Below are 50,994 nucleotides of genomic sequence, written 5' to 3'. Positions count from 1 at the left end.
TCAGGTAAAGAAATATAAATGCTTAATAGTAACACTGAGCATAACTCAGGAATGAGGTTGGAATATCTACGCAGGTGTACACAGGCCCATTTTCATCAACAGTGCCTCCTGTCTTCCAGTGGTACATTGTGTTATCTACTGTAAGTTTATCACATTAAATCCCAACTTATCAGTCAAGAACACTTTTACCAAAGATATCAGCACAGACCAAAACTACTTTGCTGATTAAGAAAATAATACATGTTCCCATATTACTGTGTGGATCATCCCATTTTCTCTTTTCACACTGATTAATCCAAGTTGGCACTTTTCTGTAAACACAGTGAACATTTGGATGTGCCACTGCCTTCAGCTTTTTATCAGCTTCACTCATGAAAGAACTTTTTATTTCTAAAAAAAATTGCTTTTTTAAATAAATCATTTACAAATCCTTTACTTCCACCTATTTCAAGACTTTATTAGAAAAAGCCAACAAAAGCCCCAGATCCCAAACAAAACCATATTTGTTTTTGTGATCTCTGCAACAATGGTCACAGTGGCTGATTTAATTTAAGCACATTTTGCCCCATTGAAATCATCTGGGTAACAAATTAAGCCTTCATACTTATCAGGGTGCAGGAGTGGGCTCATTCTCGTGTTGGCTATTAATTCCATTTTATCCGAAGCTTACATAACACGGGTATTTTCTTCTTCTTTTTTTCTTTTTTTTAAACTGGCTTTCTTTACATACACAAATTTAAAATTTTCTCAGGTCAAATCACTTCTACAATGTTTTTCTTTCATTTTTGATGAACACCTGTCTGTGCTAATTTTTACTGTGTACTTTTCATGTTGACATCCCCCAGGACAACATCACAAAAACCTGTTTTATTGTGAATAAATATGTGTGATGGCTCTTAGAACTCTATATCCTCTTCCAGGTTTTGGTGGCTACTTGTATTTAGAGCAATATTTGTCACCGTGGTTAGTTACTCAGCTGAGACTATATATGGACCTCAGCAACCTCAGTTTCTATCACTTATTCTTCCAGGTCATTTGGGATAATTTAATTTTTATTTGTTTACACACGCATTTACACACTACACAAATTACAGACAAACTGGTGATATTCTTGACTTTTAAATACATTTATTTTTTTCAGTGAGGTGTATATATTTTGTCTTTCCCTTTCAGCCAGGGGTGTGACATGAATGGTGGCTGATGTATGTGATGACAGTCACACATAATTAAGGGTAAACACTGAACTTAATCACCTGAAATCATCATGACATTTAGATTTTCTGGAAACGAACACATTTATTGTATAATGATAATGTGAGTAAAGGATGAAATACACAATGCGCTTGTTAAGATATTTACCAGTGAAATTCAGAGACTCATTAGTTAATTCATAATATTACAGATTTAGGGTCTTTCACACAGGAATTGGTCAACAATTGAATTATTATAAAATATATTGAGTCTTTGGATGAGCCTAATGAAGACTAATGAGACTAATGAAGCTCTGAGGTGTGCTGGATTTCATCACTGTTAGTAGAAACAAGTCATCTGACTGACATACAGAAGGTCAAGACCTCAGCAGGACAGTTCATCCTCAACATTTACTCTTATTCAGCTTGTTTTAGAACTGCAGAAGCTTCTTGGATGAGAGGTGAATTGTCTTCATGAAAATAAATGAAGTCCATTCGCTTTCTTTCCAAGCTCTTTAAAATAGACAGCTTATTGTAGGTAGGTTCTAAACAGCTTTACATTGATAAATGTTTCTGTGGATTAATGTAGAAATGCATTAAAGCATCATAGTCAAGGGAACAGGGGAAAGAGGCACATAAACTCTGACTATCTTGCACTGCCCTCTGCTGAGAGTGAGTGAAAACACTTTTACTTCATTTTGATTCATTTGAATTTGAAGTTTGAAGTTCATTTTGAACTTGAATATAACTTTTATATAACTCAATTTATATAGCACCAATTCACAAAACAGCTATATAATATAAAGTGTTAGTACTTTAAATGGTTAAGGAGATTTGTGTGATAGTATTATTTACTTGTCTAAGATGGTACAAAAATGATACCTCCTAGATTTTGGTGCTTTTTAATAAATCCTTGCAGCATAATGTGCTACAGTCATATTTGTTATATTTCAACATGTGCTATACAAAACTCAGATGTTTTTGACATAATTACATAATGACTGATATAGTTACATATTATGGTTCTTCTTTACATCTACATCCTGAAAGAGTGTTTCTCTGTGAGGAAATCCCAGTCTGCTATGGCAGCTCCAACATGCAGTACATTTTTTGATAACTTTAATACATACAAATATGTTTTATAAAGATACAAAAATAACAGATGAGATTTTAAAAAAGTGTTTATTTTTTGTTATTTAGACCAATATGGGGACATATTTCAGTTCACATTTTTGCGTCGTTATGACATATTATTGTTAGTTTGGTGAGGGCACCAGGAATGCCACTGTGCTGGACCCCAATGCAGTATCAACAAGTCTCTGCTGGTCATCAAAGAAGATGTGAGGCCTGATCTTCACAGACCAGATTCACATATTAGGTCTTATTTAGAAAGCGTTGGGCAGTGAATGTATCAGGATCACTTAAAAGAGCAAAGATTTTCTCAATGTAATCGCTTCCATTTAGGGTTATTTCAATAGAAACAGCTGAGACCTTTAACAGCTCTGTTCTAACGCATCCTCCTGAGTTCATACCTACATGGACGTCTCAGTGGTAGATTTCAAATGACATTGAACATATCAAAAATCTAAGAGACATGCCTAATTGAATTGGTAGTGAATGGATGTATCTTTAACTCACCACGTTTTGTGATCACTTTCTTCAGTGAGTCTGATGAGCTGGCGTTGATGAAGATGACCTTGAAGAGTTCCTCAGTCTGCTTTTTAAATTTATCATTCACAGCTTCAGAGACTTGAATTTGAGTGAGAAATAAAACTTAACTTAAATGTAAATTTAGCCAGTTTTCTGTGGTTTTATGTTATATTATACCATTTAATTTTTGTATTATAATCTGTGAATGGTCCTAGGCTGCACTTACATGGCATTGTATATGAAGTATATATGTCTCTGCTTTCTTTTGGTTTTTTTAATTACGAACCATGTCACTGTTAGATATACAGGAGATGAGCCAAATGCATCCCTGTAGTGCACAGTTACCTTGGATGGTCTTGCAAGGTCATGATTCCTGGCAGAAAATTTGTGCGAAATGAAGAGTTTCCCACATTTTTCTGCAATGCAGCATATTTGAGGAGAGGGTGGCCTCCTTTAAGTTCCTCAGCACCCACGTATCTGAGGACCTATCTTGGTCCACAAACACATCAGCCCTAGTGAAGAAAGCCCAGCAGCGCCTCCATTTCCTGAGGGTTTGGAGATAGAACAGGCTGCAGACTGACCTACTAGTGTCCTTCTACCGAGCCACTATCTGTGTGGTACGCTGGCTGACAAGAGGAGACTACAGAGGGTCATCAAAACTGCAGAGAAGGTGATCGGCTGTCCACTGTCCCCCCTGGACTCCATTGCCAGCTCGAGATGTCTCTCCAGAGCCAGGGGAATTATAAAGGACTACCTCCACCCTAACCACCACCTCTTCAACATCCTGCCCTCTGGAAAAAAGTTGAGATTACTAAACTAAAGAACAGCTTCTTCCCGTGGGCTGACAGAACTCTTAATGCAAACTAAGAGTGTGAACAGACTTCTCCAACACATCCACTCTGATGCTTCTAATCAACTATGTTGCTGCCATCCCATGTGCAATATCTCATTCTTTTCATGTTCTGTGCAATATTTTTGGCCCATGTGTAATATCTTTGGTATGTGCAATATTTTGGTCTCACTGGAACTACCACCTCCACCCTAACTGACCATAGCCACTCCACCCTTATTTATTTATTATATTGTATAACTGACCTTGTATACAGCCCACAATGTTTCTCTTTCAATATTTCTACGCATACACCATGTACATTGTTACTCACATATATGTATAAATATATATGCCTTTTTTCCCTCATTGTATATTGTTTTCTTTACTTTTGCACCTTTGTGGTCCATCTACCCAATTTCGCTGTGCAAGAAACCGCACAATGACAATAGAAGCTGTAAGTCTCTTTAAGTCTTTATTTTCTCTTTTATTTCCAAAGTTTTGCACATTTACAGTTTCAGTAGTGAAAATGGTTTCAATGTCCAGATTCTGTGTGCACAGACATAATCAAGTTTTGACCTTGGCAGATTAGTGTGTGTGTGGCTGCAGGAATGTGAAAGATAATAAATATGTCACCAGCCCATCATTATGCATAACTCTGAATGAAATGGTGTTATTTATGGTGTATTTGTTGAACACAGAATCATGATTTACAAGTGATTTTGCTGATAGTTAAGGATGCTTAATTGCTTATTATTGATCAGAATATAATCAGGTGTAAGTTTAATAAATAAAAGGGATATAAAAAATATAGTGATAATTCTAAGACAGGCCTCACACTGATGTCGGGATGCTGCTTGGCAAAATCTGATATTTCATTCCTACCCAGTATCATGGTCCTCCAGTTTCCTGCCTTGCCCGCTTCTCTCTCTCTCTTTGTCTCTAACCACACTTTGTTTTGCAGTGTCTTCCTCCAGCATCTGGCTGACTGCACTTGGGTTGACTTGGGTACTTGCCTCATCATCCGGTTCCTTTAAGCTGGAGGAGGACTGTCATTCAACGCCGGACTGCTAACTAAACAGTTAGTGAAGTTTGGTTTCTGCCACATTTAATCGTTTGTCTTCTTTGTTTGCCTTGAAGCTGCCACTTACCTTCTGTTCCTGTTTGTACAGGAATCGAGTGTGAGGGCTGAGTGAGTGTTTGGACTGTGAGTATTTTGGGGTCAGTTTGGTGGATTTGTCTCTGGCCATCCCTGTGGCATGGATGAGTGGCCTTCTGGATAACCTGCTGTTCTTGAGATATAGTTTGCAAATTCGTTACTTCCCTGTGTGAATTGCCGGGACTGTAAATAAATGCTGGTAATTCCTTAGTCCACATTTTGAATCCTTCCAAGCACTCACCATGATGCCCAGACTCTTGGTACCCGCAAAGATTACAGTAAACACACTCTTGCAATATTCAATTCAGGCGCTGAGCAGAACTTTATTGATCATTCTCTTGCAGCAAAAATAAACATAATAGTCCTTCTGCTTCTTTAAACTCTGCCTGTCTCTGCTCTAAATGGTTCCCGACTCAATGACTCATAGAACACTAAACCCAAAAGAGAAGTTATGGAAAAAGACATCATCGAGTAATTATTCAGTGGTAAATATGGATATAAATGTAATAGGTTAATAATGAATGTTTAAAAACGTTCCTGTGATTATTTTCATGTTGGCTTGAAATAAAATATATTCCTCTGGTGTTACTGCAGCTTACTGTGAAATCTCAAGCTGACCAATCTTGCCATCATTTATTGTAAACACTTAGGCTACGTCCACACGTCCACGGGTATTTTTGAAAACGAAGATTTTCTGTTTTCGTTTATAAAAAATCCCGTCCACACATAAAGCCAAAAACGAAGTGAAACGCTTCTATAAACATGCCAGTGTAGCAGGTGGCGCTATATTCCTATCTGTGTAGAAATGGTGAAGGCTGGGATCTTCACCAGGATTTTCAACAAATCCCTCGCACAGGCGACTGTCCCACTCTGCCTGAAGTCCTCCACCATAGTCCCCTTGCCTAAGAAGCCCCACATCACCGGCCTGAATGACTACAGACCGGTGGCACTCACCCCAGTGGTAATGAAATGCTTCGAGAAGCTGGTCCGCAGACACATCACAGCAGCCCTGCCCCGCAGCCTGGATCCACACCAGTTTGCCTACAGAGCAAACCGATCCACGGAAGACGCTGTAGCCACAGCACTCCATGCTGCATTAACTCACCTGGAAGAGCATGGTAGCTATGTGCGGATGCTCTTCGTGGATTACTGCTCAGCTTTTAACACCATCCTTCCACACAAACTGGTGGCCAAGCTACAAGACCTGGGGCTTCCATACAGCACCTGCATGTGGATCAATAGCTTCCTCTCAGGCCGTAGACAGAGAGTCAGAGTTGGCCATCACACATCCTCAGCCCTGAGTCTCAGCACTGGCTCACCCCAGGGCTATGTGCTCAGTCCACTGCTCTACTCTCTCTACACACACGACTGCACTCCTCGCCACCACAGCAACATCTTTGTGAAATTTGCAGATGACACCACAGTGGTGGGGCTCATTTCCAAGGGAGACGAGTCTACGTACAGAGACGAGGTGGAGCAGCTGACGTCATGGTGTAAGGCCAATAACCTCCTCCTCAACACTTCAAAAACCAAAGAACTCATAATAGACTTCAGAAGGAAAAAGGCAGAGATCCAACCACTATTCATAAATGGGGACTGTGTAGAAAGGGTGGCAAGCTTCCGCTTCCTGGGAGTCAATATAGAGGAGAACCTTTCCTGGAGTGTGAACACCTCCGAGCTGCTGAAAAAGGCCCAACAGAGACTGTACTTCCTGAGAATTCTCAGGAGGAATAACATCACACAGAGACTGCTGGTGTCCTTCTACAGAGCCACCATTGAGAGTGTTCTAACTTACTGCATATGCATCTGGTACACTAGCTGCACAGGGGCTCAGAGGAAAGCACTCCAAGGGATCATTAACACCGCCCAAAAGATCACTGGCTGCCCTCTCCCCACACTGGAAGTTCTACACAACGCCCACTGTTTTAAAAAGGCCCAAAACATCATAAAAGACACCTCACATCCTGGCCACTCCCTGTTCGAACTGTTGCCCTCAGGCAGACGGTACAGGGCAATCAGAGCAAGGACTAATAGACTCAAACACAGCTGTTATCCAACTGCAATAACACATCTGAATACTACAAAAAAATGTCCATCACGCCACTCTTGTGTTAATCTATGCACGGTCTGAAGCATGTGTGTGGGAATGTATGTGAATGTTTTACTGTTATATCTTATTAGTATTTTAAGTATTCTATCTATTTTATTTATTGAATTTTATTGTTTTATTTATATTTTGATATTGCTAGGGATGATGCAATGATCGGGGACCATTCTTAATTTCGTTGTTCTCATGACAATGACAATAAAGTTTCTGATTCTGATTCTGATTCTGAAATGTTGGCCAATCAGAAGTCAATAAGCCTGGGCGGGAAAGAGTAAACAAAGATGGCGCATAGAAGCAGAACTGAGTCGTATGTGTGGAGGGACAGTAACTGTGTGTGTATATGTAAGCATTTAAACACTGCAGAGAGTAAAATTAACAGTAACATTTTGTCTAAATCCGCCATTGTAGAAATTCATTTCACTGAAACAATAACGTGGCGCACAGTGTGACGTCAAAAAAGGTGCACACCTTTGACGCTGCGTTTTCTCTGTTTATCTCGTCCACACGTAATAGCAAAAACCGAGTTTTTGAAAATATCCACCCTGGCAGGAGTTTTTAAAAATCTCAGTTTTCAATGACCGAAAACGGCGTTTACGTGTGGACGAAAGGTGCAAACGCATAGAAAAATCTGCGTTTTCAAAAATACCCGGGTACGTGTGGACGTAGCCTTATGAACATTTTTTATGTGGTTGTATTTCGGATGTTTATGAAGTTCAGGTCATTATAAATGATAATGAACTGTTGATGGTAAGGATACATTCTCATAGTCGTTCTCTTCATCACTAGTTTCCTCTTCCTTATCATTATCCACACCTAATGATGGTGAGGATATGTTCTCATAGTTGTCTTCTTCATCACTAGTTTCCCCTTCATCTTCCCTGTGACCGTCTACGCTCACACAGGCCTCCTTGGGCTTGTTGTAATTGTCATTTGGGCTCACTTCCTCATAATCATGATCTTCATCACTCACTGGGTCATCATAATCATCACTCGCTTCTTCATCCAGTACTGCAACTTCTTTGCTTTTTTCATTAGTTTCCACTGCATCAACATTCACATAGTCCTCCTCATCATCCTCTTCATCTGCATTGATATAATTATTCCTGACTCTGACAGACACTGAAACACAAGTAAGGGAAAACAATGCAAATTTGTAATATGTATGAACATGTAAACAATGTGATGAATAATTATTTAATAATTGTGTGTCCTGGTGAGCACACACTTTGACTTTGGACGAGGATTCCAGGCTGCTTGGTTGCTCGTGGTCTTCTGCACAGCAGCCACATCACTAATGGCAGCAGCAGGAGCAGCAGCAGGACTCCAACAGATACCGAGGACACCAGCATCATCAAAGACACTAGGAAGAGAAAATTTGATCAGTTTATCCATAAAAACTACTTCTCATTTATGTTTCAGTCGAGAGCATGTAGTTTTCAGCCACATCGTATGTCATTCACACCAGTCTAGTTTCAAGAGTTTGGCTACAGAACACTATGCTCAGCAGGAGCAGATACACAGTCAACAGTCAACACTACACGCTCAACTTAAAAACCTACTTACTTACTAAAAGTAGTTGTAAAAATATGACAGCGTCCCCAGCACCAAAAGAAAGAAAGGCTAAATTAATTCAATTAGATGAAACCAGTAAAAAACATAAAATCATTTTCATCAATTTAATGTAAGCAGTTATTTACAAGTTTAAACAGTCTTAACAGACTGTCTCGAAACTTTACTGTGGTTCACTAGTGATTACTGAGAATTCTGCTGATGACAGACAGTATAATGTCCAGACTGAGAGAAAGCTAAAACAGGAAAGAGGGTTAAGAAAGTTTATTCTATTTTTATTCTATTGTATGCAGTATATTATTTGATTCTATTCTATTATGTACAGTATCTTATTCTTATCAATCATTTTATCCTATTCCAGTGTTTGTCTAATTTTTGCTATGAATAATAATCAAAGTGTTTTTATTGAGTTTTCAGAAAGCATACCATTCATACAGAAAAGCTCGAACTCAAGTCCTACCACACAGTGTAAGACAAAACTATACCCAGACAGAGGAAGGGAAAAAAAAAAAAAGGGGGGGGGGGGGGGGGGGGGGGAGTTGCCAGTCATGGAGTGGACGGAAACTCATCTTCAAAATAGGAAATGAAAGGCTGCCAGACCTTAAAGAATTTCTTGGTGTTGCCCTGTATAGTAAATCTGAGATGTTCTAATTTGAGGTGTGCCATCACCTCCTCCACCCAGCGTTTATGGGATGGCGGTGTTGCCTTTATCCAGTTAAATAGAATCAATCTCCCAGCCAGCAATGAGGCGAATGCTATTGCCTTGCTCTGAGAGGCTGTTAGTTGAGTTTCCCTCGGTGCCACACCGAAGATGGATGTCAGAGGCATTGGTTCCATATCCTTATTAGAAATGAATGAGAATGTTCTAAAGATGTTAGCCCAAAAGTCTTTCAGCCTGGAACAAGACCAGAACATGTGGCATAAGTTGGCTGGCACCTGTTTACATCTGGGGCAGGTCGGATCGGCCCCCTGGTACATTCTTGCCAGTTTCTCCCTTGACAAATGGAGTAATTTTTGCTATGAAGTACACCCTAGCACAGGATTACTCTGAAAAGACTGATTACTGCATTTGTTTTTGTTTTTTTTGGAAACTTCAGACTCATATCTTTCTGTTTCTATTCACGTTTGTTTCTATACTGGAACAGTCTCCTCCTTTACATCTGCTTCTTCTCTTTCTGGTTTTAAATGTAAACATTCAGAAATTAACAGAATGAACAGAGAAGCCTGAGAAATACAGATACACAGTGTGCACAGAAGATTTGTCACAGTGACATTTCTTATTATTTGTTTGTAATTAAAAAATAAAAAAGCATAAACTGTGTAATTTATGTATGTGTAAATACTGTACTTACTGTACTTAATGATGACACTAATTGGTGCAATTACAGCAGATCTGAATGTCCGTGTGGACACTGTGACCTCGTACACACAGCTGTAGTTGCCCTGCTGTTCATACTCAGCTACAGGGAAACTAAATGAGGCTGAGTTGTTGACTGCTGGCTCTGTGAGGTTGGAGCCAGAGAAGCTCAGAATAAAATGTCCACTGGAAAATGTGGAGTTAATGGAACAGGTGAGGACAAAGCTGTAACCCCTGGTGATCTGTGCACCTTCAGGACCCCAGACAAGTCCTGCATTCGGAGACGTCAAGGAGATGCTGGGCCTCTGTAGTCTCACTGTGTGAAAGTGACATTGGGATTAAGGACGGAAGTCCAGCATTCACTCTTTTAGGCCTCAACTTAACATTTAGCTCTTTAGCTGCTAAATGCTCCACAGTGTGTAATAGTTTGTTTCCAGTAGTCTGTGTTTCGTCCTGAGTACTGCGGGCTTTGAGAGCATTTTGTCAGCCACCCAGAAATTTTATGAAAAAAGAGCTGCTGTTCTAAATACAAGAAAGAACTACTGCAGTATCCTCTTATAAGCATTGCTATTGATTATTTATGATCATACTTGTATTTGTTTTCTTACCTGTAACAGAGAGCCTAACAGAGTCACTTGTTGGGGAGTAAAATTGTTGACTTGGGCCGCTTTCCTGATACTGACACTGGTACAATCCCTCATCATCAAAGTCTACTTCAGGAATATTGAAGGTAGCAGAGTTTGTGTTTGAGTTTTGGGTCCTGTTGAATGAATCTGATGTTTTCATCAGAATGAACGTCCCACCTAAAGTTTGAGTTGAGATTGAACAAATGATTCCAATGTTCTCACCCCAGGTCACCTCACCAGCAGGACTGATGGAGATATTGGGTTTTGGAAAGATTACTGAAAAGAGACACACAACACCAGCACAATAATACATTTGTTGTAGCTCACTGAGCGCCCTACTTATAGAAAACAAATGAAACATGATGTTCAGGAAAGTGTATTTCTTCTTACCAGTAACAGAGATTCTGACAGAGTCACTGAGGGGGGAGCTGAATGTGTTACTTGAAATGCGTTTCTCATACTGACACTGGTACAGTCCATCATCACTGAAGTCCACTCTGTGGATATTGAAGGTAGCAGATCTGGATCCTGTTTCAGTCTGACTGAAATTACTTGAGGTTTTCTTGAGGGTGAAAGTTCCATCTAAGAACTCAGATGAGACGGAACAAGTGATGCTGATATTCTGACCCCAGCTAACCTGACCTTCATTTACAGAGATGCTGGGTTTTGGGAGACTCACTAACAAAAAAAAAGAAAAGAAAAAAAAAGAATAGTGTTAGTTTTAATAGATCACAAAGTCAAGCTACACCGATGTCCTCAGCTAATCCCAATAACAATCCATATGGCTCAACTGATACCAGTTTACATATCCAACTGGTAATTCTCTTTAGTGACATTCTCACTGCAAGCCACTTTGCAACCCACTATCACCTCCACTTTCCCTTCTCAAGCTCTACATGAATCAATACCATGTCTGCTGGCAATAAAATCCAGTTTAGAAAAGATGAGAGCAAGATGGTATCTGGGACAGAAACTGCTAACACAACTTTGGCTCTTTCCAAGCATAGACAGTATAATAACACTAGAGGTGGGAAGTAACAAAGTACAAATACTTTGTTACTGTACTTAAGTACAATTTTCAGGTATCTGTACTTAAGTACTTTTTTTCTGACTACTTTTTACTTTTACTCCCTACATTTTTAAACAAATATCTGTACTTTCTACTCCTTACATTTTCTAAACTTGCTCTTTATCTCTGGTTTAACGCATTTGGGGGGAGTTATTGTTTGTTACCGCTAGCCTTTATGACACCAGTTTAAACCTAGACAGTGACACTTGAAAGGCAGTCCTGTTCATTTATTAATCACCAGGGATGGCAAGAGAGGTAAAGAGAGAGAAAGAGAGATGGCATTGGCCAACGTTTATGGGTTAAAAGTGGGACAGTGGTTTATTTTATGTTTATTTTTTTATGTTTTTTTGCACAACACTGAAACGGCTGTAGGTGTCTGTAAGTTGCAGTTGCAGTATCTAGCTAGCCCTACTGAAGAGGAATGAAAATGAGGGGAGTGACTTTTTAAGTGTCAGGTCATTTCAAATGCAACATTTTTATCAGCTCAACAAACATCAGCAAACACACAAACTGTTTGTGAGCAGTTTGTCTCACAGTGTATTGCTAGCTAAAGGTCCAGCTACTTTATTTCACAGGTAGAGAAATAAATCTCACCCAGAGTTGGAGAAAGATAAGAAAGATTGGACAAGACGAACAGAGGTTAGATTTGAAGGTCTCAGTGGGATTTGATAAACTGGAAATGTAAAGCTTACATGTAAGTCCTCATGTTTTTAAAACGGACATTGAGCCAGTACATACGAAATTGTGTTTTGCAGGATAAACAGGTTAATTTGCTATAATGTGGTGGATTTAAAGTAAAGAACAGTGTGTGACTGGTGCACAGTGGTTGTGGTTTCATGGTCAGAGTTAGGTTACATCTGCGGTGTAATTGCATTCCACAGCAGGATGTTAACGGAACCGGTGTGAATGCGGAAGTGAATGTGAGCGCGAATGGTTGTCTGTCTCTGTGTGTTAGCCCTGCGACAGACTGGCGACCTGTCCAGGGTGTACCCCGCCTCTTGCCCTATGACAGCTAGGATAGGCTCCAGTGCCCCACGAAATCCTGAAAAGGATAAGCGGAAGCGAATGGATGGATGGATGTTAACGGAACCAATCAGTGTAATTAGTTAGGATGGCAGCTAGGGGGCGAGACTGGTGGTGTCAGCGGGGCCGAGCACGACGTTCAGCATCCAGCAACTGGAGTCCTCTGACTTTTCAAAGCCGCAAGAGTAGTCCAAATGGATACCAAGGTTCAAAAGATTTTCTCTTGCAAGTAATTTGAATGTGAGTTTGGAAGAGAACCAAGTCAACATTTTGATTTATTTCTTCACTGACTAAGTTAACTGCTAAGCAGAGGACAACATATCGGGGGTACATGATGGATTCGAGGCTGTTTTCAGCGTGCTTAAATTCAACATGCGCAGACAGGGAGATAATCAGAAAGGGGATGCTTTTTTTTGTGACTGTGCTCTACGCACAAGCACAACACTGCAACTATGGAGTGCTACATGATGAGCTGATACGTGACAGGCTTGTTGTCGGTCTCACAGACAAACGGCTGTCAGAATGCATGCAGCTTGACTCAGATTTGACCCTGCAGAAGTCTATCAACATATCAACATAAAGTCAGACATAAGTACAGCTGGACTGGCCATCAGGCATATTGGGCATTCGCCTGGTGGGCCGATGATATTTTTTTGTTCTCATGAGCTTTTTTGTTGTTTTTTTTTTTAATTTTTTGTAATGGTATAAACAATAAAAGGTGGTGGATTGGCCAATGTGTCATGATTGACCCTGGGCTGGACCATTTACAGCTGAGGACGTCGGACACACCCTCCCGTTTGCTTGGGCAGCGGCTCTGAAACCAATCTTATCATGGACAAACAGAAGAAAATGGTTTTGTGGTATCCTTATTGAGGTTAAAAAGAACGTGATTTGTTCCGTTCTTCAGCTAGAATGAAAATAAGACACAAAGCTGGAGTTATTCTGTCTTTATGCTGCACAGCTGCCTCTTCTTCTGACATTCTCTCCCTCTCCTGTTGCTACTTCAATCATGAAACTGATCAATGATCAGCTGATTGGCTTTTCTGTTGCAAGTTCCGTCTCTCTTGTTTGTTTATCGCCCACTTTGTGACAGAAAGAGGAAACCTGTGGATGTCATGCTAAACAACAGCAGTATGGTTAAGCTTGATAAGCTGTTTTTAGAATTTATTTAATATTACTTTCAGGTATCAGCTGATGTTTGCTGGAGCCACAGCCGTAAAAGCTGCTGGTCATGATATCGGTTTGGATATCTGGTGAGAGGGAAACATGAAGATGAAACCAGGAGAGGTCCTTCCCACATCGCAAGCAGGTCTGGCCCGGATCTGGTATCAAGCCTGCACTGCTGGCTGACTTCTGGCATGATAAGACGTATGTCATCCAGATATGGGCCAGGCCTGGCATAGATTGCGCTGTCCATAGCGGTTGGAATGCCATATCTGGCTCGATTGTGATTTGGTTCATGTGGCCCAGACCCATAGAAAAATGGGTCTGGCCCGGATCTGGCATCAAGCTGGCATTTCTGACTGACCGGTGTCATGGCTGCATGTCAACCAGATGTGGGCCAGGTCTGGCAATGATGGCAATATTTATGTTCCTATTTTAGTTAGAAGACTCAAATGCCATGTTGCAATACTATACTGCTATGGTAGCCAACATTACAAATGCAGGTTTGTGAGTGTACACTTTAGCCAAAACCTAGTGACGGTTTGCTCATCTTTGCCAGTGCGTGGCTGTAGCTCAGGAGGTAGAGCAGGTCACCCACTGATCGGAAGGCTAGTGTCAAGTCTGAATGTGTATGAATGTAGTTAGGAAGCGCTCAGTTTAGAGAAAGTGTGTGATTGGGTAAATGTGGCATGTTGAGCAATCTGGGAGAATAGAAAAGTGCTGTATAAGAGTCAGTCCATTCACTGTCTGATCAGAGTTTTGTCATTTTACTTTTGCACTATTATGCACATGTTGTTATTACATGGCTTGATTAAGGTAGACATTAGGCTGACATCTGGGTCCAGAGCTGAACCTGTTCAGGGCCAGCACAGGGCCAGCAGTGTGCTTGCAACTGGCCCGTGGCTGCACACAACTTACACATGGCCCACATACCACAAAGAATGACGACCCTTTGGTGGCCCAGATCATGTGTCTGCAACTGTGGCAACTCTGGTGGCTACAGCTGTAGCTGCCTCCACCAGTGTATGAATGTGAGAGTGAATGAATAGTGGAATTGTAAAGCGCTTTGAGGGCCCCGAAAAGCGCTGTATAAATGCAATCCATTATTATGTCCTTCACTTATGTTGCCTCAATTTGATTTGCCATCATGATGGTACAATTGTGAGCAGTTTTTGCCGACAGGGGCATATCTTTTACTTGTTTGATTATCTTGTCTGTATCTGAAAAGTCGCCAAAAAGTTAACTAGCAACATCAAGCTGTCCCCTACAGGATATTTCAATGCAAATATAGTATGGCATGTGTCGAAGTGGCGCTTTATATCTGACCATTTCATCGATCCAATTTTATCATTGCATATTAGACACACTGCAGAACCTGCTCTCTCCACATAGGTGAATTCCTCTGTCCATTCCTGCTGAAAAGTATGATATTCGTCATCTTTTTTTCTTTTAGCCATCTTCGATAAAAGGGTTTCTGCAATTGGCTAGCTGACTACTCGATTAAAAGGAAGGAAGTTTACTTCCTGACCTCACAATGACCCATGTATGTTACGCATTATCCAATAAAAATTTGGTGTTGTCTCGGAGGACAGCTGTGGTTAGCTCCAGCCATCCGCAACCATCAACATGAGCGGTAGAAAATGAATTGATTGAAATACATGGGAATGTTTTATATTTTTAATATCATATTTCTTTTATTGTTAAAGATTTGCCTGCGAGCCAGATGCAGCCATCAAAACAGCCACATCTGGCTCACGAGCCATAGGTTTCCGAGCCCTGCTCTAAACAATCAAGAAGAAATTTACAGTAAAACACCAAACATACACGCTAAAAAACGGACTCACTGTTCTCTGTTTAATGTAATGGGGATTTTTTCTGTTTTGTTTTTGTTTCATAATTCCTCAAAGACAGTTTCTTTGCATCTGAATTGTTAAAGTTTTATGTTTATAAGTACACCAAGCCTTAAAGCTGGTTGTGTCAAAGCAGAGTCCTGGATTTGTTGGGTTTGCTTGCCTTCAGTTTATTTTTTTCCTTAATGTTTTTAAGAGCCACACTGGAAAGGAGTCAAGAAAAGAGAGCCTCACTGGTTGATGTTATCCTCATGTAAAAGCTGCACAATTTGCAGAAAGCCATGGACACCCATACTTAACAGTGCTCCGAATTGTTTAAAATCTCCTCTACACACCAGCTGCTGCTTTTCTTGTTTGCCTGAGTAACTTACTGTGTGTGGGTGTGTTAGTATGTGAAGGTGTTGTGATGTTTAGTTTTGAGCCATTTTTGTGTTTCTGCCCATGTATCTATGTGAATATGCTTGATCAATCATGCTGATACGCAAGTTATTTGCATAAAAATGTAGTTTCACCATTTTACATGAGGACATTTTAGGCTGGTACAAATCAGATGCAGTGCATTTAAATACATTTTCAATTACATGTTAGGAATGTGGTCTCTCTTCAGCTCTTGAGGGTGGCACGGATGCCCCTCCGGTGGTCCTTCTTGGGCTCTTGCACTCTGGGGCCTCTGGATGTCTGGGGCCTGGATCTCTTCCATGCCTGCTTCATGCCATGGGAGCGGGGCTATGGCTCTCTACATCCTCTAGCAGACCATTACATGGGGAAACCTTTTGAATACAAGCGCGCTGATCCACACAGGTGTGCACACGGGTGTTCACTGTTCATAGACATAAACTACACCTTTATTGGTGCTATTTCCAAGCACATTGTGCGCTGTTGGTCCTGCTTGCTACACAACAACATTCAATATTTAGTATTTACTGCTGTTTACACTTAGCTAGATTAACGTGATGGTGTTGTGTTTAGTATGTTGCTCTGTTTTTTTGCTTGTTTTCTCTTCTTTTTCTCTCAACAGGTGATCCAGGAGATTTTTTTCCTCTTCTTTCTCTTTTTAAGTGCCCTTTCTCTCTGTCCCTCTTCCCTTCTGTTTTTCTTTTACTTCATCTTTCTTTCTCCCTTTCCTATCCCTCAGTCATGTCTGTCCCGTCTGTAACAACTGAAAATAAAATAAAATAAATAATAACAACAAAGGTCGATCAAATGGACCAATATGGCAAGGCCGTGATGATCCATTTGGCAAAGTAAATCCATTGGGTATCCTTGTTGGTCTTCAGACAACAATTCTGACGGCTAAAGAACCAAATGGGACAGGAAAAAAAAAAATAAATAAATAAAGGAATGTGGTCTCTGTGGTGAGCCACACTGTCATTTCTGCTTGTACTCTTAGAACAGGATTCTGTCATTTGACAAGACGGAGTTAGATGGCAAAATATTAATAACACCATGCTAAATATCAAAATGCTCCATGTACAGTAGGTTAGAAAAAGTATGTAAAACCGCACTACAGCATCTCCAAATGCTAACCTTAGCTGGGCCTCAGCTAATTTACAAATCAAAACTGAAGGTGTGAAGATAAGCTACGCTTATTTTGAGTTTGTTATCTGCACGATGCATCTGCTGATGCGATTGTTGCCTCAAAAACAGATCTCTGGGAAAGCTGGAAATATAATCTGAAAGAGCTTTGACATGCATCTGAAACATTAACTGTCTGTAAATGAAGAGATATCAACAGTGTACTAGTTAGATGAAAGAATAAAAAATAAAAAGAATAATGATCACTTTTTGTGCTCTACTTGTATATGGCAAATGCATATCTATTTAAACAGTTCCCCTGGCAAGTAACCACTGAATCCTGAGTAAAAACCATTAAAGAAAAACTTGACAGAACACACTATACTGCAAACTGACAGAAAAATGTCAAACACTGCACAGTGGAGGAAACATGATGGGTCCAGGTTGATTTGTTGCTTTTGACCCCATGTACCTTACATGATTGATGGAGAAAATTAAGTTTATCAAGTTGTTTTGTGTATTTTTTCTCACCTGAACAAACAACACCAGCGTCCTCGCCATGTCCACAGTTGTGTTTCCCAAATCCACTGTGTCCACACTCAATTAGAGAACTTTCACTTCCTGAACAGGCCACGTCATCAAGCCAGATTTTCCCACTTCCTGGACCAAAGTGAGCAGATGCAGTGGCCTCCACTGCTGTCCCACAGCCCAGCTGTCCACAGGCCACCTTAGCATCCTCTAAGTCCCAGTCATCATCACAGACTGTTCCCCACGCACTGCTGTGGTAGATTTCTACTCTTCCAGAGCACCGAGTGGACCCAGACCCGGATAATCTGATATGAGCACCTAGTCACAGGCACATTTGCTTAAAGAGTGTTAGTGTTTCTTTTTTGTTATTTGGCCATGGCAAAAATCAAACACATTTACCAACAATAATGATTATGAAAGATAACATACTTTGTATCATTTAAATTCTGAAGAAACCAAAAGAAACCCAATCAGCATAACCCAGCCCAACTTTCCTTCTTGTCCTTCAGTTTGGCCCAGTTATAGTGACTGGGTCACAGAGTTGTTCATCCAAACAGAGAAAGATACATTTATTCAACACAATTTATTAGAACAATATCTCACCTGAACAGACAACACCAGCGTCCTCGCCATGTCCACAGTTGTGTGTCCCAAATCCACTGTGTCCACACTCAGTTATAGAGCTTTCAGTTCCTGAACAGGCCACATTATCAAGCCAGATTTTCCCACTTCCTGGACCAAAGTCAGCCGATGAAGTGACCTTCACCGCTTTCCGACAGCCCAGCTGTCTACAGACCACGTTGGCATCATTTAAGTCCCAGTCATCATCACAGACTGTTCCCCAGGAGCCACTGTGATAGACTTCAACCCTTCCAGAGCACCGAGTGGACCCAGACCCAGCTAGTCTGATCTGACCTATCAGCACATAATATAAACTGTATTTAATATTTTCTTCAAGTTTTATATTCATATGAGACACATAAGAAGAAACTTACCTGCTGCAGGTGTGGAGGACGCAAAGAGACAAGAAACTGATGAAGAGGAAAACATGGGATTGCTTATGATATAAAGTTAGTTAAAAATAATGTAACAAATGTTATCATTTATAAAAAAAAATAAATAAATAAATAAAAACTGAGTCTTAAAGATGTATTCATTACTGCTTCTGTATCAGAGTTATTATAGTTTTGTATCTTTTTACTTTTTGTTCTTAATTTTTCTTTTGTACCCCGCCTCTCGCCCTATGACAGCTAGTATAGGCTCCAGCGCCCCCCGCGACCCTGAAAAGGATAAACGGAAGCAAATGGATGGATGGATGTTCTTAATTTATTTTCACTTTAGCTTCCAGAGTTTAATTTCTTATTTAAGTTTCTTTTTTATTATTTGAACATGCAACTTAGTTTAGTTTTAATTGATTTAGGAAAATCACTACAGGTCTTACAATGAACAAACATAATCTTTTGAAAGCAGTTCACTCGGGCTTGTAGACTCAAGTTTCAAGTCTACCAATGCCTCATCGGGCAAGTTGTAATAAAATTCCTACTAAAACTAATTATATTCCATCTAAATTTTTATTTTAGTTTAGTTAACTAAAAGACTTTATTTTTTACATATAGTTTTAGTTAACTATAATATTCTTGATCTGCACAATATAAAGAAAAACATTATACGAAAAGGAAGATTTTCTTACCAAGGGTAAAGATGTGAAGCACCTTCAGCTGCTCCATAACTGACAAACAAAAGCTGCTTCATGTTATTTATTAGAACCCGGTGGCAGTAAAATGAACTTCCTCTTTCGATTTCCGGTGTTTTTCCTCTTTTTTCTTTTTTTAATCTCACATGCATCCGCAGGGTATTCAAACAAAGCAGCTGTAAGGCTTGAAGTTCACACACATGATTACGTGTTGTGTAATGTTGCATAACAATGGCAAAAATAATGCTAATGATTAATCGAGTGCCTCGCAGTCAGGGGCATTGCTACACAGCAAAAATGCCAGTGTTGATTTTTCAGTGTTAGTAGAATTCAACAGAGTTCCGAGTTAGTTCAACACTTAATCGAGTTAAAATAACACATCGGGAGTTGATTCCTGAAAAGTGTTAGTGTGGATTTTAGTCGTTACTGCATTTTAACACTGTGGGTGTTAAATTAGACCACACCTTCATTTCCTGTGGAGCTCCGCATTTCAGAATCCTCGGTCGCCATTTTTTCTTGCTGCTGCGGTAAGTTTTATTCGGTTAAATATTAAGTTTTAGATTGATGTTAGAACAAGTAACATGATAACTAGTAAAAAAAAAATAGTATTTATATCAAAATACATCATCTTTAAGTGTCATATTAGAATTTTAACTCTTTTTGTTAAGTTAGACTACTGCTAGCTAGAACTCAGCAAAGTACCAGTTACTTTCCTAATATTCATTTAGCATAATCTGGCTGTTGGCAGACTGTAATGAATATTACTTGTTAATATATATGTCACAGTTTTTATTAAATGCCTTTTATTTATTTTCGAATTAAACTGCCAAAGCCTTAGGGTCAGTGGTCTCAAACTCGCGGCCACTTACGGCCCACGTCAGGTGAGGTGAAGAAGTATAATGCAATTTGGCCCTTAATGTGACTTTTTTTTGTGATTAGCCAAAAATGATTTAATATGAAGGCAATAAGGGCAGAGTGTTACGGGCCCTCATAGGCAGCGTAGTCCGTGCTGCAGGGAGAACTTGTGGGATGGCCCCTCCCGTGTGTGTTTGAGCGCGAGAGAGGGAGAAAGTAGGAGCTGTTACCGAGGAGAAATGGAAGAAGAAAGCATGTAAATATAATAATAACCACTGCTGCCAAAATGAGTGCCTGGTTGTAAGAAAGCTGTTAAGACTCGACTGTACACTGTGTTCGCTGACAGTAAAGCTACAAGCCCGACAACCCGACGTATTAGCCAGAGGTGTCATTACCACGTTTCAGAGCCGCGGACCTGGCCGAGGTAACAAGAGAGTACAAACATGTGGAGGGATTGGCTTTGTTAGTTCAGTGAGAGTAAAAAACTAATGTGAACACTTATTTCTGCATTTTTATTTTGTTAAATATGAACAAAATTACAGCAGAAGTGCTGCAAAGTGTCTGACCAGAAAGAGAGGACCATTGTGTTCATTTGGTAGTTCAATTAAAGGCATCGGTTAGTTAAGAGGGAGAGGGGGGGAAATGCATTCATATTTGCAGTTTTGTCTTGTTATACAATTTTTGAAATTTAAAAACGAACAAACCAAACGCTACATTGTCAGGAATATTTGTGTGTGTTTTCTTTATGGTTTCTGTTTTTTTGAAGTAGCCCTCCAATGAGATGGCAGTTCATTTAGGTTTGAGACCCTGCCTTAGGTGAACTAGGATGCTTAAGGGTAACCTGAGAGTATTTTTACACTATAATGGCCCCTACATCTTGTAAATTATGGGAATTTCATTATAGTGTGCATTTCTGTAGCCAGTAGGTATTTTCTTTGTTTATATTTTTTAGATTTAAATTCTTTCGTGGTAAATTAAGCATTTTCTAGTCTAAAAATGAATAACAGGGTTATATTAGGGTTTGTTAGAGAGTGGGGAGGGGTTTTATGGCTTAAAATATATAAAAATAATAAAATAGAAATATGGTTCCTACTAACCCCTGCTATAATTGAGAGAATACTGTATTGCAGTCATATTACACAGCTTGTACTACTTAAAAATGGACCAAGGATGTTTTTTCTTAACAAAATTAATTTTAGCTCAGTCTAAAGGAACTAGACATGCTAGATATTTTGCAAAGAAATGGTGTTATATGCTGGACCTTATTTTACTCTTGGAAGGTGGTGATATGCTGGTTCCTGAGAAGAGATGAAGTAATCAAAGTCAGCTTTTCAAGACAGCCCCAAGACTCTTCGCAACTTGTGTTCAAATGTGAGGCCGTTGTCAGGTGATAAATGCAAGGAAGAGGCACTCAACTGACATGAAACATGTCAAAGACAACATGAAGGTGACATTTCAACATGGGCAAAAAGTGGTTCAAGAACCTGCCACAGCTTCTACTGTCCTGTACCTTTTCCCAAGATTTCTGGATACACCTGGCTTGGTAAGGCATAAAATGATTTAATGACCGCTTTGTGGTTCCTTTGTTTGTTTTCTTGTTAAAGTGTTGTTTCTGTTGTTACACTTTGTGTTTAAGATTGACCAAGACTTCACAATGTTGTTTGTTGTGGAGGAAGTGTCTGGTAAGCTCCTTGCAAAGTGGCCAACATTCTTCAAGCCAAGGATCATCAAAGATTGCAAAAATCTGTCTCAGAGTACAGAATTGGATGAGCTGCTCATTTCTGCACAGCGTTACTCTGACGAGGGTGGTAAGTGTAAGTTGGAAATGGTAGATTTTGCATGCCTTTACAGCATTTGCTTAATTCCCACAACACAATATATCACTGGTAAACCTTTACTACAAATTGGAATATAGCTGTCCATTTTCTAAATCACATTGGGTTTCTGTATGGTATGAAAACAAGCTTACAAACATGTTAAACTTGAAATGACATTTAATGTAGTTTGAACACAAAAAAAGTTACATAATCTTACTATTGTTATGACTCGATATGTACTTCACTTGGTGGCGAGAAGATTTTAAGTCTCTAGAAATGAATTTTTATACCAAGGCACTGGTAAACTGCCTTATTTGAAAAATTATCAGGTGTCTAAAATGTCATCATGGTATTACATACCGTGGAAAAAATGGCTGCTGGGGTCCTTTAAATGACAGTAATTGTGATGATCTTAATTCCTATTCTGTAGTTTGGGACTGCGAGGCAGCTGCCATCTTTTGCTGCTTCACTTGTTACCTCCAACATCTAAGGGAAGGACGTCTTCAAAGATTAGGATCTGGGTGCTGAGCCCAGTCTTGAAATCTTTTGGATTTACTAAATTTACTAAATATTATAGTGAAATAAATATAACATGTCAAAGATGTGCTGCCTCAAGGTTGAAGTCACAAAATAATACTAAAATAAACTTCATAGTCTTCATCTCCTCTGCTCTCTCCTCTGTCCTCGTTATAAGAAGAATGTAATCAACATGTGCCAATGAAACTCCACCCAAATAGATCATCTATGGTATAACTCTTATGTATCAACTTACTTTATAAACTGGCCCAATCAGTTATTCAACAAATGTCAGGTTGCAGAAAATCGAATTATTAATGCACAATTTCATGCCACAAGAACTAAACTGTCGATAATGACTGGACCTACAGGCCAATACTTAATGCAGATGTGGATGTTCATGAGTCAGGATTGTGTTGCTGTTATTTCTACTGAATGTCGTGCACAAATGACATCTGTCTTCACTATCACGTGACTCCCTTGTTTGTTAATTTGTGTTTTCTATTTCATTTTGCAGTATATTTTATTCTTAGTGTCCTTTAATTTTCACTCTGCTTTTACACTGGTTTTTAAACTATTCTGTGTAGTATCTTCAAATGTCCACTAGATTTCATTACTCCTCTGTGAACGTGGAACACAACAACGTACGTGACTTTCTATTGTCTTTCTGTGTATTCACACTCTGAATACACAGATATGCACATCTTTTTCTTCTTAAGGTTACAACAATAATGCACACTATCTACACATACAGTTTACTTATTTTAATAGGTTTTAGTGCAATCTTGATATCGGATGGATATAATAACCTCAGATCATTTATCCAGTTTCAGTTTCAGACCATCCCACTGTCACTATGGTTACTTACTGTGATGCTTGCCACCATCATTGTTGATGTGTTTTAGATAACTAATGACCTGATTAACCTGCTTTGCAGCACAGCTGTCCCATTGCTGAATCCAGTTTGTCAGACCAGTCAACATAGGCGCTGATGTTACTTTCGAGCTGCCAGAGTGATGCTCAGCTCTGACAGAGACCTTGCCTGTGATAGCCGGCGATCAGATAGCTGAATTTATCTTCCCTCCAGTAAACAATTCTTTTATGAGATCCAGGGATATTCAAAAACACATCCAGGGCCCAGGCTAACTTGCTGTCAGTCACTGTGACTCATTGTGAACAATTTTGCAGCAGGTCTTCAACCTGTTATCCACAAGAACAGAACTCTTTGTCTTCATCTAGTGATCACACTGTAGTATTAACATAGATTGAAGTTTTTCTCAATCAATTTGATTTTTGATGTCATTCTACTTACTCTCAACCCTTTAAATGTATTTCTCCGTCCTCATTAGCCTTTGTCATTGTGTTTGTACACAGCTCTTTTGTTTACAGATGCTTGTCATGGCACTGCTACTTGCATACAGCCAGTGAAGATATTTGTAGTTCACTTTAGGATTTAGAAATAAGTTACAAGAAATGTAGAGTATTGTAGAGACACTGACACTGCCCTGGATGCAATAAAGGCCTAAACGTATCTTAAAGTTAGGACTAGACTTTTAGGAGAACCCCCCCACCTTGGGCTGTGAAAGTAGAACAAAGGGAAGCCATAGCTTAGTGGAAATTCCCCAAGGGATACCTGAGTGGGAGTCTCAGTGCTTGTGACCTAATAATCATGTTTTGTAGAGGAGTTTGGTGTACCTTGGGTGTGGGGAGATGGCCTTTTTTAAGACGGGAAGTCATATACACAGAGACATACACACATGCACACACACGGTATGCGCACACGCTGTCAGGATTTGTGTCGTGTGGAGGCAAGGAAGTGACCTAAACGCAGGACTCGTGGATAGTTAAGAACTGAAGATGGTTTATTATGAAGAGTGGATAAACAGCGCAGGAACAAAAGGACCTTCTGGCTGAAAGACTGAATGGCTGGCTGTACTGAACGCAGGCGGAAACGACAACATAACATCAATGACACGACAATGAACTGGAGGAAACTGAGGACTTAAATACACAGACTGATGAGGATGATAATGAGAGACCGGTGAGTACACAGCTGAACATAATCTGGCTAACGACATGAGAGACGAGCTGATACGGGAAAAACAGGAAGTGAGAACAACATTGATGTGGCAAAATAAACCGAACATGAACAAACTGAAATCACTGGGTCAATGACCCAGGAACCCTGACAGTCCATGTAGAAAAAGGAGTGATACACCTGCTGCCGTCAGACCTGCAGGTATCAGGCTGTGATGTTCTCCTTTATAGTGGACAGCAGAGGTGGGACCAAGTCATTGTTTTGCAAGTCTCAAGTAAGTCTCAAGTCTTTATCCTCAAGTCTCAAGTCAAGTCTCAAGTAATGTCAGGCAAGTCAGAGTCGAGTCTCAAGTCACTGGTGTAAAAGTCCGAGTCAAGTCACAAGTCTGAAATTTTGAATTTCAAGTCCTTTCGAGTCTTTAAAAAAAAAAAAGAAAAAAGAATGTTGCAGTTATGCTAAATGTAAATATTAGACCATGTAATTTTAAAAGCTGTGTTTTTCTCAACACATGACAAAATAGTGAACTTAGAAAATATACACAAATTGTGAAATTGCACCTCTTTAAAATGCAGCTCAATTAAACCTAGCTCCAAGAATAATTTTCACCGACAGTTCTGAGATAAGCTGCATGTTATTCTTGGATGCGGTTGTAGGACCAGCTTTAAAATCGCATGACAAAAATGTCATACACATTAAAAAAAACTGTATCACCAACGTAGCCTGGACAACATTTGCTAGTTAGATGAAGTCAGCTATCTCATTGTAGCACATTTATATGCATATTTATAATTATATGGTTCTTGGAGTGAGTGCATACACTCATGAAGTTTAGTAACTTCAGGTCACTGCAACAAGCCCAGGTACAGTTTACCGACGGATGGGTACAGGACCTTGAAATGCACCGTGTAGAACGAAAGACCATCGTACGTATCATAAGTTTACCAGTCTCACAAATCGTCGTCATAAATACACATTCGTTAACCGTTTATTAATAGGACCTTTGAGCTCAATGGTAATTAATTAGTAGGGGAAATAATTTCTGGTAGCATCACAGAAATGTAGCAGTGACAATAATACTGTATGCTGTAATCGTACTGGGCAATTAGTGATACAAAAAACTGTTTTATCCTGTGAATAAAAGTATAGTTTTTGTCAATGTACCATAATAACAGAAGCGAAACGCAATATTGTGTCAGGACAATTCACTATTTATGCACAATAAACAAAGGAGCATAGCGCGACAATTTCTGTTCAGCGCCAGACTTGCTTGTAACCTATATCACCAGTTATGTTGTGAAAATGACGCATTAACTACAACAGCAGACTGACCTTCGTGTAAATGCTTGGAGCAGAGTAACCTGTGAGCTGGAGGGTTCTGGGACGTTATTTGGTCTTTGAATGGCTGCAATCCAGGCCATCCGTCGCCTCTTTGTTACTTCGGAAACATGGCTCGAACAATTTCTCTTCAACGACGTAATCCGATAACAACCGATCTCTTTACCCCTCGGCTTCCCGTGGCTGTCATGCGACCGGCTATTGCAGTTAATAATACAACGGCTTCTTGACATTTTTGTGTTTCTTTTTATCGCTGTGTGACTGATTTCAATTGAAAGCCTGCGTGCGCTAGTACCTCTTGCCACGAGTTCCCAGAATCCTTTGCGGTTTTACCCCTGAATGACGTCACATTTTCAATCTCTATATAATATGCATGTTAAATTTTATATTTGGGGTGAAATATCAAGTCTTTTCAAGTAAACCGGTTCAAGTCCAATTCAAGTCCCAGGTCATTGGTGTAAAAGTCCAAGTCAAGTCACAAGTCTTAGAACATTTTTTCAAGTCAAGTCTAAAGTCATAAAATTAATGACTCGAGTCTGACTCGAGTCCAAGTCATGTGACTCGAGTCCACACCTCTGGTGGACAGAATTATTTGGAGTGGCACAAATAATTTGTGTGGCATCTTATTGAATGCAGAACAGCTGATTGTTCTGTAAATAGTTTGAAATCAAGGTAAAAGGTAAATGGATGCAAATAACTTTGTTGTTTGCAAAACTTGTGCATAGGATTTTAAAATTGACAATTTATATTTGCATTTAAAGTTATGAAATATGATTCATTAAACATGTTTGTGGTTGTTACAGTATAAATATAACATTTTCTACTCTGATTGTATGTTTTTTTGTCTGATTTTACATCAATTGTGTTATTGCAGTATGACAAAATGAAAACATAACTGTAAATTCAGTTACGTTGCGGAAAATTGACTGCAACTTCTATTTTATTTTAAAGAACTTTATTTAACAAACAATGAGTATACAACATACAAACAGATGAAGTATACAAAAGAACAGAAAATGAACACACAAAATCAGCAGTAAAAAGAAAAAAGTAATAATTATATGAATACACGGAAAAATTCACATATACATGTATTGTTTTGAGAGCCTTTTTGTTGGTGGAGTCTGATATTGATTGTACAATTCCACATCCTTAAACAAATGGCAGATATGGTGTTTTATTAGTAAACTTATATTTATGGATAAAAAATTTAGCTAAAAGTATTAACAAATTTATTATAAAAAAACATTTATCATTCTCCGTGGGGAACTTAAAGAAACAGAATAAAAAATTTTCCCATCGTAAAGAAAACTCCCTTAAAATATGGACAATAACAAAACAGCTAAATTCCTTCCAGAATCTTTGTGTAGAAGAACAGTACCAAAAAAGATGTGTCACGGTTTCTGGATGATCCCCACAGAAAGTACAATTAGTATTTATGTCTCATTTAAATTTTACCATGTAGTGACTGGCTGGATAACATTTATGTAGAAATTTAAATGAGACTTCTTTCACCTTATTTACAATCTACGGAAGAGGATTAGGGCCACTGGAAAAAAAAAAAGAATTCTGACTTTAATCTCAGAATTCTGACTTTATTCTCAGAATTCTGACTTTTTTCTCAGAATTCTGACTTTTTTCTCAGAATTCTGACTTTTTTCTCAGAATTCTGACTTTTTTCTCAGAATTCTGACTTTAATCTCAGAATTCTGACTTTAATCTCAGAATTCTGACTTTTTTTCTCAGAATTCTGAGATTAAAGTCAGAATTCTGACTTTAATCTCAGAATTTTGAGGTGGGCACCTGCAGGCTTCCAGCTTCAGTGACAGCGATGTGTCCAGTTTGGCAGGTGGAGAACTAATTCACTAAATATGGTGGATATAAGTGACTTTTTGCGTGGCCGAGGGGTCCCCGAAGATGCTATTTTATTAATGGAAGAGCAGAAGGTGAGTAACAAAAAAAGAGAAATAGTTTGGTGTCTCCTATTTTTACAGGAAAACAGTTACGGTACAGTTACGGTTAGCTGTTAGCATGCTTGTTAGCTTATAATGTTATATAGGAATGAACGTGTTTCACAATGTTACAGTATACTAGGTGAATTGACGTTTTAACTGTTGTTGATCGCAGGATCATCCCAGATGGGTTCGTTGCATTTTATTTTATTGTTCTACTATTTCAGAGTTTTTCAAGGCAGTTAAGCAGAGCTGTGTTACAGATGCTAGCCGCCTGCCAATATCACTGATATATTTGATGTGTACAAGTAAGTTACACTTAGTACAGCGGAGAAGAGAAGCTGTAATGAATGTTTATGCGGATATTTCACTCAGAAAAATGGGTGGCGTTCATACACAGCCACCGACACAGCCCCGGTTGTTGTTCTGACGGTGGCCGACTGACGATCCCCTCACAACATGTTAGCTAACACAAACTAATGTAGTGCATGTAACTGTGTATACGTTAGTGGTACAGTGTCGGAAGAAATAAGCAAACTGTTAACTGTTTATAATGTCAGAATGACATCATCGTTCTCCTGCACAGTGCACTTAACGCCTACGTGTGGAAATGGTAGGCTACACTACAGTTAACTACCGGTAAAAAATAAACTTAATACAGTATTTGATTTTTTTTTTATAGAACAATAAAATAAAAAGTGCTGGCTGAGGAGCGCTGCCGTGTTGAACTTTGACCTCGGAGTGACGTGACGTTTGTTCGCACAACCAATAGAAGTGCAGAAAGTCGCAAATCAGGCATATTGTTCGCATAAACACAAAAATAAATAAATAAATAACGAAATAATCCCGATATTGTGCCAAAGACTGATTTACAATGTTACTTTGTGTTCTATGTGTAATACCTTTGCTTAATGGCAAGAAGGCAGCGGGTCCAGATGGCATCAGCTCGAGGGTCGTCAGGTCCTGCGCGGACCAACTGTGTGGGGTGATGGAGCACGACTTCATAAAGTCACAACAGTTGGACTTTCTATTTCTGACGGAAACATGGCTCCAACCCGGTGAGTCTGTAGCGTTTTCGGAACTGGTCCCTCCCAATTTCTCATTCTTCAGCCTCCCTCGGTCCTCTGGCAGGGGGGGAGGCCTAGCCACTGTGTTCAATCCTCGATTTCATTGCCATCAAATATTACAGCATGACTCATTTTCTAGTTTTGAACTCCAGCTGTTTGAGTTACACCTTAATCCTGCTGCGCCTCTGCTGTGTGCCCTTATATATCGCCCTCCCAAGTTTAATAAGGATTTTATCAAAGAGTTTTCTGATTTTATGGCTGGAATCGCTCTTAAATACGACAGCTTTTTGATCCTTGGCGATTTTAATATTCATGTCTGTTGTGATTCGAAATTTTTGGTCAAGGACTTTTTAAATATTATTGATTCCTTTAACTTGACCCAGTGGGTTTCTGGTCCCATGCACGAAAAAGGTCACACACTGGACTTGGTGCTTTCCCACGGGTTGGAAGTGTGCATCACGGATATATCCGAATTACGCATTTCCGATCATCTTCCTGTGTTGTTCACTCTAACACTGCGCTGCTCGATGGACAAGTCGAACGCCCCACTGCGCAAAAAGCGAGCGCTTAATGTACTAACAGCACCTGCCTTTTCTGCTGCCTTTATGGACTCTGGAATATTGAACTCCAATTGTAAAAATGTTGAGGACCTTTCGGCTATTCTTCATTCTACTTGCACTTATATCTTGGACTCTATTGCACCATTCAGAACTGTGCGCGCTAAGAATTCATCAGAACCGTGGTTGAACGATTACACCCGCTCCCTCAGACGCGACTATAGACGCGCTGAAAGGAGATGGAAAAAGGACAGATTGTATGTTTCCTTACAGATTTTAAGGACTTGTCTCTCTGCTTATCAAGAAGCTGTAAAAACTGCAAAAACACAATTTGTCTCAAACTTAGTATCAGCAAACGGTCATAGGCCTCAGGTACTTTTTAACATTCTTAATCGCTTTTTTAGTTTATGTGATAATCCTGGAGTTACTTCTTCACCAAGTATGTGCGATGATTTTTTAGCATTTTTCAATAACAAGATCTTATCGATTAGGGCCCTTGTTTCGTTGTCTGTTGTCTCAGTTCAAAGCCCTCCACCTGTGTGTTCAGCTGTCTTAGAGCAGTTTGATCCCGTCTCCCTTAAGGACCTGACCGCGATAGTTAGTGGCCTAAGATCATCACACTGCCCCTCTGATTCTCTTCCCCCGAGTCTGCTCAAAAACACTTTTAATATTGTTGGCCCTTTTATTCTGAAATTGATTAATACGTCCCTTACTACAGGCTGCGTCCCACTATGCTTCAAACAAGCTGTAGTTCAGCCTCTTCTTAAAAAACAAAACCTGGACCCAACTGTTCTGTCTAATTACAGGCCCATCTCAAAGCTTCCTTTTCTATCTAAAGTTTTGGAGAAAGTGGTCTATCTACAGTTGCAGGCACACTTCGATTCTAATATGATCTCAGAAAAATTTCAATCTGGTTTTAAATCATTACATAGCACTGAGACAGCACTTTTAAGGATTTTTAACGATATTCTCTTAACTATGGATTCTGGCAGCCCTGCTGCCCTTTTACTGTTGGACTTGTCAGCAGCTTTTGACACGGTTGACCACGACATCCTGTTATCACGGCTAGAATCGCATGCTGGCCTAAAAGGATCTGCCCTTCAGTGGTTTCGCTCCTACTTGACAGAAAGGTTCTTGTATGTCAATATGGGCCCCCACAACTCCAAATTAGCTCCTCTTAAATACGGCGTTCCTCAAGGCTCTATTTTGGGTCCCGCCCTCTTCGCACTCTATTTGCTGCCATTGGGCTCCATCTTCTCGCGGTACAGCATTTCATTTCATTGCTTTGCGGATGATCTACAGATTTATCTACCTTTAAAATCAGGATCAGATCAACCGCAGCTCTTATTACGCTGCCTTGACGACGTTAAACAGTGGTTATCATTAAATTTTTTACAGCTAAACGAAAACAAAACTGAGATTGTCATTTTTGGCAATTTCAATCATATCGACAGCACGTTGGGTACCCTCTCCTCGTATTGTAAAACACATGTAAAAAACCTCGGAGTTTACATTGATGGTTCTTTTAAATTGAATAAGCAGGTGAGTTCAGGAGTTCAGTCCTGTTTTTTTCAGCTAAGACAGCTAGCCAGGATAAAGCCATACCTTCCGGCTGACGTCTTCGAGCGTATCATCCACCTTTTTCTTACTTGCAGATTGGACTACTGCAATTCATTGTATTATGGCCTAGATCATGCCACCATCCATCGCCTTCAGATGGTTCAAAATGCTGCTGCTCGCCTGCTAACTGGTACCAAACGGAGAGAGCATATAACCCCAATTTTAGCCTCTTTACACTGGCTCCCTGTCCCCTACAGGATCCAATTTAAACTCTTACTTTTTGTTTTTAAGTCACTCAACGCCCGAGCCCCCCCCTACTTGTCAGAGCTCCTCTCTGCCTATGCTCCAGGAAAACCCACGAGATCTAGTTCAAAACTATTGTTGTCCATTCCACGGACTAACCTCAAATCTCGTGGTGATAGATCCTTCTCTGTGGCAGGTCCCAGACTTTGGAATAGTCTCCCCTTTAATATTAGATCTGCTCAAACTCTTGAGCAATTTAAATCTTTACTAAAGACACACTTTTATGCTCTGGCTTTTAACACATTATGACCCAAGCATTTTGGATTTATCTGAATTAGTTAGTATTGTTTCAATTCTTCTATTTTATTGTTTCTATTGTTATTATTGTATTACACTGTAGTTTTTAATTTTATTGTTATTGTTAAGCACTTTGTGCAGCATCGGCTGTTGGAAATGTGCTATATAAATAAATCTGACCTTGACCTTGACCTTGACCTCTTCAACCTGAGCCTGAGGTTGGGAAGAGTCCCACAGCTCTGGAAAACCTCCTGTGTTGTACCAGTGCCAAAGACTTCACGCCCCAAGGACCTCAACAGCTACAGGCCAGTGGCTCTGACATCCCACCTGATGAAGACCCTGGAGCGGTTGGTCCTGGCTCAGCTTCGGCGCCTAATAAGCTCATCACTGGACCCACTTCAGTTTGCCTACCAGCCTGGCATTGGAGCGGATGATGCCGTCATTCACCTCCTACATCGTTCCCTCGCTCACCTGGAGACCGCTGGAAGCACTGTGAGAATCATGTTCTTTGATTTCTCCAGTGCCTTCAACACTATTCTTCCCTCGGTTCTAAAGGACAAGCTGGTGAACTCTGGAGTGGACCATCACCTCACTGCCTGGATCCTGGACTACCTCACCGACCGACCACAGTATGTGAGGACTCAGGGCTGTGTGTCGGACAGGGTCGTCTGCAGTACGGGGGCCCCACAGGGAACGGTTCTGGCTCCGTTCCTCTTCACCATCTACACTGCAGACTTCTCCCACAATTCCACCCAGTGCTTCCTGCAGAAGTTCTCTGATGACTCTGCAATAGTCGGCCTCATCACTGATGGGGACGACAAGGAGTACAGAGGTCTGACCCAAGACTTTGTGGACTGGTGCCAGCTGAACTACCTCCAGATCAACGCCAGTAAAACCAAGGAACTGGTGGTAGACTTCCGCAGGCACAAGCATTCTCCACTGCAACCACTGAACATCCAAGGTATGGACATTGAGGCTGTGGACAGCTACAGGTACCTTGGTGTTCATCTGAACAATAGACTGGACTGGACTCATAACTCAGACGCCCTCTACAGGAAAGGGCAGAGCAGGCTGTACCTGCTGCGGAGACTCAGGTCGTTTGGAGTGGAGGGCCCACTCCTGAAGACCTTCTATGACTCTGTTGTGGCTTCTGCTATCTTTTATGGTGTGGTCTGCTGGGGTGGCAGCATCTCTGCTGGGGACAGGAAGAGACTGAACAGGGTGATCCGAAGGGCCAGCTCTGTTCTAGGATGCCCTCTGGACCCAGTGGAGGTGGTGAGTGACAGGAGAACGGCGGCTAAGCTGTCATCCCTGTTGGACAACATCTCCCACCCCATGCAGCAGACTGTGACAGCACTGAGCAGCTCCTTCAGTGGGAGACTGCGGCACCCACGGTGTGGGACGGAGAGATTTCGCAGGTCTTTCCTCCCCACTGCTGTCAGACTCCATAATAAAGACTTTAACTGATCAAGCACACACATCCATACATATGCAATAATACCAAGTGCAATAATCCTTTCTGTCATCGTTGTATTTTTACTCAGTTGTATATAGTATTTGTATTTGTATTCTATTTTTATCTTATTGTATATTTATTTTATTTTATTCTACTGTATATAGTATTTTATTTTATTCTATTCTGTACAGTTGTGTACTGTATTTATTCTTATTGTATTCTAATTTTTGCCTCATAACTTTTGCACTGTCCACTCCTGCTGTGACAAAACAAATTTCCCACGTGTGGGACTAATAAAGGTTATCTTATCTTATCTTATCTTATCTTGTTGTGCAAACAAGCCTGCATAACTTAATAAATGTAGAATTTGAAAAATAGCAAACCTAAAAAGAAACACTTGGTACGAGATACATGAGGACCTATGATACGGTGATACTTTTGGTAAACAACCATTTGACTAACATGTGTGTCTCACCTGCTCTTGTTCCATCTCTGTTCTGTCCTCATTCTCCTCTCTCTCCCTCTTTGTGCTGACAATCATCAAATATACAGTTGAAACCAGATATTTACAAACTCTTCAGATCAAAACACAAACACTTTTTTTTAAATTGTAACATCAAATCAGACTAAATGTTTATTTTTTTAGATTGATAAATATAAAAAACATTTGTTAACTTTAAGAGTAAAGAGAGAAATTGTCTGTATTTCTTAATTGTAAATGGCACCAAATTGTATTCAAAATTGAGCCACACTTATGGAGCTCCACAATTCTTTTCCTGGTGTTTTGGTTGACATCTCTTGATTTTAGAGAAACAGGCTCTGTGTTTTGCCTTATATGCATCCACAGCTGTGCCACCAATTTACTCACATGGACTCTACTAACCTATCAGAAGCTTCTTCAGCCCAGAATGGAATCGTCTGGAGTTTTGTTATTAATTAACAATAAACTTAGCGTATATGTACTCCTAAATTTGATCAAAGTGATAAAAAAAATAGACAGCTCTGTCTCTCTTTATTCTGACACTTAACTAATTCAAAAGATATTTCAATATTTATTTATCCAAAACAAAACAAGTTTACTCTAAATTGATGTTGTACAGTAAAAAAATGTTATTGTAAAAAAAATAAGGTGTATGTAAATATCTGGTTTAAACTGTGTATTGAAATTCCTCTTGTTTTGCATAGAAATATAGGGGAGACCGGGGATAGTTGTAACATTTTTGACATTTCTGTCTGTAAATTGAAGCTCTTTTAAGGTAGTGGATTCAAAATGTAATGCTATTAAATAGTGCAGCTATTTTCTCTGCAGCACAATTACCCATTGCATGGTATGGTCTCAAACACAAAGAGTGAAATGTTACAATTAACCCCATAGTCTGGGTTAGTTGTAACATATCCTGGGGTAAAATGTAACACAATGAAATAAGGGTACCAACAAAACATTAACATGTAATCTTTGTTTATTCAACACATGAATGCACTTACATCCATTTATGTAGCTCTGTGTGTGTGTGTGTGTGTGTGTGTGTGTGTGTGTGTGTGTGTGTGTGTGTGTGTGTGTGTGTGTGTGTGTGTGTGTGTGACAGAATGCAGAAATCTAGCTTTTGAACATATTCCAACCCCCCAAAAAAGACAAATTATGGAATTTTCTGCAACTGAATATTTCATTAATTTTGGTTGGTCTTCCTTGCGTTTGGCCTCATTGGCTCAGTGGGCATTATAACCTACAACTCTTGCACCAATTTTGAACATAACAATGAAGCATCGCAATTCCAGCATCGCAATTCCATTACTTTTTATCATGGCTTACCTTGGTGTGGTTTGCAGAGTGCTTCAGAAAGATGAGGAAATCTGTTTCTTGCACCCATCCTGATTTATTTCCACTACCAGTACTTCCTACTGGTCCATCTCTGACACAGTGGTCAGCATAATGTATGTGTGGGAACACAAACAGTGGAGGAATTGTGTTGCCAATGGCATTAACCGCATATACAAAAGCGACCAGTGAACCTCTCTCTGCTGATGTTGTTTCCCCAACTTGTTTAATATAAGTTAAAGTAATAGTGTGGTAAGTTGTAACATCTGCATTATTGTTACAACTAACCCAGACTGTTGCTGTTACAACTGACCCAGACTCCTATAGCCATGAACTAGCTAACATTACAGCCAACGGCTAAAACATTAGCACTAAAGACTTACACAGAATATATCCCCATAGACATACAAATAACATAATTTAGGTTTGATGAGTTTAACTGCAAAGCAGATAATGCTATTACAAATTGAAATAAAGTAGAAAAACTTACTTTTTGGCATACAAATTACTTTTTTTGTGTTAAATTGTCTGTGTTTGACAAAATGTGCTGATTTTTCACATGTGATAGCAGAACTGAATTGGGCATGCACAGGATGAGTCACATCATTTGAAACTTAGCCCTGATTGGAGAAATTGGAAGTGTTACAACTGACCCACGTTACAACTATCCCTGGTCTCCCCTACTGAATAACATACAAAGCATAATATATAAAATACTACCAGAGTTTTTTCTTTGAAAGAAGCCCCTTATGTCCATTCTTGTATATCAGTGCATTACTGAAACCGATTTATTTAGCCGTGGAGGGTAACAACTGAAAATATGAAATAAACACACATGTAAGCTAAGACTCTCTAAAGAAACAGCATTGTTGTTGATCGGCTTTTCATTTCGCTATTTGTTGATTCACTTGAATAGCAAGTAACGTAATATGGGTCAAGTGATCAGTTTGATATCAATCTTTCGTGATACACTGTCATATTTGTAATGTTCTTATTCCTCTATGAATAAAACATCAAGAATTGCTCCTGGTGCTAGCTTCAGCTAGCTGTTTATTGTTTTTTTTCTACAACGATCACTTCTTCTATTCTGTATATCTTATGGATTCCAGAGCGCCCCCTGTGGGTAGCTTCAACAATAGCAGCTATCATTACATCCCCTTTCCAAACAGGTTGGTGTTATAATAAGCACATTTCCAAAGAGAACTGTTACTCTGTAACATCTGAACATTCTTGTCTAACATTCAACATGTTATAAATTGTGCAACAAACTACATTCAGTAGTGTTTTTTTTATAACCAAAAGTTGGAGCACAAGTCAAACAAAATAAATCCAAATGTATGCATTACATCTTCCAGAATGAACCAAATGAGTCCCATACAGCCTTCAAGCACATTAGAACTCTTCACCTTTGACAACTTGAACAGTCAATAATACATTATAACTCAGCAGGTCGCAAGTAAGTGTGAACAATTACTATTCTAAATGAATTATTATCTGTTATTTACTTGTGATTTATTATTATTATTTTTTAACAATTCTTTACCACAACAGTTCACACTTTTTCTATGAGCCTCTCTGTAGGTTTCTTAGGTCTGGTAGACCTTCTCAGTATCTCAGACATTGGGGAAGGTCACTGTGGTGCTCAACAGGGTTAGCACCTCGTTGTTCAGTTCCAGTCTCTGTGTCCTGATGTTTAACATCCTGTGTCTTTAACAGACTTCTCCGGTTTCTTCTTAACACTTGTCCATTCTCTGTCTGAACAGCAAACGATCTGGGCCCTACTTCGCTGAGAACTGTTGCTTTTTTGTCCCAGAAATCTGGACCTGCAATCCTCACAACATTTCTTTCCTGAAGCGGTTCCAGACAACTTGCAGTTTTGTCATAGTTCCTTTTCTGTCTGTGCTTGAGTTTCATCCTTTTGTCAGTCAGCTTGTTGTCATGTGCATTGTCATTTTCCTTGGAAATGTGTGGAAGTGTGGTGCGGAGCTTGCGATGCATGAGTAGCTCAGCAGGTGATGCCCCACACTCCAGGGATGAAGCTCTGTAGCTTAGCAGAGCCAGGTAAGGGTCGGTCTTACTGTCTCTTGCTTTTTTGAACAATCTCTTTACTATTTGGACTCCTTTTTCTGCCTGTCCATTCGCTTGGGGATACAAGGGACTAGAGGTGATATGTTGAAATCCATATTGTTTTGCAAAGTCACTGAATTCTCTACAGTCATATTGTGGACCATTGTCACTGATGACACACTGTGGAATTCCATGTCTGGCAAAAAAGCCCTTCATGTGTGTGATGACTGACTGTACTGATGTACTGGAAAGCTGTGCCACTTCTGGATAATTAGAATAGTAGTCAATCACCAAAACATAGTCCTTGCCATCCAGATGAAATAAATCCGTGCCTACCTTTTGCCATGGTGCAGTGGGTAGATCTGCTGCCAGCATTGGCTCTTTTGTTTGTTTGTAGTGATGTTTGAGACATGTTTCACATTTCTGTATCATCTCCTCAATATCCCTGTTGATGCCTGGCCAGTAAACTGCTCCTCTTGCTCTCCTTTTACATTTCTCCACTCCAAGATGTCCTTCATGGATACGCTGAAGCATGTCCTTCCGCAGGGATTTGTCAGCGGTTGTGTGTGGAGGCGTGGAAGAGATGACCCAAACGCTGGACTCACGGTGCAGAAATGAAGAGGATTTATTGGAGGGCGAATGAACAAAGCAGGAACGATGGAGTGGCTGGCTGGCTGGCTGAAAGACTGGAAGAATGGCTGACTGACTGACTGAACATACAGACGGAGGGACAACATGAACATCAACATCAATGACACGACATTGGATTGGTTGAACTGAGGGACATAAATACACAGGCTGAGTGATGAGAGATTAGAACCTGGTGAGTACACAGCTGAACATAATGAACTAATGATAAACGGGAAGAGGACGGAACATAATGCACATGGACCAAGGCTAACACAATAAAACAGGAAGTGGAACAGGCAGAAGATAAACAGTGAACGTGAACTGAAAATACTGGGTCACCGACCCAGGAACCCTGACAGGATTGAGGGATGACAATCTGGTTTTGTCTCAGCACCAGCCCATTAGCCATGCATAAATCAGCTCGCACAGAGTAGAACCCTGGACAGACTCCTTTTGACCACCCATTCTGTATAAGGTGGGATACTTTCTGCAGCACTGGATCTTTTGTTGTCTCCTGTACAATTTGCTGCAACATGACATCTGATGCTGGGAGTGAGGCAGTTACCATGTTTACATGTGTTTCAGCCTCCTCGGCTGTAGTGCTGACTAACCTGTCACCACTTGGTGCTGGCGCTCGGGATAATGCGAGTACGATATATTTCCCAGGCGTGTAGATCAGCTCAAAATCATAGTGCTGCAACACCATCATCATGCGCTGAATTCTGGGTGACATGTCATTGAGGTTCTTTTTTCTGATCGAGATGAGAGGTTTGTGATCAGTTTCTGCTGTAAAGGTTGGTAATCCATATACATAGCTGTGAAATTTTCCACACCCAAACACTAAGCCCAAAGTCTCTTTTTTGTCAGTGGGTGCTGGCATATCCAATATGGCTTGTACCTTTGACTGATCAGGTTCCACCCATTCACTTGTAACCTTATCTCCCAAGAAGGTCATCTCTGAAACACCAAAGAGGCACTTGTCTCTATTCAGTTTAAGTCCATTCTTGTTAACTCTCCACAAAAGTTTCTCCAGCCTTTCATCATGTTGTTGCCTTGTATTTCCCCAGACTACAAGGTCATCTATGTAGACTCTGGTGCCTTCCAGCCCTTCAATCATGGACTCCATTGCCCTGTGGAAGATCTCTGGTGCTGATTTAATTCCAAATGGGAGCCTCGAGAAACAGTAATGCCCAAATGGTGTGTTAAAGGTAGTGTACCGGCTGCTTTCTGGGTCTAGCCTCAGCTGCCAAAATCCATGTGATGCATCCAGTTTGCTAAAAAGCTTAGCTCCTGCCATTTCACTCATTATTTCCTCTATTTCCTCTCTCTTAGGGATCTGATAATGCTCTCTTTTAATGTTTTCATTTAGATCTTTGGGATCAAGGCAGACTCTTAAGGCACCTGTATTCTTTTTCTTGACACAAGAGTTCACCCAGTCTGTGGGCTCTTCCACTTGTTCAATGACACCCATTTGAGTCATTCTTTCAAGCTCTTTTTTCAAACTTGTCCGTAATGGAGCAGGCACTCTCCTTGGGGCATGCACCACAGGCACGGCATCATCCTTGAGCTGGATTTTGTAGGTGTAAGGCAATGTTCCATGTCCTTTGAAGACTGAAGGAAATTTACTGATAATGTCTGAACTTCCTTCATGCCCTTGGTGTTCCAGTCTTTTGCCTTGTTAGGCTTCTTTCATGGCGTCAGTATTAATCTGATAGATCCTCTTTACTAGTCCCAAGTCCTCAGATGTTTTATCTCCTAAAAGTGACTCGTGTCCATCAGGCACGATGGTGAACAAAATGTTATTGCAGGACGGAGCTTTGATCTTGAGGTCTGTGACAAAAGTATCAAATGACTCACCCTGATGCTGTAAGCGTGAGCGAAAGACGTATCTCTTGTATGTTTTATTTTTCTTTGACAGACAGTGCTCGTCAAATTTCTTCATGACTTCATCAAAGTTATCTTTGTCCTCGGGCTGAGCAAACACAAAAGTGTTGAAGACCTCTATTGCTTCTGTGCCGGCGATGGTGAGCAGCATGGCTATTTTCCTTTCATCTGCCCGTCGATCCACTCCAACAGCTGCAATATACAGTTTGAACTGCTGTTTGAAAGTCCTCCAACTTGCATCCACGTTTCCAGTCAGTTTCAACGGACTTGGTGGTTTTATTGCATCCATCTAGACTTGTAGTCAAGACCGCCTAATCCGAGACCAAGACAAGACCAAGACCAGAGGGTATCGAGACCAAGATAAGACCAAGACCAGAGGGTATCGAGACCAAGATAAGACCAAGACCAAGACCGAGACAAAAAAAGTCTTTAAACTGCAGCCAGATCCTGCTTCGTTTACAGGCATATTTATGTGTTTTTGCTTTCGCACAGCCCTCCTCACCGCTGTCTACTGTCTCACTCACTTACTGAGAGGACAGACGGATGCTCCACTTGACTGTCCTGTCTCTCACCCTCTCTGTTTTTCACATAATGATATTATCCTATATCCTCGCATGTGATTGGCCACAATATGGAGTGATTGGAGCATAACTGAGCCACTTTGTGAGAGCTGAGCAGCGAAAGGAAATTAAGTGAGGGTAGAAATGACTGAAAGATTATTATGGTCTGTTTTGAGTTTTGTTCAAAAAAGAATGAATTCCCATATATATATATATATATATATATATATATATACACACACACACACTTCTATATACATATGCAGGACACCTTAAACTAGTTTTTTAATTAAGCAGCAAGGCAGAACAAAGTCGGGCCTGTATCAAGACACGAGGACTAAACCCCAATTCAACCAGACCCAGAACTGATCCGGAATTAAAACGACTACAACAGTAACCAAGACAGAACCAGAATCAGAACTAGATGATAGTAGCACTAAAAGTCATCATAGACCTGCACTACACTTATTTTTTAATTCTACCAAAGTACAATATTTAGATTGAGAAATGTTTATATAATTATTTAGCCTTGTTGTGCAAACAAGCTGCAGAACTTAATAAATATAGAATTTGAAAAGTAACAAATGGTATCTAAAAAGTTACACTAGGTACGAGATACATGTTCTGGTGAGTTTTGGCAAACAACCATTTGACTAACATGTGTGTCTCACCTGCTCTTGTTCCATCTCTGTTCTGTCGTCATTCTCTCTCTCCCTCTCTGCTCCTGTCTCTCTCTCTCTGTTCCTCCCCCTCTCTCTCTGTTCCTCTCTCTCCCTCTCTGCTCCTGTCTCTCTCTCTCTGTTCCTCCCTCTCTCTCTCTGTTCCTCTCTCTCTCTCTCTCTCTCTCTCTCTCTGCTCCTGTCTCTCTCTCTCTGTTCCTCCCTCTCTCTCTCTGTTCCTCTCTCTCTCTCTCTCTCTCTCTCTCTCTGCTCCTCTCTCTCTCTCTCTGTTCCTCCCTCTCTCTCTCTGTTCCTCTCTCTCTCTCTCTCTCTCTCTCTCTCTCTCTCTGCTCCTGTCTCTCTCTCTCTGTTCCTCCCTCTCTCTCTCTGCTCCTGTCTCTCTCTCTCTGTTCCTCCCTCTCTCTCTCTGTTCCTCTCTCTCTCTCTCTGCTCCTCTCTCTCTCTCTCTCTGTTCCTCCCTCTCTCTCTCTGTTCCTCTCTCTCTCTCTCTCTCTCTGTCCCTCTCTCTCTCTCTCTCTCTCTGTTCCTCCCTCTCTCTCTCTGTTCCTCTCTCTCTCTCTCTCTCTGTTCCTCTCTCTCTCTCTCTCTCTCTGTTCCTCTCTCTCTCTCTCTCTCTCTCTGTTCCTCTCTCTCTCTCTCTCTGTTCCTCTCTCTCCCTCTTTGTGCTGACAATCAAGTCAAACACCAACATCATCAAATATACAGTTGAAACCAGATATTTATGTACTCTTCAGATAAAAACACCTTTTTAATTGTAACATCAAATCAGACTAAATGTTTATTTTTTAGATTGATAAATATAAAAAACATATTTGTTAACTTTAAGAGTAAAGAGAGAAACTATCTGTATTTCTTAATTGCAAATGGCACCAAATTGTATTCAAAATTGAGCCACACTTATGGAGCTCCACAATTCTTCTCCTGGTGTTTTGGTTGACAGCTCTTGATTTTCCCATGTCACAGAAACAGGCTCTGTGTTTTGCCTTATATGCATCCACAGGTGTGCCACCACTTTACTCACATGGACTCTACTAACCTATCAGAAGCTTCTTCAGCTCAGAATGGAATCGTCTGCAGTTTTCTTATTAATTAACAATAAACTTAGTGTATATGTACTCCTAAATTTGATGAAAGTGATTAAAATAGACAGCTCTGTCTCTCTTTATTCTGACATTTAACTAATTCAAAAGATATTTCAACATTTATTTATCTAAAACAAAAGTTTACTCTAAATTGATGTTGTACAGTAAAAAAAAGTTTTTATGTTTTCTCCCTAAAGTGTATATAAATATCTGGTTTAAACTGTGAATATACTGCTGTGTATTGAAATTCCTCTTGTTTTTTATAGATATACTGAACAACATCCAAAGCATAATATATAAAATAACATCTACCTGAGTTTTTTCTTTGAAAGAAGCTCCTTATGTCCATTGTTGTGTTCATCAGTACACAATTGAAACCGATTTAGAGAGTTTGTTTAGCCGTGGAGGGAAGCAACTGAAAATATTAAATGTAAGCTAAGACTCTAAGCTAAGACTTTGTGAGTAGTTCTTAACTGAGCGGTGGTTTCCCTTAAGTGACAGCGGCCTCCATTATTTTGTTTGGCCTGCCTGGGTATTGTTAATAGCAGCGTTGCTGTCTTTTTTTTGTTGAAGCCGTATAGTTGTTTTCTTTGTTGAAGTGGTCACTATCTCTTTGGGTTGACCTGTCTGATTTATCATTAAAGCAGCGGTGCTGTCTCTTTTTGTTGTTACCATTTATATGATTATTGAGGTATTTGATTATAATAAAGATTTATTTTATGTTAAATACCTCTGCCTGGCGTTCTTTTCATTTCACCCGGATCCAACTGTTACTGTCCCCCACCCTCATCGCCTAGCTTTTATGTGGGGATGTAACAAGGCGAACTGAAGAGGAGGACAGGGACAGGTGCTGCTAGGGTGAGACAGACGTCTCTCACGGAGTCCTTTAGTGCTGCAGGCAGGCAAGGTGTTCAAATAGTGCACAACTTCAGTTTTTTTTATTTCTATATGATGAACTCTGCATTATTAAGTGATAACAACAAGAAATCTGATGTCCTGTAATCATTATGATGCTACAATTTGAGATACAATAAATAAAATAAGTTTGTGCACAAAGTATCGGATCAGTATCGTCGATACCACCCTGAATATTACTTGGTATCCGATCGGAAAGAAAATCAGTGGTATCGCACATCACTAGTACCTAGTCAAACTTCACTTCTCCTCTGTCTGCCCTGCTCCGTTTCTCCAACAGCGCACTCTTAGGCAGCAGCTGCCCTGCCCCGCTTAGTGCCTGAGCTCGGATCATACCAATATTAGGGGGGGTTTACGCACAGTCATAAATTCCCACAGTGTGCACTATGTGCTTCGAATATTGTGTGTAGTTTTTTGCTTTATACAGTTGTCAGCCAGGCATCTAACTATGAAAAAAAAAATTACACTCCAAAAGACCCCGGGCTTCTGAAAAAACAACCCGGGCTTAAGCCCAGTAAGCCCCCCCCCCCCCCCCGCTCCGCCACTGGTGCTCAGTACCTTGAGAATATTCTTCCTGGCTCAAAATGACTTTATATGATTCATTAGATTTATGTTTGGCAGATTATAGGCCAACATGTCATTCATAACCGTTTAAATTCCCGGAATTCACTTTTCGCCACAACACCAGTTTGCCTGTGTCGTGGCAAGGTAGGGATCAGCGACAGAATTTGCTTCCCCTGCGTAGGGAGTATGTCTGGTTGACTCTGCCTGCATTACAACCAACTAGATGAAGTAGTGATGTTTACTTTAGTAAAAATTGAAAGATGAGCGTCGTTACATTACCGTTCAGTTTGTGAGTTACAATCAGAAAATGATACATTTATTGTTCATTTATCGGACAGGATTATTTTTGACAAATCAAAGAAATTTTGCCCGATAATTACTTTTTTTCCTAGTGTAACTTCACTTCAAAGAGCTACAACTCAAACATTTCGGAGTAATAAGTCATAATAAGAAGTGCATCTGAACTAAAAACCAAGAATGAGTGATACTGTTTGTCAGTGATTTGGAAATTCTTTCCATTGCGTGCTTGCCACGCAGGGGAAACAAATTTTGTCGGGGATACCAACCTTGGCACGACACCGGCAATAAACAAAAGCTCTACCTCTGCTAAACTGTACATTACACACTTCAGAAAACACAGTCTGGTGTGAGGAAAATCAAAGCGATCGAGGTAACTTGTAATCTAGGTTAATACTACAGTGTGACCACTAGATGGAGACAGTGTCTGTTCTCATGGATAACGTGTTGAAGACCTGTTGCAAATTTGTTTCCAGTCCTATTCAAACTGTGATGATTTACAACAACTAAGAGACTAAATTAGAAATTAGGATTATGTTTGCAAATGGTATTCAGCAATCCACAAAAAACCCACCGGAAATCTGAAGGGGTAGTTCGTTTTACTGTCGCCTGGCTCTCATAAATGACATGAAGCAGCTTTTTGTGGTCAGTCATGGCAGGCACACAGCAAAACATCCTTCACTTTCTGATGCTTGGTAAGCAATAATTTCTATAATGTATAATACTTTTCTTTATGTTGTACGGAGATAGCATGAGACAGTCTTTAAGTCTCAGTGTTCAATGCAAACATTCATCATTATATTTGTTTTATTTATTTTTTTGCCAACCTTTGTCCTGTGTAATCTCACGTTTTCTTCTTCAGTAGTTTCTTGCATCTTTGCCTTTCTCGCACCTGCAGCAGGTCAGTGTCTTCTCATGTGTTATACATACATGCTTAAATATAAAATTTTGATATTTTTAAAGGACAATATTATATATAGTTTATATTATGTGCTGATAGGTCCGATCAGACTAGCTGGGTCTGGGTCCACTCGGTGCTCTGGAAGGGTTGAAGTCTATCACAGTGGCTCCTGGGGAACAGTCTGTGATGATGACTGGGACTTAAATGATGCCAACGTGGTCTGTAGACAGCTGGGCTGTCGGAAAGCGGTGAAGGTCACTTCATCTGCTGACTTTGGTCCAGGAAGTGGGAAAATCTGGCTTGATAATGTGGCCTGTTCAGGAACTGAAAGCTCTATAACTGAGTGTGGACACAGTGGATTTGGGACACACAACTGTGGACATGGCGAGGACGCTGGTGTTGTCTGTTTAGGTGAGATAATGTTCTAATAAATTGTGCTGAATAAATGTATCTTTCTCTGTTTAGATGAACAACTCTGTGACCCAGTCACTATAACTGAGCTAAACTAAATGGCAAGAAGGAAAGTTGGGCTGGGTTATTGGCTTTTGGCTTTCTTTTGGTTTCTTCAGAATTTAAATGATACAAAGTATGTTATCTTTCATAATCATTATTGTTGGGAAGTGTGTGTGATGGTTGCATGACCAAACAATAAAAAAGAAAACACTAACACTTTTTAAACAAATGTTCCTGTGACTAGGTGCCCATATCAGATTATCTGAGTCTGGGTTGAGTCAGTGCTTTGGAAGAGTAGAAATCTACCACAGTAGTGCATGGGGAACAGTCTGTGATGATGGCTGGGACTTAAAGGATGCTGAAGTGGTCTGCAGATCCTTAGACTGTGGTACAGCCCTGAGTGCCACTTCATCTGCCCTTTTTGGTCAAGGAAGTGGACAGATCTTGCTTGATGATGTGGCCTGTTCAGGGAGTGAAAGTTCTCTAACTGAGTGTCAGCACAGAGGATTCGGGACACACGACTGTAACCATGGTGAAGATGCGGGTGTCGTCTGTTCAGGTGAGCAGAAACACTGAAATTATAATATTTGTTTTCTTTGTTATTACTCATTAAACATTTTTAGTGGTTATGGAAAATAAATGAACTCTCGAGTAAAGCTTAAAAATAAGTACGTTCACATAGCAACAGCTTTGTGAACAGTCTTCTTCACAGCTCCACCATAATCTGGTGGAGCTGGAGCAGTCGAGTGGTCAGCACCAGGAGATCTCATCAGGTCATCCATCATCATGTTAGTTAACTTAAAGTCTGGCCCTCATTTGTGCACACTTGGTTTCAGTTCCTTCTGCTGGACAAACTCCTTCAATTAATTAAATTTTTACACATGAACTGACATGCAGTTGTTCTTTACTTGTGCTTTATTTTTAGTCTTTTAACTTTCCTCTAACTAGTATAATGTTGACATCCCTTTATTTAAAGACAGTTATTATAGCAGATGAATGTCTAACATCTATCAGGTTACTTTTCCAGCTTCATGCTAACTCATGATGGTATGTCTGAGATTTCAGATGCTTCTTGTAGGTGATAAACTCAAGATTAATTTTATTTGATAGATCAGCGTAGTACAGCCTCACTCCTTCAGTTTTGATTTGTGAATTAGCTAAGGCTCGGCTAAGGTTAGCATTTGGAGATCTCATTATAATGGGGTTTCACATACTTGTTTTTTTACATCCTTTTTTGTAGAGAATGTCAACATGTGATTACTACTTGAAAGTGTCACTTTGATGCTGCACAGCTTACATGTTCTTCCAGTGATAGTGTGGGCTGTTTCTTGCTACTCTGGCTTCCTCCCAAAGACATGTATATTGAGTTAATTGGTAATCCTAACTGATTATATTGGGATCAGTGGAATATGATTATATTAACTGCCCTGCATCTCTTCAAAGCAAAAGATATCTAATAGTTAATAATAATAATAATAATGATGATAATAATAATGATGATGAGAAGAAGAAGAAGTAGAAGAGTGGGCTGCTTATTAAAGTCTGTGACCTTTTGGAGTAAGATGTCTCAAAAACTGAAAACATTGCTAAGGCTGTCACTTATGTTTATGTCTTAACATTTTTTCAGATTTTAGATTTTTCTTCCTGCTCACCTCTCATTTCCCCCTTGCCTTAATTTTGTATTTTGCATTTGTATTTCCCTCTTTTTATTTTTAATACATGCATGCATGCCTCTTTGTGTGCTCTGCATTTTCCTTAAGATAATATAACAGAGGTTAAAACATGAACAGAGTGGATTTCAAAGCTTGCCAATATGGACGATGAAAACAAGCAGCTCTAACAAATTTATACTCTATGCTGTCATAAGCTGCCCTTTACCTTTCTTTGTTTATCAGAATATATATATCGAATATATATAAATATGTGTGTGTGCACGTGTGTATGTAGCAACAATGCCAAATATTCTAAGTCAAAGTTCATCAGTGCTGCAGATTTTTGGTGGTAAGAGAAACCGAAGGGTTTTTGCAAAAGAGGAACTAAAGCTGATTTGGGTGAAAACTACATGTTCTAGACTGACAAACTAAATAAGATGAAATACATCACACCGATGGTCAGAAATTTATTTTAAGGAAAAATGGAACGTGTTCATTCTGTTTTAGTGTCCTTGCTGCTGCTGTTTTAATACAGTCAATCCGTCTGCTGCTCCACTAGAAAAAAACACCATCTCCAAATTATTTTAAAGACTGTGTAATCATTAGTGACTTTTTGCAGTTAACATTTACATGTGTGTGTGTATATATATGTATATACACGCACACACACATATTTGATTGCCGGTGCAAATTCTGTCATTGATCATGGTGATTTTCTCATTTCATTCACTGAAGTTTGTGAAGTTTCAAAACAAGATGTTCGAGTTAGGTCAAAGCTTCGACTGTAAATTTAGCATCTAGACCTAATTTCTATCAAGGACACTCAAAAGAATAACTGTTATGTAATCCTGCAGTGATTTGTTAATTTGGCTCAATTCCAGCAATTGACACCTTCCCTGCACGTTTTTAAAACTAGATGTGGGGAAAGCAGCAATATCAGCCCATTGTAGAACAAAACAGAACAGCCTACAATGCCAGCAGGCATGAAATTGATTCTTGAAAGAAAGCTTGAAAAAATAAAGTGGATGTGATAGTGGGTTGCAAAGTGGCTTGCAGTGAGAATGTCACTAAATGTTACTGTGGGGCGATCGTGGCTCAAGAGTTTTGTAATCGGAAGGTTGCCGGTTCGAGCCCAGACTTGCATAGTCTCGGTCGTTGTGTCCTTGGGCAAGACACTTCACCCATTGCCTACTGGTGGCACGAGTGTCCGGCAGCCTCGCCTCTGTCAGTGCACCCCAGGGCGGCTGTGGCTACAATGTAGCTTGCCATCATCAGTGTGTGAATGGGTGGATGACTGGACGTGTAAACAATATACAAATACAGGCCATTTACCATTTGTAAAGAGAATTGCTAGTTGGATATGTAAACTGGTATTAGTTGAGCCATATGGATTGTTATTGGGATTAGCTGAGGACATCGGTGTAGCTTGACTTTGTGATCTGTTAAAACTCACACTATTCTTTTTGTTTGGACTTTTCAGCGAGTCTCCCAAAACCCAGCATCTCTGTAAATGAAGGTCAGGTTAGCTGGGGTCAGAATATCAGCATCACTTGTTCCGTCTCATCTGAGTTCTTAGATGGAACTTTCACCCTCAAGAAAACCTCAAGTAATTTCAGTCAGACTGAAACAGGATCCCGATCTGCTACCTTCAATATCCACAGAGTGGACTTCAGTGATAAGGGACTGTACCAGTGTCAGTATGAGAAACGCATTTCAAGTAACACATTCAGCTCCCCCCTCAGTGACTCTGTCAGAATCTCTGTTACTGGTAAGAAGAAATACACTTTCCTGAACACCATGTTGCATTTGTTTTCTATAAATAATCAAAGGGTAGTCACTCAACTACCAATATATTTAATATTGTTTGGGGTTTTTTCTTTTCAGTAAGCAAACCCAATATCTCCATCAGTCCTGCTGGTGTGGTGACCTGGGGTCAAAACATTGGAATCACTTGTTCATTCTCAACTCAAACTTTAGGTGGAACGTTCATTCTTATGAAAACATCAGATTCATTCAACAGGACCCAAAACTCAAACACAAACTCTGCTACCTTCAATATTCCTGAAGTAGACTTTGATGATGAGGGATTGTACCAGTGTCAGTATCAGGAAAGCGGCCCAAGTCAACAATTTTACTCCCCAACAAGTGACTCTGTTAGGCTCTCTGTTACAGGTAAGAAAACAAATGATAGCATGTAGTATGTATGATAGTCAATAATTAATAGCAATGTATATAAGAGGATACTGCAGTAGTTATTTCTAGTATTTATAACAGCAGTTGCTGTTTTATAAAGTTTCTGACTGCCTGACAAAATGCTCTCAAAGCCCACAGTACTGAGGACTAAACACAGACTACTGGAAACAAACTATTACACACTGTGGAGCATTTAGCAGCTAAAAAGAGCTAAATGTTAAGTTGGGGCCTAAAAGAGTCAATGGTGGAATTTCATTCACCAGGTCACAAAAAACAGTAACACTTGAAAATAATGTCACACTGTTCGTAAAGTATTAGTAAGTGCGTAACTCATCATTTATAAAGCACTACTCCTCATTAGTATGTAACTTATAAATACAGATTTAAATTTTTATTCATGATTAATTCAGAAATTCTAAGTATTATTATTATTATTTAGAGAGACACACACACACAAATATATACATATATGTATATATATGATTACGATTTTTGTGAGTGTATTAATTGTGGTTATTTTTTTATTGTAAATTAAGGTAGTTGCTAGTTGTTAGTTTTGTGTGTATTTTAAGTATTTTGTGTGGTCTTCTCTAAAGTGAGGATAGTGGTGCAGTGGTTAGCACTGTTGCCTCACAGTGGGAAGGTCCTGAGTTTGACCCCAACATCTAGCACACCCTTTATTTGTGGAGTTTGCATGTTCTCCCTGCATGTTTGGTTCCTCCTGGTTTCCTTGCAGTATCAGTGTATCATGAGGGATACTTGATATTTGTGAAGCTCTTTGAAAAACTCACTATTGCCTTGTGATCACCTTACTAGTCTTAGTATAATGAGGCAAAGCTACCCTGTGGTTCCAGCTGTCCAGTGTATCTTTTATTCCTAAATCCACCTTATAAACTATGGTTTAGACTCTGGTCTTAACTACATGTCAGTATTTTGCAAACCTCGGGGGGATTATGTTTGTAACTGGCAATAAATATTTACATGTCCTGTATGTCTTTGTTCTTTGTCTGTGTCATTTATCTGTTGTGAAGATAGCTGAGACTTGTTCGAGTCTTCAGCTACTTTCATTTTTTTTCTAAATGCTTTATAAGGCAAGTCGTCCCTTTACTCGTCACACAAAATACTTAACAACTAGTAACTGTCTGAATTAACCATGAATTACAGTATGATAATAAAGTGTCTGTTAACACACTCACAAACAGTTCAGTTCATCTTTAAAAGCATTGAGTAATACGTTACTAATGCTGCACTTAAATGTCTTAAACATTACAAAGTAAAGAAAATCATGATCTTAATCTCAATCTGTTTTCACACAGTGAGACTGCAGAGGCCCAGCATCTCCTTGACGTTTCCTAATGCAGGACTTGTCTGGGGTCCTGAAGGTGCACAGATCACCAGGGGTTACAGCTTTGTCCTCACCTGTTCCATTAACTCGACATTTTCCAGTGGACATTTTATTCTGAGCTTCTCTGGCTCCAACCTCACAGAGCCAGCAGTCAACAACTCAGCCTCCTTTAGTTTCCCTGTAGCTGAGTATGAACAGCAGGGCAACTACAGCTGTGTGTACGAGGTCACAGTGTCCACACGGACATTCAGATCTGCTGAAACTGCACCGATTACTGTCATCATTAAATGTAAGTACACTGTTAAATATATGTATTTTTATTTTTTACTAAGAAAGAAGAATCATAAATATCACTGGCAATTCTACTGGGCAGTATTTTTCCCTCAGACGTCTCTCATTCTATTAATTTCTAAATTTGTATGCATTTAAAAAGAAAGAAAAGGAGAAGCAGGTATAAGTCAGAAGGCAGTTCTGATATAGAAACAAAACCAAACAGAAACAGGAACAAGCACAACTGATAATATATCCTAGCAAAGCAATCCTTTGCTATTTGTATTTGCTTATACATGCTCTGGACCAGAGATGTCAAACAAATCGACATGGGAAAGACTCCAATCTGGCATAAATTTTAGACTTTATCTGAATTTTCATAGACTTTTTAGCTTGTCCTACTGACAAAGGTCTCACCCACAGTCATTCATTACTACATCAAAGTAATTAAGTAACAGAAACAATTAAATAAAAAAGTTTGGGTTTTGTCATTGTATACTACAGAAAAACTGAGACATATTGTTGAACTTGCACTTCTTTTTCTTATATTGAAATATTGCAGGGATTAAATGTACAATAACTTTTGTACACTGACAGAGTTTCATTGTTTCAACCCACTTAATATGAGTGTGGGCTGTATTTGGCTTCCGCTGTAAAATGGGT

The 50,994-nt window shown here is 39.8% G+C and overlaps 1 protein-coding gene across 1 annotated transcript; it reads right to left on the bottom strand.

Annotated features, from left to right (window-relative positions):
- Positions 1–7,586: 7,586 nt before the first annotated feature.
- Positions 7,587–19,363, bottom strand: LOC113019938 (uncharacterized). The gene is made up of 9 exons (XM_026163606.1): positions 19,327–19,363; positions 18,632–18,667; positions 18,240–18,551; positions 17,640–17,954; positions 10,878–11,165; positions 10,470–10,763; positions 9,857–10,177; positions 8,161–8,295; positions 7,587–8,054 (listed from the first exon to the last, which is right to left on the bottom strand). Exons 1-9 carry the CDS (start codon positions 19,361–19,363, stop codon positions 7,657–7,659), a joined length of 2,136 nt encoding a protein of 711 aa, XP_026019391.1. The 3' UTR covers positions 7,587–7,656.
- Between the last annotated feature and the right edge of the window lie 31,631 nt (positions 19,364–50,994).

This window comes from Astatotilapia calliptera, chromosome 4 (assembly GCF_900246225.1).
Source record: "Astatotilapia calliptera chromosome 4, fAstCal1.2, whole genome shotgun sequence".
In the NCBI taxonomy this organism is placed as follows: domain Eukaryota; kingdom Metazoa; phylum Chordata; class Actinopteri; order Cichliformes; family Cichlidae; genus Astatotilapia; species Astatotilapia calliptera.
The sequence above is the reverse complement of the archived record's forward strand: the minus strand, read 5'-3'. Positions and strand labels throughout refer to the sequence as shown.

Bases quoted from the DNA above. Each gene is read 5' to 3' on its own strand.
- LOC113019938 (XM_026163606.1), bottom strand. From the start codon at position 19,363: ATGGAGCAGCTGAAGGTGCTTCACATCTTTACCCTTG. The intron at 17,955-18,239 runs GTGAGATATTGT...GCCTGTGACTAG, and splicing joins CGCTGGTGTTGTCTGTTCAG to GTGCTCATATCAGATTATCC. The intron at 10,764-10,877 runs GTAAGAAGAAAT...GTCTCTTTTCAG, and splicing joins TGTCAGAATCTCTGTTACTG to TAATCTTTCCAAAACCCAAT.